Below are 68,652 nucleotides of genomic sequence, written 5' to 3'. Positions count from 1 at the left end.
GCTAGGCCCTTGATGGGAACTGGTGCTCCTTTTTCTGCTCTTCAACGTGGGATAGGAAGTTTGATATTTTTGAGTCAGTGTTTCACAGTATAGGTCAGGTTGGCCTAGAACTCACAGAGATCTGTCTCTACCTCTTGAGTGATGGGAGTAAGGGTATGCTAAGAGATTTTTTTTAATTTATTTTTATTTATTTATTTATTTTTGCTAAGAGATTTTTAATTCTTTTTCATTTTTATAGCCCTAAGAATGAAAACTAAGCCCGTGCACATGCTCAGAAAGTGTTCATCAGTAAGTTACGCCCCCATACCCCTCAGAGGGGGTCCTAGGCGGGGCTCCACCCTGACCACGGCCCCACCCTCACTGGGGATTCTAGGCGGGGCTCCACCCTGACCACTCCCCAGCTCCTCACAGGGGATTCTAGGCGGGGCTCCACCCTGACCATGCCCCCAGCCCCTCACAGGGGATTCTAGGCGGAGCTCCACCCTGACCATGCCCCCAGCCCCTCACAGGGGATTCTGGGCGGGCTACAGCTCTGACCACGCCCCCAGCCCCTCACAGGGGATTCTGGGCGGGCTACAGCTCTGACCACGCCCCCAGCCCCTCACAGGGGATTCTGGGCGGGGCTACAGCTCTGACCATGCTGTATTCAGATCCTAGACTTGAACTAAGGGAGCAGTGAGAATTCCGAGGCTACCACACAGGATGCCCGGTGCATGCTGGGTGTCCCCATATGATGCACATGCGCTGTTGTTTGAATCTTCTGTATCAGCTCAACATGGCTCATCCTCCGCTCTAGCTTTAAGGACAATAAGGCCTTTGATGTGAGGACATCCTGCAAGGTGTAGGGCATGGAACCTGATGTTCATCCACTGAGTGCTAGGAATTCTGCTCATTGTACCAGCCACATGCGTACCCAGTCATGACACAGAGTCCCTTGGGTTTGAGCCTTGCTTGAGAGAGAGCCCTTGGTCTCTGGGAAGTACTGTGGAAGAATGATGGTGTAGCCATCCCTGAGGAGCTAAACATGCAAAAGTCACGTGACCAAGAGTCGAGAGGGCATTAAGTGGTCACAGGCTTCAATCTAGGCCTCTATGAGATCAGGTTCGCTAGCCCCACAAATGTGTAAGTTCAAGACCCTCTGCGGGCCACCCGGCACCCTGGTGCTGCTTGCCATGCTCCCGTTTCCTGTCCCTGCAGCTGCTGCCAGGCCTGAGCAGGTGAGGACCAAGATGGCTCTTAATCCCCGTGTCCTTCTAGTCCCTTCCAGTTTTCCGGCTTACTTAGGAGGCCAATCCAGATGCCGAGAAACAGGGACACCTGACAACCACTGTATAGAGTAGCGCGGTAAGGTGAGGGTCACTGCTCTGTCCAAAGGAATGTATAAAACCATCTTGTCGAGCTCAAGAGTGGTGTTTCCTCCTAGAATACCTGCAGTGAGGGACTGGGGCATGGTCAGGAGTGGACCCCGCCTAGAATCCCCCAGTGAGGGGCTGGGGGCTGGCCTGTCTAATATCTGGGTGGTTTGGGGCTCTCTTCTCAAAACATCAGATGTAAACGACAATGACAGAAAGGACAGAAGCCAGGTGTGGTTCTCGTTGTCCAGGTGTGGTGGTATATGGGTCTCGTTGTCTAGGTGTGGTGGTACATGGTTCTCGTTGTCCAGGTGTGGTGGTACATGGTTCTCATTGTCCAGGTGTGGTGGTACATGGTTCTCGTTGTCCAGGTGTGGTGGTACATGGTTCTCGTTGTCCAGGTGTGGTGGTACATGGTTCTCGTTGTCCAGGTGTGGTGGTACATGGTTCTCGTTGTCCAGGTGTGGTGGTACATGGTTCTCGTTGTCCTCAGGAGGATGGAGGGGATTCAAGGTCAGCCCAGTCCACACAGGGCTACCACGTCTTAGCTCTGCGTAGTGAACATCTGCAGAACATGCCTTTATTTCTGAAGACAGTTCAGGCAGGAGCAGGATTGCAATGCAAAATTGGGATTGGACCCCAGATTAGAAAACAAAGGACTGTTGGGGACAGAGTGTGACATTTGATTATGGATTGTGTACTGGGTAAAAGGAGACCAACATTAAATTTCATGAGTATGTTCTTTGTTGACTCCACAGGAAGCAGCCGTAGCCTGTGCAGATATAAAAATGTGTCTCCTCTGGGTCAGGAAGATGGCTCAGGGTCCCAACTGCCTGAGTTCGATCCCAGGGAGCCACAGCATGGGAAGGGAGAACCACACATATGAAGAACTGTTCTGTGACCTCCACAGGCATGTTGTGTCTCGTGCACACCCCTAATACGAATAAGATAAATAAATGTGATTTTTAAAATGTGTTTAAGCTGGGCAGTGGTGGCGCACGCCTTTAATCCCAGCACTTGGGAGGCAGAGGCAGGCAGATCTCTGTGAGTTCGAGACCAGCCTGGTCTACAAGAGCTAGTTCCAGGACAGGCTCCAAAACCACAGAGAAACCCTGTCTCAAAAAACCAAAAAAAAAAAAAAAAATGTGTTCAACCAGTGACGCATTAAAGGGAGGACCCCATGGGGTTCCGGGATTGTCTTTGCTTTTTTCCATATGTATTTGGTTTATTTACTGTGAGAGTGTGGATGCAGAACAGTGCAGAGGCCAGAGCACAATATCTGAGAGTACAGATCCTGGGCTCAAACTCTCTTCTGTGGACTTGGCGGCAAGCTACTTCACCCACTACGCCATCTTGCAATCCTCTTCTGAACGTAGATTGTGAGTCTAGAGCGATCGCCAGCAACTATGTGCCCACCCGCACTGGCCTGTTAACGGGTGTATGTTCTGTCTCCCCTGCCCGTCCTGGTCCCTGCTCAAGCCTGACCTTGTAGTTGCCACCCACGTGCTGGCTGGCAGGGCCTTGTGTTGGGGTGGGGGTGGGGACTTGGACCTTGTGCCGGGGTGGGGTGGGGACTTGGGATGCCTGGGTTGGAGGACAGGGCTGCGAGGAACAGGGTTGGCAGCACTTGCCTTCGGCCTCTGTCCCTCCTCGTCACCACCCACCGAGTCCTGAGACCCCCCTCCTCACATCCACAGCTCTACCCTGGCACTCAGCTGCACAGTGACAGCCGTTGTCATGGCAACGCTGGGATGCCCAGCAACAAGTCCATGGTGCACATCATATGATAGACATGGACCAATCAGGATGGCTGTGGAGAAGCAGGTCAGCCCGGGCCAAAGTTCTCCTCCCCCCCCCTTCCCATCTCCCTCCCTCAAGTCTTGGTGCTAATTACCGTAATTACGGTGGGAAAACTATACACACCCTTCTAGGCTGGGGGAAGGGGTGTAGCTGGGCAGACCCTGCCCTCAAAGCAGGAAAATCTGAAAGCAGAAGCCCTCTCTTCCAACACAACATCCATTCTGCTGTTGAAGCAAGCATTGGAGTCTACCGTGTGTGCCTTTGCTGGTGGAGAGATTTGGACAGGGTTTGGATGTGACGGTATAGCACAGGCATTCCAGCTTGGATAAATCTGGCTTAGGGGCTTCTGGGAACACCTCTTGAAAAGGAATAGTTGTGGGGACAAGGAGATGGCAAGGGCTACTGCTTCCAAGCCTGATCCGCAGAGTGACTTCCCAGACACACATGGTGGAGTAGCTATGGTCCCAGCTGGGATGATGATGATGCAGGAGGATGGCAGGTTCCAGGCTAGCCCGAAATGCACAGCAGGAGATAGAGTTCTATCGCAGGCATTCCTCATAATAATAGCATAAAAACTGGTAGGGGCCGGAGACCCTATTTCCTATGCACAGCATCACAAAAAGAAGTCAAACCAGACCTTTGGGTTGCAAGAGGGCTGGGTGAAAAAAGGTGCTGACCACCAAGCCTGCTCATCTGAGTTTGACCTCAGGATCCAGAAGTTGTCTTGTGACCCCCCACATGTGTGTCATGGCACACATGTGACTGCCACCAATAAATAAATAGGATCTGAAAGAGTAAACCCTCGCATGGTTTGACAGTTGAGCATGGTAGCTGGCGGACGCCACTGACTGCTGACTGGTCACTGCAGTGGACTCTGGGCCGGTGTCAAACCCTGCCTCCACCCCAGGGGACCGTGCATCTGGAGGCCGGTGTCAAACCCTGCCTCCACCCCAGGGGACCATGCTTCTGGAGGATGCTCAGTAACTATCTTTTGCATACTTATTTGTTGTTACTTGAGACAGGGTTTCACTATGTAGCCCAGGCTGCCCTGGAACTCACTCTATAGACCAGGCTGGCTTCGAACTCACAGAGATCTACCTGCTTCTGCCTCCTGAATGCTGGGATTAAAGGTGTGTGTTGCCAGGTCAGGCTCATTGACTCTTTTAAAAAGAATTTCATTGGTTGTATTTTTCTTATTACACAGGACAAATCCCCTGAAGGCAGTTTAAACGAAGAAGAAATTAGCGAAAATGAAAAGCACAGTCACCCAGTGGGCATTGCCTTCCTACTAATAGGTACTTTAGAAGCTAAACAAATTTAATATTCTTCACCAACTTCCTCCAAGGCTTCTAAGCTCTCAATCCTTAAATGTAAATAAATAAGTAAGTAAATAAATAAATAATCTGCACTGGTACAATAGTTTTTGTAACAGAAGGAAAACCGGTTTGTGCACCTTGAATTTTTTTCTAGTTTCTGTTTATTGACACCATTGCTAAGTATGTTACATTGTAGAACATTGTTTTAGATCAGCCTAAAGCAACTTTGTAGCAGAGGTGTGTGTGGGAGGGTTGCTGACCCGTGGGCATAGCAGCTTTCTTTAAACACACTGCAGAGCCAGGCGGTGGTGGCACATGCCTTCTATCCCAGCAGGCGGATCTCTTCAACTAGACCAGCCTGGTCTACAGAGAGAGTTCTAGGACAGCCAGGGTCACACAGAGAAACCCTGTCTGTTAAAATCTAAAAATACAAAACAAAACAAAAACAAAAGAAAGAGGGACTAGAGAGATTGCTCAGAGGTTAGAGTACCGGCTGCCCTCTCAGAGAGCCTGGGTTCGAGTCCCAGCACCTACAGAGAGGTTCATAGCTGCCTGTGACTCCAGCTCCAGGGATCCAATGCCTCCTTCCAACATCTATGGTTACTACATACATGTTACACACCCGTACACATGAAATAATTTAGAAAGAATTTTTTAAGTATTTCTTTTTTTATGGTTTATTTAACTTTATTTTATGTGCATTGGTATGAAGGTATCAGATCCCCTGCAACTGGATCTTTAGACAGTTGTGAACTACTATGTGGGTGCTGGGAATTGAACCCAGGTCCTCTGGAAGAGCAGTCAGTGCTCTTACCCACTGAGCCATCTCTCCAGCCCCCTAGAAAGAATTTTTTAAAAGTGTAAACATGCCCCTCCTATTTTCAGTTCTAATGATATCAGAAGCCCAGGCCCATCTGAGGTTCAAGGGAGCGGGGCAAAGGTCCTGGGGTCCAAGAAAATATGACTTGTTTTAGGTAAAGCGAATGACCTCCAAGCTAGGGTTCAGACTCTGGTGCTGGCTGGGACCTGGCTATGGAGGTGAGCTGCGGAAGGCTGACTCAGGCCTGTGAGGTAGGTGAGTGGCAGGAAGGAGGTTGGGCCTGTGCAGGCTTCCCTGACAGGTTGGGGCTGGGTGTGCAGGCACCTGCAGATGGGAGGGAGAGGGGCAGGTCGGCTCAAAGGAACCCCCACCCTGCAGGCAGCATCAGCCTTGGGCACACATCTCTGTGGCCCCTGCACCTGGGCCCTAGTGGACCCACATCCATTCTCCACCTGAATGTATGGTGGTCAGTGCCTGGGGAGGGATCCATAGCGGTCATGGTTGTTGGGTCTTTGTGTAGCCTGTATCAATTTTCCCTTCTAGAACATTTTATACAATGTGTTTCCACCCCCGTTAAAGACGATGCTGGAAGTTTTATTCTAAAGCATCAAATTGGGGTGGAGGGAGGAAGGGAAGAATGGTGGGGGAGGGAGGGGAGAGAGAGAGTAGCCTTGCCAACAGAGACAGCATCTTTTGGTAACCATGGTGACCAGCGTCGTGACAAGGATGTTCTGTGTGGAGTTTTCGAGCCTGGGGACCACGTGGGTGGTATGTGTGCTCCTGTCTCAAGATGGAAGGAGGTAACCTTGGGGTGCACCCCTGGGCATGAGACTCCCCCGAAGGCTTGCGGGAGCAGGCTTGGCTTTGATGTGGGGGGTTCAGAGTGGGGCAGTGGGTTCAGGAGCCTCTCCCCATGTTGTCCATGGATGCTTCAGTAGGCAGTTCATCTTTTTATGGACTGTGGGAGGTGGAAGCTCAGGACATGTGACCTAGGAGGAGGGGCTTGGGGGCTTCCCCATCTCTCCCTGGCTTTCTGCTGTCTGTGTTTACGACTTAGTGAGCTGCAGACCTGCCGGGGCTATGCCATGAGAACCTGTCTTAAATTAATAAAATAAATCTGGTAATAAGGAAATTCACACATGGCTCACCTATCCAGAAAAGCCTGGCAGATGGATATGTCACCCAGGTTACCTCGGTGCTGTCCTAGCAACCAGCAAGATGGCTCAGCAGGAAAAGGCGATTGCCCCTAAGTCTGAGGTTCAATCCCCTGTATGTACATAGTGGACAACGGGAGCAAATTCCCACTGATTGACATCTGACCTCCCCAGGAGCTCATGCACACATACATACATTCATGAAATTAAATAAAGGCAAGTTTTTTTTTATTTATTAATTATGTACTCGGCATCTGTCTGCATGTGTCCCTGCAGGCCAGAAGAGAGCACCAGATCTCATTATAGATGGTTGTGAGCCACCATGTGGTTGCTGGGAATTGAACTCAGGACCTCTGGAAGAACAGTCAATGTTCTTAACCTCTGAGCCATCTCTCAGCCCCTAAATATAAGTGTTTTTAATTAAAAAAGACTGTTATGGTCTGCAGGGCTTGTGCCCCTAGCCCTGCAGATGGGGGTGGAGGCCCTAGCCAGGCAGTAGGGGACAGAGAGATCCAGCTCGATAGGTACAGGGACCCCATCAGGCCAAGGGCCCTCTGTTGACCCTGAAGGGGGGTTCACAGGTGGTGGTGAGGACAGTTAATCAGGAGCTTGGTGTTGCTGGAAGAACCAGTGTGGAGTGAGGGAGATGGGGGTTCAGCTAATCCCCTTGGTGTCTGGTTGTCTGAACACCTGTCACTGTTGTGAGGGAGGTCTTTGTAGACTCTGGGTTCAAGGGGTGAAAATGGGGGACAAACAGAAAGACAGATACATGGAGGCCAGGAGGGAATGCGGTAATGGGGGCTGGAGGGGCTAGACTGGAGATGGAGAGACAGGAAGATGAGAGAGGTGGGGGAGGGGAGGGGAAGAGAGGGGTGGAGATAGGAAGGCAGAAAGACAGATGCAGAAACACAGAGAGAGACAGTTAAGAAAAGGAATAGAAAGAGAAGAGAGAAGAGGGTCCCATGTAGCCCAGGCTGGCCTCAGTTTACTACGTAGCCAAGGATGACCTTCCACTGCTGATCCTCCTGCCTCAGTCTCCCGAGGACTGGGATGGTGTGTGTGAACCACATGCCCAGTTTCCGTGATGCTGGTGATGGGACCCAGGGTTCTGTGCTCGCTGGATGAGCGTTCTACCCACTGGGCTTCAGCCCAAACCTCCCTGTTTAACAGTGGATCCTCCCAGGCCCATCATTCCTTCTTTTATAATTTTTATTTTACATTTTCCTTATTTCCTGTGTGCACACAAGTGCGCCATGGTACAAGGTGGAGGGCAGAGGACAGGTTACGGGAGTCGTTCTCTCCGTTCCATGTGGGCTCCAGGGATTGAACTCACATCATCAGCCCACTTACCCTCTGAGCCATCTCTCTGGCCCTCAGATGTCTCCTAAATTGCGGGAGGCTGGCTACCGCAGTCCCCACTCCTCCCTGGCTCCTCCCTGGCCTCTCAGTGCTGTTGGAATAACTGTTGTGCCTGCGCTGTGTCCACAGCGATCCTGGGCCAAGCCGGTCTCCTTCGGTCCCTTCTCTGCCTCTCCTTACTGTCAATACAGCCCAGGACAGGCTCCACTCCCTGCTTTTTTTTTTTTAAGATTTTATTTATTATGTATACAACATTCTTTCCATGTGTGCCTGCAGGCCAGAAAAGGGCACCAGATCTCATTACAGATAGTTGTGAGCCACCATGTGGTTGCTGGGAATTGAACTCAGGACCTCTGAGCCATCTCTCCAGACCCTTCTTTTTCTTTTCAAGACAGAGTTTTTCTGTGTAGCCCTGCCTGGAATGGAGCTCACTGTGTAGGCTAGGCTGGCCTCCAACAGAGACCTGCCTGCTCCTGCTTCTCAGTGCTGGGATTAAAGGTGTGTGCCACCACTGCCCAGCTGCTGGCCTTGAACTCCCAGAGATCCGCCTGCCTCTGCCTCCAGGGTGCTGGGCATGTCCCACCACCGTCCGGCTGACTTACTTATTTGTAAATTGATTTATTATTTGTGTGTATGGAGGTCAAAGGTCAAACTCGGTGTTTGCCTGTATTGCTTTCCTTCGTTTTTCCTGTTGGTGATGATTTGGAGTCTTACTGGGTAACCCGTACTGATCTGGAACTCACAAGGCTTCTCCTGTTAATCATGTGGCCACCATGCCCAGCTCTGCCTTGTACTGGACATCTCCCTGGGCCTGCAGCTGGCCAATCCAGCTCAGCCCCAGTGCCCCAGCTCCTCAGCACTGGGGTCAGACGTAACAAACCAGCACCATTGCCTACTTTTTACATGGGTGCCGGGGGTCTGAAATCAGGTTCTCAGGCTTGGTGGAACGCACCTGTCCCACTGAGCCGGCTCGCTGGCCCTTCAGGTTGGACTCAGTAGTGAAGGGTGATGTGGACCTGTAGTTAAATCATCGTGGAGGCTGGGGGTTGGGGTTGGAGTGCCACAGTTGCGAGATTCCATTTGAGGATGCTCAGCTGTGTTGGTCAGCGCAGAGACACAGTGTCTTCCAAAATAGCCTGTCTCCTCAGAGAAACAATTCCAGGAAAGAGAGACTGCAGGAATGTATAGTTCCCTGAAGCTGCGTGGAGCTCCTCATTCCCAAGCCCCTTACAGTCCCCCATAAAGGGTCAAGGCTGGCAGCATTTCGTCTTCTCAGACACCCCACATTTCCTGTGGGAGAGAGGCTGCCCCTGGCTGTGTGCGCAACCAACACAGCGTCATCTGTAAGGATCTCTCTGGTCTCGTTCCTACCTCCATCTCTTTCACCTCAGGAATTTGACAAGGTTGGAGCATGGAGGTGATCAAAGACCTGGAACTCCAGGCTCCCTGCGTGCCAGGTGAGGGAGCTACCACTGAGTTGCAGCCTCAGCCTTCACAGCACTCTAAATCCTGGGTGGGAATTGGTAGTTCCACAGCCACTTCATCCTATGAAGACGCAGAGCACAGAGATGTTAGGTTTATTTCCTAAAGACACACAGCTCTGAGGAAGCAGAAGAGGAGCTCAAACCAAGGCCTCGGAGCTCCAACACTGGTGCATGTTGGGTATGTGTGGCTCAGCTCTGCATTTTCTCTCTCTGACCCTAGGAAAAGCACCTCCTTCCATGGCATCTTTAACTGGCCCATGAGGTTTGATTTCTCTGTTCTGCCCTGGGCTGGGACCTCTTTCTGGGTTTTGTTAGGTGGCTGGACACCTCCATCTCTGTATCTTTCTTCCTCACTGCCATTTATTTGACCTGACAGGCCCCTATCTCTCCCTAGAGCTTTCTTTCCTGCTCATTCCTTCTGCACGTCCTACCTCTACCCCTCCCCTCCATGGCTTCCATCTTACCTCCTTTCCCGCTTTTCTCTCTCTGTCTGGGTCAAGGGTCCTCTGCAGACTCCTCCCTCGTCTGGCCCTTTTAGGTTCCCCTGCCTATCTGGCCCCAAATGAGAGGGTCTAAACTGAGAAAGGAGAGAAGGGGAAGGGGAGGAGCCAGGGGAAGAGAGGCAGGGCCAGCAAAGGGGGCGGGGTCAAAGAGGCAGAAATAGCAAAAGAGGGGAGGAGCCAGAGGCTGTGGGTTCCCCACACATGTTTTGAGGCTCTGGACTGGGGAGAGAGGGCCTTGCATGACCACATTGACCACATTTTTCTTGGAAGAGCTGGTGTTTTGTTTTATTTGTGGCCCAGACTGGCCTATAACTCACAGCAATGCTCTTGCCTCAGCCTCTGGAGGGACGGAATGACTGGTGTATAGTTACTGTAGAGTCCTGGTAGGCTCTCTGTTGCTATGATAAACACCATGACCGAAAGCGGCTTGGGCAAGGAAGACCTTATTTCAGCACAAACTCTCCAGCCCCACGCAATCACTGGAGAAAGTCAGGAACTCACACAGGGCCGAACCCGGAGGCAGGAGCTGGTGCAGAGGCAATAAAAGGTGCTACTCAGTGGCTTCTCCCCATATCCTGCTCAGTCTGCTTCCTTATAGAACCCAGGACCACCAGCCCAAGGATGGCACCAACCACCGTGAGCTGGACCCTCCCCATCAATGGTCTATCAAGAAAATGCTCCACAGGACAATCTGATGGGGGTGTTTTCTCAACTGAAGTTCCTTCTTCCCATATGACAGAGTGTCAAGTTAACAAACAAGACAAACAAACAACAACAAAAAACCCTCACCTGAGAAGCAGATATATCTGAATTGAGAACAACACAACTAGATTTTGTTTGGGGCTTTAATCAAAGACTTGAGCTGCCCACACACCCACCTAGAACTTTCTGAAGATAATGTCCTTGCTGACCATGCTAGTGGCAGCTGGTGCCATGTCCTGCCACACTACAGCCCCTTCGGGCTCTCTGACAGACAGGACCGTGAGACTACAGATGAATGGGGGTTGTGGCGCTTGCAGGTTGTAGTCTGTGTGTCCCAACAATGACCATCTTGTGCCAGAGGGGCGAAGAAGCCACGCATGCTCAGTCCTCCAGGCCAGATGTCTCAGTGGACCTATCTAGAGCTCCAGAGGGCTGCCTACACTGCGGTCGTACAGAAGGCTCTAACACCAGGAAGGAAAGCCCCTGCCTCAGAAGCAGGAAGGACGGGCCTGTTCTTACAGAATGTGCGGTGTGCCTGGGTCTTCCTAATTCAAATATCTGATCAAGATAATCCTTCTGGCTAGGCTTCGTCATGTTGCCTTTAGGCCCAGCACTCAGGAGGCAGAGGCAGGCAGATCTCTGTGAGTTCAAGGCCAGCCAGGTCTACAAAGTAAGTTCCAGGACAGCCAGAGCTGCTACAACACAGAGAAACCCATCTTGAAAAACAAAACAAGAAAACGCAAAAAGAAAATCCCTCAAAGTCGTGCATGCTGGCTGGGGTTTTCATTGATTCCAGATGCATCAAGCTGACAGCCAAGATGACCATCAGGTGTTCCATGCAGCAGAGATTTGAGGCACCATCCTCCTCTGCTCACAAGGGCTATCCTAGGGTATCCCCAACCCTGGCTCCTTATAGCTTTTCTGGGAATTCTGTTTGTTTATTTTTTTTCCAGACAAGTTCTCACCAGAGGCTGTCCTATGTAGACCAGGCCAGCCTCAAACTCACAGAGACCCGCCTGCCTCTACCTACCGAGTGCTGGGATTTACGGTGTGCGACAGCACGCAGTGACAGGCTCTCTCCATCTTATTTTTTGAGACAGGGCCTCTCACAAACCTGGAACTCACTGATTTAGCTGGACTGGCTGCAGTAAGCCTGAGCTGTGTCCTGCCCAGCGTTGGGGTCACTGACAGGTACCAGGGTGCCTGGGCTTTGCTGGGTGCTGAAGTTCCAACCATAGGTCCTTCCCACGCTTGGGAGCAAGCCCTCTGCCCATGGAGCCCTCCTGGTGCCCTCATAGTTTTCTAGTTTTTTGTTTGTTTGTTTATTTGCTTTCAAGACAGGGTTTCTCTGTGTAGCCTTGGATGTCCTGGAGCTCACTCTGTAGACCAGGCTGGCCTTGAACTCAGAGATCCGCCTGCCTCTGCCTCCCCAGTGCTAGAATTAAAGGCGTGCACCACCACTGCCCAGCATCAGCTCACTTTTTAAAGATGCAAAACAAAAGATCTATGCTTGTGCCCGTTGTTTGTGAACTTTGACTTTTTACTGTTATGTGAGTTTACCATATCTGAGGTCCACATACTTCCCGCGGTCCTTGGTGGTCTTGTTTTGTAGGTAAGGAAATAGGTTGAGAGAGGTGCTGCCCCCACCCAGAAGCACCTGGTTGCTAAGAGACACAGTCAGGCTTTGAACTCAGATGTGCAAGCGTAGAAGTCCTATAATGAATCTGTTTTCTCAATATTTTACACATATGTCAGGGACTTTGGGGATAAAATAATAGAGGGTTTAGGGCCTAAACTTTAGGCTTTTGTGGGGGGAATTCTGGTGGTATGACATAACTGGGGGCTTAAAACTTAGAAAGTTAGTCATGTGTGGTAGCTTGCACACATCACACTGACACTCAAGAAACTGAGGCAGGAGGATCATGAGTTTGAAACCCACTTAGGCTATTTATTTATTTATTTAATTTTGTTTTTTCCAGACAGGTTTTGCTGTAGCTTTGGAGCCTGTCCTGGAACTAGCTCTTGTAGACCAGGCTGGCCTCGAACTCACAGAGATCCGCCTGCCTCTGCCTCCCGAGTGCTGGGATTAAAGGTGTGCGCCACCTCCACCCAGCTTCCTACTAATGAAGAACCTGTCTTAAAAAAAAAAAAAGGAGCCGGGCGGTGGTGGCGCACGCCTTTAATCCCAGCACTTGGGAGGCAGAGGTAGGCGGATCTCTGTGAGTTCGAGACCAGCCTGGTCTACAAGAGCTAGTTCCAGGACAGGCTCCAAAGCCACAGAGAAACCCTGTCTCGAAAAACCAAAAAAAAAAAAAAAAAAAAAAAAAAAAAGGAAGGGAGGGAGGAAAGGAAAGAGATAGATGAGAGAGAGAGAGAGAGAGAGAGAGAGAGAGAGAGAGAGAGAGAGAGAGAGAGAGAGAAGTAAAGAGAAAATTCAGCAGAGGGTTAGAGGCATCTACAAGCAAGTCTGACTACCTGAGTTCGATTCCTGGACTCACCTGAAGGTAGGGTGAACAGACTCCTTCAGGTTATCTCTGACCTCCACACATACACTGTACCACCCTCTATGATAGATAAATAAAATTTAACATCAACAAATAGACCCCTCCTTTCCTTCCTCCACTCGCAGACTCAGGGGCCCGCAGAGCTGGACCCGTGAACCTGATACACCCCTCTCCCCGAACGCTGAGAGGCCCATGGGCTCAAGGTGCGCAGGGCCGTGTGCTTGACTCTCGAACATTTCGGCAGAGCCCCTTGGCTGTGTCAGCTGTGAGTCTTCGAAGTTGGAGGCCGAGCTCTGGAACCTTCCTCCATCTCCTAGTTCCTGGGCTGGCCGTTGGGGCGTGGGAAGGTTTGATTTGCTCTGGGTTCCAGCCCTGTGCCCCGTGGAACACAGGCCCAGGGGCGGAGTCTCGGGAAGGGAGGAGGGGGGCGGGGGGGGACAACAGCGACGGGGCGGGGCTCCCCTTACACCGGGCCCACCCCTCACCCCACCCACCTGGGCCAGAGCCAGGGAGGGGCTGACCAGACAGCGAGGGCCTTTGAGACTTTCCTGGGCATCCCACTGTTCCCTCTCCCACAGGACCCACGTGCTTTTCTGGGTTCGTGGGGGTGCCTTTCTTCTTAATCTCATTTCTAAATTTGAGGCTCCCCAGAGTGGATCCAAGACCCGGAGGCCCAGGTGGCGTCCTTCTATTGCCTGTTCCCTCCATCTCCACCCGTGTCCTTCCCCACCTCTTCCCTATTTCTGTCTCCAAGCATCCCTCCCCCCCCACCCCGGTTCCCCGACACTGTGCTGAATTTAGGGGATTCTTACTGCAAGCTGGGAGTGCAGCCAGCTCTCCCTGAGCCTCGCCCCCTGGGAGCCCCATGTAAGGCAGCCCCCCTGCTCCCTACTGGGGCCTGGGATCAAGAGAATGACCCGGGTCAACTTTTTACCCTCTTCAAGTCCCAGAGGTGGAGGCTCAGACTGCCCATTCTGTCTTCAGCAGTGCATGGTTGTGCCAAGGTCTGATCCTTCTGCCTCCACCTCTGAGTGCCGGAGCTGACCCCTGACCGAGGAGAACCCCTCCCCCTCCCCCCATTCCTCATCACACTTTCAGAATGAAGCTGGAGCTTGCTGTCAGTGCTGACCCAGCATGCACCAGGCCCTGGCCTCTCTTCCCAGATCCACATTAAGGACGCATGGTGGTACACACTTATCATCCCAGCACTGGGGAGGTGGAGGCAGACTGTCAAGATGAACTCTGGGCTAACTACTACATACAGGAGACCCTGCTCCAAAATGAAAACGAGACTTCTAAGGCGTGTGTGAGTGAGGAGGGGACAACTGAGTCCTGGGACAGGAGCAGAGAGGAGCAGATGGCTCCGGCTGGGGAAGAGGAGGGAGAGCAGCTAGGTCCCAGCCATGTCCTGCAATTGTGTAACAAATGGTGTCTCTGGGGAGGGTTCCTGGAAAGGGAAGTGGGTTGCAACATCTTGTTCAAAATGTAACCCTCAGGATGTCCAGGCAACTAGTTAGCTATCCAGGAAGCTGAGTAAGAATTACGGAGGGACACAGTAACAATGGGGGATGCCGACTCACGAAACAGTGGCTGCCTTTCCCGAGGAATCCAGTTACAACAGCTTTCTGGGCAATGTGACTTTATACAAAAGCTCTTTAGGGACTGGAGGGAGATGGCTCGGCAAGGAGGGAGTTCAGTTCCCAACACCCACAGTGCTGTAACTCCAGGGGCTCCTTCACCCACTTCTGCCGCACTAGGTGGCGCAGACTCAGACAAAAGGTGAAACGGGGGTTGGGGGAGGGTCTACGTAGAGGCAGGAGGATCTCTGAGACTTCAAAGCCAGCCTAATATATGTGAAGAGGTCCGGTTCGGCTGGGGCTGGGTAGTGAGCTCCTGTCTCAAAAACGAAGAGATAAGAGAAGTAAAAGCGTAAAGCTCAAAGCTGGGGATGCAGCTCCGGCAGAGTTCTTGCCTCCAGTGAGAGGCCCTCGGTTTCACACTCCACAGTTTGGAGCCCAGGGGATAAGCTACCCGGTGTTGCTCCAAACTACAAAAGCCTTGGTGATATATGTGTTGGCATGTCCTTTGGAGTTATTTTGGAGTCAAGTCGATTAATTTTAGTATACTACTTTTAAATAGGGCTTATTTTGGCTACCTTTTGTGTGTGTGAATTTTTAATTATTTTGTATTCGTGTGGTAGCACCGGTGTGGAGGTAGGAGTCTGTTCTCTCTTCCCATCATGGGGACCAGGAGCTGAACAAAGGTAGTGAGGCTTAGGGGCAGTCGCTTTCATCACCTGAACCACCTTGCCCGTCCAAGCAAATTAACCTGGTTTCCAACAGTCACAATCCTGGCTCCATATTTTTGTCCTCCTTCTCGTTTCTGTATTTTAGGGATTTTTATTTTAAGGGTCTTGTTTTTGAGACACGATCTCACTTCGCAGCTCAGTCTGGTCTGGAACTCCTGGCAGTCCTCCTGCCTCAGCTCCCTGAGGGCTGACGTGAGCAACCCTGGCTAGCTTTGTGTAAGGTTTGTTTTGTTTAATGAAATTTTGAAAGTTGACGTTCAAGGAAACAAAAAAACGGTGAAGTTGAAAAGAAACATCTTAACAGACGCGTTAGCCGGGTACCGAAAGAGGCCCAACTGCGTGGAAGGCAGAGCCACTGCCGCCGACGCCCGCCTCAGTTTCCCTTTCTCCCTCGGGGTCACGGCAGGGTCCGGTTGGCCGACAGGAACCGGTGCAGGGGTGTCCGGCCCGCTCCTCTCCGGGTTCCGCCCTGGGACGGCCCCCCTCCAGCCTCGCGGATGTTGGTTCCGCCCTGACGTCTTCCAATCAGAAGCCGCCGCTCCCACAGCTCAACTTCCGGGTCAAAGAAGGCACAGCCGGCGGGTCCCCGGTGTCCGCCGCCTTCGCTGTCCCCCCGCGCCCTCCACTTCCGGGCCCTCGTCCGGGGCATGGAGTGTCGCGCGTGAGGCGCCGCCGGCCCCGGGGACCCCCTGCCCAGCTCGTCCTCCGCGCCGCGCCCCGGTGAGCAGCGCCTGGCCCCGGCTCGCCGCCTCCCGCCCCGGCCGGCGCTGTCCGCCAGCCTCGGCGCCGCGCGCCCTGTCCTCGTCGTCCCCGCCGCCCCGATCGCCGCGCTTCGCCCGTTCCGGGCCGCGCCCAGGAGCTGCTGCCGCACCGCTGCTGAGACGCCGCCGCCAGCTTCATCGCAGCGCGCGGCTCAGCCCGGCGTCCGCGCAGCCTCCGCCAGCCTCCGCCAGCCTCGTCTCGCCAACCCCCCTCTCGGCCTCTTCCCCTCTTCCCCAGCCTGATCCCCTCAAGCTTCATCCTCTCGCATCTTGATCTCCCCAAGCCGGATCCCCGCAAGCCTGATCCCTTTCAAACCTGATTCCCCTCTCAGCTTGATCCCTCCAACCTGATCCCCAAAACTTGATCCCCGTAACTTGTTCCCTCAAGGCCTGATATTCCAGGTTGACTCTCTTTTCAAGCCTGATACCCCAAAGCTTGATATCCCCAGCATGAAGCTCTTCAAATGACCCTACCAGTCTGACTCCTCCAAGCCTGATAACCCCCGCCCCTAGCTTGATTCTCCCCAAGCCTGATCCCTTACTCAGCCCTTATCTTCTGCCTCAGTTTCCACATTGTCCCATGCCGAGCTTGATACTCTCCCAGACTCTAGTTATATCCCCTGTCTCACCCCTTCCTCCCCCTGATTAGCTTGAACCCCCCAGTCCTCAGCTTCGGGGTTTCAATCCCTGCACCTTCAGCTCCACCCTCAGGGTCCAGGCTTTAGACCCGCCCCATCCCCTCCCCATCCACGCTATAGTCCAGCCTTCCATCCCAGTGGCCTCTTGCTGCCTCCCACTCAGGCTCCCTTGGGAACCCCCTGGGCAGTCACCAACCTGCTTTCGAGGAGCTGGGACTGGTGCCCAGGAGGTGTGGACCACAGTCGCCAGTTCCCGGCTGGGTCCTGGGGAGACCAGGCACTGAGAGACACGTCTCTTCCAAGTGCAACCCAGGGCATGCTGGCAGCCCCGAGGGGCTGGGAGGCTCAGTTAGAGTCTAACCAGGTAGATAGGGTTAGACCGCACAGGCGGAGACTCCCTCCCGCATGGAAAGTGAGTGAGAAGCCAAGCACTTCACTGGCCCCTCCATCCTCACTGGCCCCTCCATCCTCACCGGCCCCCCAATCCTCACCAACTGCTCCATCCTTGCCAGCCCCTCATCCTCACCAACCCCCATCTTCACCAATCCCTCCATCCTTGCCAGCTTTTCCCGTCTGCCCACCTTAACGCCACATTTGTTCTGTCAAGGTTCGTGCCCCGCGCCTGCAGCTGCCATGGAAGCTACTGGGACCCTTTAGAAGGTCAGTTATGTTGGGATTGGGCAGAGAGGCAGGCTCTGGGGTGGGCTGGGGCATTCAGGTCTGCTTGCTCTGGAATGCAGGGATTGAAAGGATGTGGCTTTGTCTGGCTCTGGGGTCAGTGACCTGAGGCCGTGGCTGCCACTGCAATGGTCCACACATCTGACTCTTCTCCGCATTCCTCTCTCCGGTTGCCCTCCAAGGGCTCCAGGGGGACAAAGGGAGGGTAGTGAGTAGGCTGGGTTTGGGAGAGGTGTGGTCACCCCTCCCCAGCTCATCTGACACAGTACCCAGCACTTGGGCTTCAGTCACTCTGGTGGGTGTTTTTTTTTTAAGTGGCTCATCCGTCTGATGGCTGTCATTATGAAAATGTCTCGGGTGTGCATTCTCATTAATCTTTACCGTAGCCCCAGGTATAGGTATTATAGTTCCAGTGTATAATTGTAGGAGACTGAGACCCAGGGAGGTTTGTGGCTTCTTTAGGGTCACACGGCACAGATGTGGGTAGGCTGGGGTTTGAACCCTTCTTCCTCTCACATAGGACCCCTGCTTTTCAGCACTGGGCAGGGAATACTGGCCAGACCTTCATTCTGTATCTAGGTGGCATCAAGCATCAGGAAGACTGTCAGAGTCTTCCGGGAGGAGTGGTGGCAGCTGGGTGGGACTGGGACAGGGATCCAGAGGGCGACTGTCCGTCCCTTGGGGACACTAGCAGGGGTTGTTCTCTGTAAGGCATTTGTGCCCTGCAAGGGGCTGAACATCATTCAGCCCTCCATCCACTCCTGGGCATGTGTCCCCAGACATCTGGGGTCCTCAGTTGGTAGTCACCCACCTTCAGACCATGATGTCCCTCCAAGTAAGTTCTCCTAGGCAGCTGTCATGCGGAACAAACAGCCAATAGGAGAGACCGTACCCACATAGCCACAGTTCCCTGGACTGGAAGCTCGGGGTTCCTGTCTTAGGGGAGTGGGTATAACAGAACCCACCCATTCTGTGAGCTCAGCCCCCCCCCCCCGAAGATGTGGAGACAAACAGGAAAAGGTGTATTTGGGCTCGGTTTGGGGTGAAGGTACAGAGTGCAGGTGATGGTGACCTTGGGTGCTGAAGTACCCCAGAGGCGGGAGGGTTCTCGGACTTCTGAACTGCAGAAACCCAGCCCACAAAAGAGATAGGTTGCTGTTGCTCGGGACCCAGTGAGACACTTGGCATGGGGTGTCCCCGATACCCAGTGCTCTTCTGAAGGCAGAGGTGAACTCCTGACCTTGCAGTCCCCCACCATAGTCCCCCACTGCCTGTCAGTGGGTCAGTGTCAAAGGTCAAGTTGCATCAGGATCAGGAGGAAGGAGGAGAAGGTGGGGGAGGCCAGGGTGGGGCAGAGGTGGGGCCCTGACAGTCAGTTCAGCAACTCCCTGCACCTGCTCCCTCTGTGCTGGTGCCCAAGGTGTCAGTAGGGGTGGACCCTAGGCTGGGTCATTCTGGGTTGTACATCCTCTCACTCTAAGGTGTTGCACAGTGACCGGGGACTTGATTCTTCCTCTGCTTCCTTCATCTCCTCCATCTCCTCCATTCTCTCCGTCCCCTCCCTCCTTCATCTCCATCTCCTCCAGCTCTTCCTTCATTTCCTCCTTCCTCTCCTCTCTTGCTAACAGTATCTTCCACCCTAATTCATGCCAGTCATAGGTGTTCCCAGACCTGGACGTAAGTCTGCTGGGGCCGATCCATCAAGTGTGAGAACCCTGACTCATCGAGTGCTTGACTGTGGGGTCCCCAAAACATGCCTTCCTTTCTGGGGGACATGGCACAAACCATTTAGCTTCACTGCCTCGGTTTTCCCATCCCCATCATGAATGTGGCCTCAGAAGTGGCTCTGAGTCACAGCACACATCAGATGTATGCAGCAGGGACCTGGGTGGCAGGAGGAAGCAAGGAGTGGGTGTCTGGAGTGGGGGCTCCCAAGGTACAAGGTCTGGGCATGGTGGTCCTTACATGTGTGGTTCCTGCACCTATGGTCCCCGTGGCTGGTTACTGATATAAGCCCAGGCTCAAGATCGACCCTGTGAGACCTTGGATGCCAAAGCGCTGGGCGTCAGTTGGGACAGCTCGGGTGGGACACAGGTCCTGTATCTTTGGACTTCCTCCTCTCGTCTTCCACGGTGGAGCATCTGTGAGTCGCCCCCTTCTGTGTTGCTGTCTCCCCACCTAACTCCCCAGTACCGCCAGCTTTGGTTTCTTCTGTGCTTTCTTCCCTCCCCCAGGCTCTCTCTGAGGTCTAAGGCAGAAAGTGAGGCGCATAGGGCGCTGCTTCCTAGCCCTGAGAAGTAAGCCATCAGAACCTCAGCCTCGACCATGGCCCCAAGCTTTAGACCTTGTCTCTGGTGGCTTTACAGGCTGTGAAGGCGACATGCCAATGGGCAGGAAGAAAGCGTAGGTGTCTGGGTTAAGTGGCTTGGCATCGATTTCATCCCCAGCTGTGTAAACTGTTGAGCAGGAACTGTGGGCAGGCTGATGCAGGTGGAGGCCTCGCCATCCCATGTTTACTCCCCAGCCCCTCTCTGGGTCTCCATTTTGCGTCTGGACAGCAGAGAAGGCCAGCGACACTGTCAGCCCCAGGCCTCAGCCCAGCTTGAGTGCGCGCTGAGAGGTTCTAGAGCGCATCCAGAGCTCCTGGTGTCTCATTTCGTGTCGCATCTCCGCGGGCAGATCTTTGCAGCCTGGGCCCTCTGCAGTGACTCAAGGCAAGAGGCCCTCCTAGGTCCTCTTCTGTACGGGTGTGACTGGTCTCTAAGAGGGCCTGAAGGGTCCCCTTCTGGGAATCCACAGATTTGCGTTTCCTGCTTGAACAAGGCTTGAACTGGGCTGGCCCAGTCTAGAGGTACTTGAAGCAGTCAATGGCATTCCCCTGGCTCAGGTTTCTGGCTTGCTGCCGGCAGCCTCTCGCTTGTTGCTGCCCTTGGCTCCCACTACCCTGGGGATGAACTGCAGCTCTGGGAATCCCTGGTTTTCTCTGGGATGCTTGACCTAGGGCCTCGAGGACATCTGTGGTCGCTGGTCTGCACTGTGAGAGCGTCTCATGAGCAGCTGCCACGGCAGTACCTTCGGGAGAGGGAGAGCACGCGGTTCCTTGTGTCTCCCTGCCAAGAACACTGAGCCTGCTGCTTGGGAGGATCTGCTCCACCCCAAGACTTCCCACAGTGTGGCAGAGGAGCCTGGGCTAGGGAGCCCCTGTCTCCTGTCTCTACCCTCTGGCCTCAGTTTCCCCACCTGTACAATGGGTTCCCATAAGAGTGAAATGATGTTGACAGGCTTGACTCTCACAGTGATGTCTTTGCTTTCTTCCTGAACTTTTCAAAGCAGCCTGGGGCCTCACTCCTGTCCTCGTGGGGGCCTTTTCACTGGTTTGGTGTTTCACGTTTTCTGCTGTGGTTCTGGGGTAGAAGTCAGGTCGCAGATCCTCTCTAAACCATCTTGCATGCTTTCTTCTGGTTTTGGTTTTGAGATATTGTCACCCTGTGACCTGGATGAACTTGCCATCTTCCTGCCTTGGCGTCCTGGGCACTGGAGTCACAGATGTGTGCCACCGCCACCGCACCAGGCTCTGTGGGTGTCTTTGTTTGTTGGAGACAGGATCTCCCTGTGCAGCCTTCCTAGGCCCACCCAGCCACTGTGGTCTTCCATTGATGAAGAGCTAGGAGACAGCTGTGAAGGTCCACCCCAGTTGCACATGGGCCCCTCTACCCTCCCACCCCACAGTTCTGACCCTTGTGTGGTGGCACCTTCAATTCCCACTTCCTGCTGGTGCTGGGAGGCTCCATCGCAGGAGCTTCTGGAGCCCACAGAGGGATCTCAGCCCCTGGAGCTCCCCTCAGCCACTCTGGCATGCCCAGAACTGGGTCACTGTAGCTGGCTGGGTGTTTAGATTTCTTTAAAGCAAATATTTGCCGGGTTGGTCCAGGTTGGCTCTGACAGAGCTGAGCCCAGTGGCTGTGAGGAGCAGGGAGCTGCTGGGAGGTGGCCAGTCCCAGAATGGACAAGAGGGACAGCGGGGTGGCCTGGGGGATACTCACCGGGATGATGTCAGTGTGAAGGCCCCTGCGGGTGTCCCCTGTGCACAGTGACATCTGGAAGCCCCAAGTCTTTGTTCTTGTCACTGATGTCCAAGTCCCACAGCCAAGGAGAGGTACAAGTGGGACAGACACTCACCAAGTAACCATCGCGGAAGATGCCTGAGGGAAAGGACAGCCCGTGGGAAGGGAAAACTGTTGCGACCATCTCAGGATGGCGGCACAAGAAACTTCCTAAGGACTTGTTTTATACTTAGTCAGCCTTTAATCCCAGCACTCAGGGGCAGAGGCAGGCGGATCTCTGGGAGTTAGCTGTCAGCCTGGGCTACAGAGTGAGTTCCAGGACAGCTGTGACTGTGACAGAGAAACCCTGTCTCAAAAAACAAAACAAAATAAGAGCTTAGTCAACCTAAAAAAGAAAAAGAAATGCATACCAGAAAGGATGACAGGTACCCTGGGACAGATGCGAAAGAGTCGCCCAGAATGGTTTCTCTAGGCAGGTTATGAAGTGGGGATGTTCAAGAACCTGGAAGATATGGGCCCTTGAACACCAGAAAATGCTGGATTTTTGTTGTGTGCTTAGAGTCCTGAGTTCCTGTTTTAGTCAAGCATCTAGCACTGACCACCCTCCCAGCCCTTCAAAGGGGGATTCTAGGCGGAGCTCCACCCTGAGCCACGCCCAATTAAGGCATGGAAGACCAGGAAGAGTTTCAGTTGAATGAGTGGTGTGGATCTAGGTGGAGTCCCGCTTAACTCATCAGAACCTTGGTTTTCCTGAGGATTGCTTGAAAAAGTTGCAATAACTTGATCTGGAAACATCCATCGTGAGGGCAGCTTGTCAGGAAGACACCCAATCTCACTCACGTGTCCTCCACAGCTTCTCGCTGCCGTCACAGGAGTCCCCGAGGATGTCCGGCGGGGTCTCCCCAGCTGAGCAGGTGGCGGCAGGCGACATGGACGACACGGCAGCGCGCTTCTGTGTGCAGAAGCACTCCTGGGACGGGCTGCGCAGCATCATCCACGGCAGCCGCAAGTCATCGGGCCTCATTATCAGCAAGGCCCCCCATGACTTCCAGTTCGTGCAGAAGCCTGATGAGTCTGGCCCCCACTCCCACCGCCTCTACTACCTGGGTAAGCTGACTGTCCGCTCTGCCCTTTGTCGTCAGGCCTGGGGTGCTAAGAGGTTTCAGAAGCGACTAGCCTGAGTCAGGCAATGTTAGTCCACTTCCTGGGTCAGCCATGCAGGCTGGCCAGGTGGCTCTGAGTCTAGAAACTGCTCCTAGCTGGGCCACTTCCCAGGTGCTGGCTGGGCAGGGCTTTCTGGGTAAACAGGATGGAACTCAGATCCCCGTAGGAAGGTCACATACTGTTTCGTCCAGTAGGAGCTCACCGTATGGTGCTGTGTCAGGACAGATTCTGAGGCTCAGACATTGGCACCATCTCTGTGTAGTGTGCCATGGGCCAGCCGTGGAGCTTGGCTCACCATCCTGCCACAGGACCCAGAGGCACCTACTCCCGGCCCAGCTGTTGGCAAGCTGTGCTCCCACTGGGCCAGCAGCGCCTGGGGTTTGACCCCTCAGGCTTTCCATAGCTTCTGTAGACAGTTCTGCACCCAGCTCATAGACAGGAAGTGCCTACACCCAGTCCCAGCTCACAGACAGGAAGTGTCCGTGAGAAACAGACACTGCCCTACTAGGTAGACCTAAAAGGCCTATAGAGCTAGAAGAGAGCCCTCTGGAAATCAGCTGGACTTTGGCTCACAAACAGCGTGCCTTTGCGTGCCTTTGCGTGCCTTTGCGTGCCTTTGGGCTGTTGACTCGTGCCAGCTGGGCCACTAGTGGGCGTCCTGGGCTTTGCGCATGCCCACTCTGTGGTGGCCTCCCCGGTGCCACAGCCTCAGACATTGCCCAGGATTCCTGGGGGTTGGTATCACCTCTCGTTGAGAAACACTTTTTAGGATAGGTGACTCTGGTCATCCTCCAGGCCAGTCCTGTCGCTGCTGTCATGGTTGCCTTGGTCCCTGAGACTGTGCCTGTATATGTCTGGGTCTCAGCATTTGAATGCACGAATGACTGGACATTGTCACCTGCCCATTGCTGACCGTACATTGATGACAGGAGCCAAGATGGACCCGGGGTGGCTGTGCTCCTCCCACTGTCTCCATACTTCCCCTTCAGAGCCGTCCCAGGAGGGAGTCCCACCGACTCTCGCAAATCACCACTGTCAATGCAGTGAGGGGAGACAAGCCGGCTGAGGCTGCCAGACTGCCGAGTGACCCACAGCAGCTGTGCACACAGCACGTTCCCATGGGGGAGAGCCGCACCAGGGACACTGCAGAGTGTCCCCAGCATGGCTGGGCAGGGAGTACAGCAGGCAGGGCTTCCTCCCCTGAGGTCCCGCCCCCTTCAGTGGTGGCTCCTCCCACTTGTTGCGTAGTCTGTCTTTGGAGAGTTAGCCCCCAGCCTGCAGCTTCTGATTGGAAGATGGCAGCCAGACTACTTTCCTGCTGGAGCTCCAGGCAGGATCTTCCTGTCTCTTCCAGCTTGTGAAATGTACGGCATCCATCAGCTTGTGGCCGCGTCTCTCCCACCTCTGCCTCCATGATCACATGACTGACTTCTCTGTCTGAGGTTTCCCTTCCCTCGGTCTTCTGAGGATGCAGTAGCTGGAGAGTCTTACCGCAGCCGCAGCTGCAGAGCCCTGGCTCAGTAAAGGCGGTGGCTGGGGTCCAAGCCCAGAGCACAGCTCTCTCTCCGGACCTCTCGGCTTTCCAGGACCATGAGAAAGGACAGAACCCTCTGAGGTCTCAGCCACAAAGTGCACCTGGTACCAGGAGCCTGGGGATGGCCCAAAGAGCCAGGATTCAAAGCCACCAGCCCCAGGATGAGGTGCTTGTACCCCAGAGCCTCAGGAGCCCATGACATTGGCTCCAGTCCACCTGTAACAGGGCCCATGCTGGCACCTCAGGTCTCCTGTCTTCCTACCAGCAGCAGAAATTGACCCTCTGGCTCCAGGGTCCTGGGAGAAGAAATCTAATTGGCTCAGCCTGGGTTCCATGAACCCTTCACTCTGACCCCTCGGCCTCTCCAGGAGGACTATGTGCCTTGTTGGCTTGGCCGGGTGGGCTGGGTGGGCAGGGGCTAGAGCTTGTAGAGTGTCTGGAGAAGGAATCTGATTCGCTTAGCTAGCCTTCTCAGTCATCTTGTCTGGCCTGGGGGCGGGGGCTCTCTGGGTTTCTGGGGAAAGGAATGGGATTGACCCAGGTGGTGGTCATTCACGCGTGGCCTCTTTTTGTGTGTCTGGACTGGGGTGCAGTGTCCTCAGGGTTCAGCTCAGGGTGCCGGGGGTCTTCATGGGGCTGGAGGGCCACAGATGAGTGCGTAGTGAAGGCAGAGCCTGGACACATGCAGAGGAGCCCAGAACTCTGTGAGCATAGTGTCTTCTCTCCAGCCAGCCCTATCTCATCAGCTGCTACCCAATAGCGCTGGGCTCAGGTCACCTCCTGGTTCCTCTGAGTCCTTTATACCATGTCTTTCTGCCATGTGTCAGCCACGATTAGGTAGGTGCACGCGGAGACCCTAGCTGATGCTCCCCTGTTGCTCGGAGAGTGTGGCCTGACCCAGCCAGTCCCAAGCACCTCTGTGTCCTCATAGGCCCATGTTTACTATGTGGGACATGACCTCTGACCTCTGTGAGGGATGGGCTGAGCCCTGAGGGGATGCACTGGCCCTGGCTATCAGCCCATTCCATTTCCAACAGCTCCTCTGTGTGGCAGTGAGGCCTCAGGGCCTAGAGAGACCTGGACTCTCGGCTTCTGTCTTGGGTTCAGCTTGGTCCCTGCCAGGCTGGTCAAGGCTACGCTAGAGTCAGTGAGGGTGTGTGCCCGGGGTACCTGCCATGCCTGGGGCTGGGCAGGGTGTGTGTGTGTGTGTGTGTGTGTGTGTGTGTGAAGGCAGAGCCAATAGGTGAGGCTGCCGTGGCAAAGCCAGGGTGTCCCCAGTCAGCCCCACCCTTGCTGTCAACGCTAGGTGTCGTGGGCTGTGGTGCCAGCACCGGAGGCCTGTCCAGGAATGTACTGGCTCGGGATGTTGGTGTAATTGCTTGTTAATCAGCTGTGGAAGGTGGCGGCTTTAATGTCCTTGGCACAGACTCGCCTTGGACTTCCTATTGGGAAGCCTCGAGCATAGCAGACTACTTCTGGGGAGCAGCTGCCCCAGGCAGGACTGAGGCACAGCTCACACCTCAGACGTCCCCTCCCTACACTTCGTCATTGTTGGTGTGTGAGAGGTCAGAGACACCGTGTGGGTACCAGGGCTCAAACAGGTCGCCAGTCTTGGTGGCAAGTCCCGGTACCCACCAAGCCTCTCACTGGCCCTGTGTCATATTCCCAATAGTGCACACCTTTAGTCCCAGCACTCAGGAGAGGCAGGTGCATCTCTGAGTTCAAGGCCAGTCTGAGCCACACAGCAAGTTCCAGAACAGTGACCCTGTCTCAGAAAATCAGACAGTCTGGCAGCTGCAGAAGTGGAACAAAGCAGAGGTCACATGTCCCACAAATCACCGTAAGAGGCACCGTGTTCTGGGGCTACCAAGCACCCTGCATGCTGCTGGACTGCTCGGGACTCAGGAGCACCAGCCCTGGTCCCCAGCCTTCTTGACCAGAGCGGGGAAGTTGAAGCACGCTGGAACTGGTCACTCTCCGCTGACCTCGTACCTGATGCTGACGGTACTATTACCCTGGGCAATCCCATGGGGTTGCCCTGCATTGTGACCTCAGCCTCCCCATCTGTGGAGGGCATACTAGTCTCTTGTCATCCCAGCACTGGGGAAGTGGAGGCTGGAAGAACAAGAAGAATTCAGGGTTATCCTTGGCTACCTAGCAAGTCAAAGCCCAGCCTGGGCTACAGAACACTCTCACCCAGAGTGGAAGTCCACACGCACACGCGCACACACACACACACACACATGCACAGACGCACACACACACACCACTTGGGCTCTGGTTGATCCAGCCAGGGTTCACAGTCACACATTGCATCTTCCTGACCATTTTGCTGGGGGTCTCAGCTAACCCCATGTCACAGTGGTCAGTGGAGGCCAGTATGTCTAGCTTCCTGGAGGAACCATTGTCCTAAGTTCTCCCTCAATGCCATTACTCTAACTGAACCCATTCAACTGCTTTCAGGGGTTGCCAGACTCTGACTGTCCTGTCCCAGAGCTCCTTTGGCGAGAGCACGCCCATGTGACTTCATGTGTCCACAGAGGGTCTGTGGTCACTTCAAGCCAGTAGATGTGAGCAGAGCACCTATGTAAGAGCCACTTGAAGCTCTAGCCTTGAAGAACCCCACAGGCCCAGGAGAGCTGTCTGACACACGTTAGAGCTTACCCAAGCTTGCAGGAAGTGGTCACTGTCTTTAGCCATTGAACCTGCTGAGGCTGCGAGGCTCTAATGAGGTAGGGATTGATGGCCACGATGGCTGCCAACTCCTTCTCCTCCAGTTCTCTCTATAGCCTACCTAGCTCATAGAGACATCTAATGAACTTCTCTGTTTCCAACCAGATCCCAACAGTTTCTCCTCCACACAAATCTCTGTGACTGCACAGCTGGGGAATCCGGCCCCTAGTTAGCATCCTCAACACAGGGAGCTCCCTCCTCACCTCTTTCATCCACATACGCCGGAACCACACGGCCTTTGCACTTTTTAGATAGCTGGCACTTTCTCTCCGATTACCAACTGCTTCTTCTTAAATCTGTCTTCCTCTGCGACACTTTCCCTGACCTGCCTGTGTGGAATGGGATCTCTCCAAGCCTCTCGAGTCCTTCCCTCAAATTCCCCTTGTAGTACCAGTCGTATCTGACACCACCAGAGATGGTAGATCTTTGCTTCTTGTCTCTCTTCCTATTTTAAAATTTAAGAGATCACCAGACTGTGGAGGTGGAGGGGCTGGCATGCGCTCACAGCCTGGCACCCAGCCGCAGCGGTGCCTGGGATAAAATACCCCTCCTGCTCTCCACGGTCCTCCAGCCATCGTGTATTATCACAGCTGCAGAAACCCTGACCACAGCCCCTGACTTTAAACCTCCGGTCCCTATAAATTACCAGCTCTGTCACCAAGTGTCGTTTGCCAGTGGTATTTGAAATTATTACCGAAAGAAGTGTGTTATTTGGAGCCAAATTGTTGCTAATTTGGGGTGGTTTTTGTCTGTGTTCTCAGTGATATTTTATTTTGTATTCTGTGCTATGTCTGCTAATCTTCACCCGTTTTCAGCCTGAAATAATGATTCCTATATTTTAGGTTTCATTTATCGAATATATTTTTTTAGACTCTTTGATCATGGAGTTTTTTTCCTCCTTCAACTATGGCAGATATTTTTCTGGGTGTATTAGTCTAGGTTGGCTGTCATAGTCTTTCAATACTTGGGATGCACTGGGGAAACAGAGAGATGTCGTTGCGCGTTTCCCTTCAGCGATAAGTCATGTCTTTCAGTCAGGGCCCACATTCAGTTGTCCTGAGAGCTGATGCCAGGGCAGGGCCTGAGGAAGGTGCAGTTGGAGCTGTGACCTAGGCCGGAGTGGGTGGAGCCATGGCTGGAGTGGGTGGAGCCATGGCCGGAGTGGGTGGAGCCATGGCGGCAGTAGGCGGACACACTCCTCCCACCTCTCCCTAAGGCTTAGCCTTACTGTCCTCTGTGACTGGTTTAAGCCTTAGTCTTTGCCAGCATCTCTCCAACAGAGGAACCTTCTAGGGCAGTGGTTCTTAACTTGTGGGTAGTGACCCACACAGGGGTCACATATTAGAGATCCTGCATACCAAATATTTTTTTTTTAAGATTTATTTATTTATTAAGCATCCAATGTACTGCTGGCAAGGAAGGCACCAGGTCTCATTACAGATGGTTGTGAGCCACCATGTGGTTGCTGGGAATTGAACTCGGGACCTCTGGAAGAGCAGTCAGTGCTCTTACCCTCTGAGCCATCTCTCCAGCCCCCTGCATACCAAATATTTATATTATTGCCAGGCGGTGGTGGTACACACCTTTAGTCCCAGCATTCAGGAGGCAGAGGCAGGCGGATCTCTGTGAGTTTGAGGACAGCCTGGTCTACAAGAGCTAGTTCCAGGACAGCTAGGACTCTTACACAGAGAAACCCTGTCTTGAAACTGCCTCCCCTCCCATTATGATTCATAACAGCAAAATTGCAGTTATGAAGTAGCAATGAAATAATTTGATGATCGGGGTCACTACAGCACGAGGAACTGCATTAGAGGGTCGCAGCATCAGGAAGGCTGAGAACCACTGCCCTAGAGCCACACATGACCGCAGGAGAGCTGAGCCACGTGTGTTGGCCGCACATCACCCTAGGGCTGGTGCCACAGGGTGGGACATGGGAGGAGATCAGGACGCGCTGACCAGTCAAGTTAGTTACAAGGGAGCCCATGTCTCAAAAAAGACAGAGGCCAGACATGGGGCTCATCCTGCCACTTGGGATGTGTGGGTGGATCTCTGTACGTCCAAGGCATAGGGAGAGGGGAGACCTGTGGCTTTCACAGGCACATAGTGATGGACGCAGGGGCTCTTTCTACAAACAGAGGGACCCATGACCCAATACGCTCTCAGGTGGGGCTCCCGCTCTTGAGGTTTCCGTGATCCTTCCCCAGGAATGCCGTATGGCAGCCGCGAGAACTCCCTCCTTTACTCTGAGATCCCCAAGAAGGTGCGGAAGGAGGCCCTCCTGCTGCTGTCCTGGAAGCAGATGCTGGATCACTTCCAGGTGAGCCGCCCGTGCCACACCCGGTTTCCGGGAACAGAGTTCTGACTGGAGCGCTTATCAGACCGTTTCTCCCTCCTGTCTGCACCTTCAAATGAGGACTGACTCACGGGCCTGGCTGATGATTAATATCACTCCTCTTAGTTCCCAGGTAGCCTTCTGCACAGCACAGTGCTGGGAATGGAACCCAGGCTTCCACACTTGCCTCGTCCATATCCCAGCTCTGAGCTGCACCCCCACCCAGTTCTGAGGCTCAGTGCATAGAGCACTCAGCCAGCACACAGGAAGCCCCAGGTTCTCTCCTGTCACTGTATAAACCAGGCGTAGTGGTGCCCACCTTTTGGGGTTATAGTCTACCAAGTAGCCCATCCCATCCCAGGCTAGGCCAGGTCACAGGAGACCCTGGCTCAAACAGACCGACTCACTCTGTGTCCCTCCATGTCTGTCCAGAAACCTTGGGTGTGTTCTGTAGGTAGAGCTATGGGATTTATAGGGAATGTTTTCGGTAGGGAGGGCTGTGATGAGGTGGGGGAGGTCCCCACAGGGACCGCCAGAATTGAGGGCGTGAGCAAGGGCTGGGGCCAGATGTCACCATGGGACCAGGGGCACTCAGAGGGAGTTTCCAGCCAGCATGGGATGCTCTGTGTCCATAGGCCACGCCCCACCACGGCGTCTACTCTCGAGAAGAAGAGCTGCTGCGGGAACGCAAGCGCCTGGGAGTCTTCGGCATCACCTCCTATGACTTCCACAGTGAGAGCGGCCTCTTCCTCTTCCAGGCCAGCAATAGCCTGTTCCACTGCAGGGACGGTGGCAAGAATGGCTTCATGGTGAGGCACAGCCTGTATCCGGGGATGGGAACGTGGTACCAGCGCGCTGACCCAACCTCCCTGTCCCCAGGTGTCCCCTATGAAGCCACTGGAGATCAAGACCCAGTGCTCCGGGCCGCGCATGGATCCCAAGATCTGTCCCGCAGACCCTGCCTTCTTCTCCTTCATCAACAACAATGACCTGTGGGTGGCCAACATCGAGACTGGAGAGGAACGGCGGCTCACCTTCTGCCACCAGGGTGAGGCGTGGGCCTGGGTGACGGTGGGTCCTCAGCCAGCCCTTAACAGCCAGCCTCACAGTGGTTGTCAGGAATCTGTGTCACTCACAGTGTGCCCTCTCACAGGCTCAGCCAATGTCCTGGACGATCCCAAGTCCGCAGGTGTGGCCACCTTCGTCATCCAGGAGGAGTTTGACCGCTTCACTGCATGCTGGTGGTGCCCCACAGCCTCTTGGGAAGGTAGGCAACCCACATCTCAGTACCATATGCCTCCACTGAATCAGCCCATGTGATCCCAGGACCCACACCTAGGGACCCGTTAAATATTATGCCAGAGTCTGCACAGGACAGGGAGATGACAAAGGCCTTGCCTCACCTGGACGGGTCATTTCTATAAACCATGGGGGACCCTTAGCTATCGGGGCCACGCCCCCAGCCCCTCACTCGGGGGTTCTAGGCGGGACTCCACCCTGACCACGCCCCCAGCCCTCTCACTGGAGATTCTGGGCAGGGCTCCACCCTGACCACTCCCCCAGTCCTTCACTGTGGTGTTTTGCTCTTCCAGGGCCTGTGAGTATGTGTTTAGGTTACATGACAAAAGCGCCCTTCCTGAGTGGCATAGACAACAGAAATGTGTGGCCCCACATTGGGCTGTGTGGCTCCAGGTGCAGATGACAAGTCTGGCTTTTCCTAAGGCTCTGACGCACTCACTCCCCTCGTCCACCGTTGTCACGGGTGTTTATAGCACGGCTGTCATACCGGCCCGGGTCCCCACCCCTTTCGCAGGCGAGGCCTTAGAGTAGAGCTTGAGCCATGATCTCAGGGCCCTGCTTGACGCTATAGCCCGAGCAGGCAGCTCTGTGCCACCTCCTGCTGGCTCCTGTCGTCCTGCTAAGGCTCAGAGCCCCGTGTGGTGGGGGGGGTGGGGGGTGCCCTGAGTCCCTGCTCCTTGGCCCCGCCCAGGCTCCGAAGGCCTCAAGACGCTGCGTATCCTGTATGAAGAGGTGGACGAGTCTGAGGTGGAGGTCATCCATGTGCCCTCCCCTGCCCTGGAGGAGAGGAAGACTGATTCCTACCGCTACCCCAGGACTGGTGAGTGCCAGCGTTCCATCCTCTGGGGTACCCGCTGCCTGGCTTTGTCGGGTCTCATGGTCACAGAAAGTGTGCGTGGCAGCATCTTCCAACTGCCCAGTGTCACATCTCAGGCCTCTCTACGCCAGGACGGCCACAGACGAGCAGACCGAGCCTCCTGGACAATGGTAATGCGTAGTGACCTCTGAGACTGGAAACAAGTTCAGGCCAGCCTGGGCTACATAGTGAACACCTGACAAGAAAAATAAGTGGAGGGAGCGCCAGAGACGGGCTCTCCTGGATGAGCTCCTGTTTCTTTGCTATCTCAAGGTGTTAGAAGCCTTAAGTGGGGGGCTGGAGAGATGGCTCAGAGGTTAAGAGTGCTTCCTGCTCTTCCAAAGGTCCTGAGTTCAATTCCCAGCAACCACATGGTGGTTCACAACCATCTGTAATGAGATCTGGCTCTGGCCTACAGACAGAATACTGTATACATAATAAATAAATAAATCTTTAAAAAAAAAAGAAAAAAGAAAAAGAAACCTTAAGCCAGCAGCAGCCCTGGCCAGCCTGATTTAACCTCCGGCCTGCTGCCTGTCCCTCTGTGGGAGTCACGTGGACTGAGGCTCAGTGAAGACAGAGCCACAGGCTCCATCCCCAGCACCACCGTGTGTGTGTGTGTGTGTGTGTGTGTGTGTGTGTGTTGGGGGCACACCTGTTACTGCCATTGGAGGCAGAGGGATCAGAAGCTCAAGGCCAGCCTCAGCTTTGTAGAAGATTCTGGGCTAGCCTGGACTTCATGAAGACCCTATCTCAAAAGTCAAATAAATAAAATAGACTACCATTGCAGACACACAGTGAGCCCTCCTGGGACATCTGTGGGATGATCCACATTTATCCATGCTGGTCAGGTGTGTGGAAACTGAGTCTCAGGCAAGATGGAGGCATTTGTCAGGTGTTCATGTTACCCTGTACTGAGGCCTGAACAATCTTCCAGAAGAATCCCAAGATCTGTCCCCAGCACCCTAAGAAAACAGTCCCAGCCACATTCCACATCTCAGAAGTGTGGGTGACCAGCCCGTGTTGTGTTCCCACTCCAGCTCCCAGGGGACAGAATGTGGTCCAGGCCCTGGGTCAGGTTATCCCTGCCCTGGAGACTTTGTGTCATGGGAGGGGCTGTGCCACCACCCCACAGGTGTGGTCACACAGTCCCTGGCCAGGGTGGCCACTGGCAGCCTGACAACTGACCTTCCCCTTCCAGGCAGCAAGAATCCAAAGATCGCCCTGAAGCTGGCTGAGATCCAGACAGATGAGCAGGGCAAGGTAAGGGCTGGGCATGTTCTGGGGAGTTCCAGGGGGTGCTGGGGGCATGTGGACAGTCAGCCTGCTCTCTGAGATGTGTGGTCAGCCAAGTGGCCTCACCTGAATGCTGTGGTGACCACGGCCCAGAACACTGTGGGGTGGATTGCCGGGGTGCCTGGTCTCAGGTCTCACGCTGAGCATGGCCATGTTCTGGGTCCTTCTCTGTCCCTTCCTCCTTGACATTGCTCACTTAGAGGTGCTGAGTAAGGCCTGGCAACCCGGAGTGTGTGACATGGTCACTGGCATAGAGGCTGGCAGGCCCATCTCTCCGGTCATTGGTCATTCTCTGTCCAATGAGAGCTGCTGCTGGCTCTCCTGAAGTCCAAATCCCTCAGGTCACCAAGGGTGTGTGACATTGACAGTTCCCCAGGCAGCACTTGAGGCTGTGTGGCACTTGCTCACAGGGGAAAGCAGGCAGGTGGGAGCCTGCTGTAGGGATTTGGTCCTTATGTTGGCTGTGTGTGCGAGCAGGAGAGGACAGCTCCGAGGGTCTGCTCTCTCCCTCCACCGTGGGCTTCCACCGGTTTACCTCGGGTCATCAGCTTGGTCACAAAATGACCAAGTCCTTTTGCTGAGCTATCCTGCTGGCCCCCAGCAAGCTTTCGCAAAAACTCTCATACCATCCAGGGGAAATGTAAGCTAGACTGCTGTCTTTGCTGTTGTACGTCCTTTCTGCACATTAGACCCTCACACCAAGTCCCTTCCTGTGCAGTCTGTTCAGAACGCTTCTAGCAGTACCTGGTGTCAGTCACACCCACCAGCCTTTTGTTTCTGTTTTCTCTTTCTAACACGTCGAGTGCAGTGCCCATGTAGGCCAGAAATGGGTGTCGGATCCTCGAGCTGGAGTTATAGGTGGATATGAGCTGCCCTTGGGGCCTGGGAACCGAACTCAGGCCTACAAGTGCAGTCAGGGCTCAGCCACAAACAGGCTCCGGAGCCCGGCGAGGCCTGCAGCTGCTGAGCAGGCATGTCCTGCTGACCCCACCAGGGTTGCCACCTGCCTCCATTTCTCCACTCATCCTCCTGCCCCCTTGCTCAGCTGGCCCAAGACCCAGGGATGACCCAGGGCAGTGTAGGCGGTTCCAGAGCCATCTGGACACGGCAGGGAGCACAGTGTGCTGTTGTCATTCCGTCTTCCTGTCAGTCGCCTGTCATCCCCTTCTCATCCCACTGCAGAGAGACCGAAGTCTGTGGCTTTGGTGGCTGGGGTGCTCTCTCAGCAGCCGTATAGGCTGAGGGTCCCAGAGTGGGGCGTAAGTAGGTCAGAGGGAGTTCTGAGGTCTGGGCTGGGTCTGTCCCCGCCTCTCTCCCTTGTATGATATAACATGCTGGATTAGGGTCACCCAGTGTGACTTCCTCTTCACCTACATACCTCAGAGGACTGTGCGCCTGCCTGCTTGGCTACCTGCCTGCCTTCCTTTCTTAAGATTTATTTTTATTTTTTTGAGATAAAGTCTCTCTTTGAACTCCTAACTGTCCTGGAACTTGCTCTGTAGACCAGGCTGGCCTTGAACTCACAGAGATCTGCCTGCTTCTGCCTCCTGAGTGCTAGGCCTAAAGGCGTGAAACACCATGCCTGGCTTTATTTTTTTAGTGTGTGAGTGTTTGTCTGTATGGAGGCCAGAGAGAGCACCAGAGCTCCTGAAGCTGGAGTTAGCCTGTCGGACACCGTGTGGGTGCTGACTGTCAAGCCATGAGGACCATGGAGGTCAGGGGGCTATGGCATTGTTCATGACGTGCCCCTGTCTCCCCAGATCGTGTCGAGCTGCGAGAAGGAGCTGGTGCAGCCGTTCAGTTCTCTCTTCCCCAAGGTGGAGTACATCGCCCGGGCTGGCTGGACACGGGATGGCAGATAGTGAGTGTCCTGGGGATGGGCAGGTCCCTGGGGGCGACTTGGTGCCCTGCACCCATGCCTTTTCCCTTGGGGTCTCTCTCAGCCTCAACTAGCAGGGGATTCTGGGCATCAGATCAGTCTGACCAAAATCCCAAGGGTGGGACAATCCCAGGTGGCCCAGAGTAGAGGTAACACCAGATAGGACACAGGAATGCCCTGAGATCCATGGTTGGGACAGAATGCAGACATACAGACTTGCTTGCCACTTCCTTCCTCCTCATCTTCCTTTCCTCTTACTGTGTAGCCCAGGCTGACCTAGAACTGTGTAGCCCAGGATAAACCTGAACTCCTAATCCTTCTGCCTCTACCTCCTCACTGCTGGGATGGCAGGTGCATGGCTATGCCAGGCAAAACCATTTCAAAGACCTGGGTTGCAGAGTTGTCTGACGTGCACAAGGCCCCAGGTTGTAGCCAGCTCCAGAGTAGAATATTGGCCATTTAGTTAATGCTGGAATGGTGCCACACACCTGCACAGAGGCAGGAGGAGCAAGAGTTCAAGGTCATCCTTAGCCACGCAAGACCCTAGCTTAAAAAGAAGCCACTTGTCTGGTTTGAGAATATTATTGTCCGCCTTCGTCACACGTTGAATCTCACCTAATCTGTCCGGAGATTGTATGCCAGGCTAGCCAGGGAACGGCCCCACGTGACCCTGTCCCCTGCTGTCCCCTGCCAGCCACTGAGCCCTCCTGCTGCCTCCTCTCTCATCCTTCCAGCGCCTGGGCCATGTTCCTGGACCGTCCCCAGCAGCGACTCCAGCTTGCCCTCCTACCGCCAGCCCTCTTCATCCCGTCCCCGGAGACCGAGGCCCAGCGGAAGGCAGCTGCCAGAGCCATCCCCAAGAATGTGCAGCCCTTCGTCATTTATGAAGAAGTCACCAACGTCTGGATCAATGTAAGCAGAAGCGAGGGGGCCCACTGTTCCCGCGCCCTGGTCTCTAGTGGGGCATGGGCTGGACTCGGGGTCTAACCGGTTGCAAAATCCTCTGACCCCACTTCTGTCCCTGCAGGTCCATGACATCTTCCACCCGTTCCCGCAGGCCGAGGGCCAGCAGGATTTCTCCTTCCTCCGTGCCAACGAGTGTAAGACTGGCTTCTGCCACCTGTACAAGGTCACTGTGGACCTAAAAGCTGGCAACTATGACTGGACAGAACCCCTCAGCCCCACAGAAGGTGAGCAGTGGCAGGGGTGTGGAGAAGAGTGGCCCCCGCCCTACCCTGCCCTGCTGCAGTTGACAGCAGATGTTTATTGAGTGACCAGGTGGGATTGCCTATGCACCTGTGCAGTGGGGCCTTGGATGCCACCAGGGCATTAGAGTGGCCACTGTCACCACTGTGTGACTGCATTTGTTTAACGCGTCACTGCTGCGGGTGGTCACTCCTGCGGGTGGTCACTCCTGCGGGTGGTCACACCTCCTTGTTCCTAGTTTGCCTGCTCTTGTTTGTGTCCCAGCCTCAGCCTTCAGGCTGAGTGGCTCTAGGGGCCCAGGGTGCCACTGTAGTGGGCACACCAGTGACCTCAGACCTCCGCGGCTGAGGCTGGAGGGGCAAGGCCTGTCTGAGCCGGCAAGCAAAGCGTGTCCTCCCCAAAGACTCTAAGGGACCATGCTGGAGTGATTAGAGATGGCGTATCTGCCTCAGGGGATGTAGAGGAGGTGAATTTGGCGGCGTCAGGAGGAGAAGAAGGGGCACTATTGTAATGTGAGCCAGCGCCTCGGGCGACATGCTGCTGCAGGGATCTGACAGGGCCTAGGATGCATGTGGTGAGTTCGCAGTGAAGGCTTAAGGCAGAGAATGCAGCTGTGCAAAGGCCTGGGGCAGGGGACGCGGCTGGAGGTAAAGGCTGTGTGCAGGACAGAGCCCGCAGTGTTGAGACGCCTGGAGGAGGAGGTGGGGCACCAGTGGACTGTGACCCTGAAGGAAGCAGGAAGCGGCTTTTTCTGACATCGTTGTGACTGGGTTTCTGTGGGGCTCAGGGCCAGGGGTGAGGAGAGCAAATCGGAAAAAGTCATATTCTTGATGGAGATGTGGTCCTTGGTGGTGCTCTTCCAGTGGGATGGGCACGTGGTGCCCAGCATGACGTGGGGTCCAGTCAGGGCCAGAGAGACTCCAGGACCCATCAAGAGAGAGGGGCTCACGGTGTGTTTTGGAGCCAGTGACTTGAGGCACTAAGTCTGAATAGACTATGCTTCTAGAAGATACTCACGGCTCCTGGGGCGATGGCCGGTGAACCCCAGGGGTTGGGAGCACTTCCGGGCCATTCTTGAGAGGGTGCCTTGGGCCATCAGGACAGGTCACAGTCTGCGCAGTGAGCTGTGTCTTCTACCTCAGGGCCTTTGCACAGGCCATGGCCTCAGCTCAGGGTGCAGGCCCAGCTTCTACTGGCGACATTCAGGGAGCAGTATCCCCATTTTTACCTGCTCCATGACAGCAGCTCCCCCAGCTGTGACAGCTACATATGTCCTCAGACGTCGCTCAAGTCTCCCTGAAGACAGGTCTTCTTCAGGGAGCACCACAGTTCAGAGGTGGCGCCCGCAGCAGGCTGTGGCAGCCATGGCCTCAAGGGACAGAGAGCGAATGAGCTGGCGTCTCTGAGGGCCAGGAGCCACAGGGAGCCCAGGTGTCATGTCAGCTGCTGTCTGTGTCCCTCCTGGCAGTGACCTCTGTCACAGGAATGTCGTCAAGTTGATCTGCCCCTGCTGGGACACCACCATTGCACTTGGGGCTTTGCCTAGAAACTTCCCTCCAGTTCATGGTTGCCCAGCCCGAGACCGGGTGCAGAGTGCCGGGCCCCAGCGTGTACTTCTTGGCATGATGTGGTGGCTGCTTAGTGTCTGAGCAGGCAAGAGATCCAGAAGGGCTAGCCTTCTTGTACAGTGTTGATACAGTGTCCACCTGACACACAGGAAGCCATGGGTTCCATCCCCAGCACCACAGAAACCATGTGTGGTGGAATGTCAGGTGGAGGCAGAAGGATCTGGACTTCAGGGTCATCCTTGGTTACCTAGTGAGCTTAAAGCCAGCCTGGGCTATGTGAGGCCCTGTCTAAAATGGGAGGTGGGGGGCAGTGGCTCAGAGGTTAAAGCACCGGCTGCTCTTGCATAGGACCTGGGTTCGGTTCCTAGCGCCCACACGGCTCAAAACTTCCTCTTCAGGTCCCCGGGTCCTGTGCCTTCTACTGGCCTTCACGGGTGGACACTGTGCACACAGGCGGTGCACAGGAGTAGACCTGCACACCTGGAGCAAAAGTCAAACATGAAGAAGGGCTTGTGGAGGATGAGGAGGCTGGCATAGGGAAGAGGGTGGCTTTGGAGGACACCCCAAGAGGGGGGACGTCTAGGTGACGTGACCGATGAACCCTCTGGTGCCGAGATGTAGATGCACAGCCTCAAATCCGAGGCGCCGGCAGGGGTGGTGGCTCTGTGTATGGGTGGGGACATGTGAGGGCTAGCCTGGACAATGGTAGCTCTCCTGGAGGCCTTAGACTAGGAAGACAGAACAGGAAGCCAGCTGTCCCCCTGCAGCTGTCCCAGACCACATCTGCCTCTGGAGCGCTGGGATTAAAGGTGTGTGCCGCCATGCTTGGTTGCCCGACGGAAGCATGGTTTTGGGTCTGGTTCTGGTTCTGGTGGCCCGGCATCATCTAGGAGGTCATGGCCACTGATCACATGCCACGCCTGCTGTAGATTAGGGAGGCTCCTGGCTGTCCTCTGGGAGCACTGGCCCATTAGGCCATGCTGGGCACTGGCTGAGACTGTTCTTCCCTTGCAGAGCTGCCGGGTCCCATCCACGTCCCTCGTCCCCTCACCTCTCTGCTCCCCTTCCCACAGACGAGTTCAAGTGCCCCGTCAAGGAGGAGGTCGCGCTGACCAGTGGCGAGTGGGAGGTTTTGTCAAGACATGGCTCCAAGGTACCTTTCTCCGGGCCCTCCTGTGGCTGGATCTGCCCCTCCCCCGCCCCCACCGGAGGCCCCAGGACACCAATATTCTCAGCGGGAGTTCCGTGTAGGGAGACCTGGCCTATCCCCTGGCTGCCCAGGACAGCAGTTCTGGATTGGGTGCTAAGGGCCAGCCAGCCTCCTCCCACTCCTTATGGAGTTATAGGATAGGGTATAACTATCCTAGTTATGATGGCTGCACATGTCCAGACAAGCTACCCAGGGTCCCCCAAGCACAGAACCAGATTTAAGATTTTTAAATTTGCTTCACATATTTCTAATTTTTATTCATTCTTTAGTTTGTGCTGTGCATATAGCACCAGGGTCCTCATGAGTTAGGCAAGTTTCCATTGAGCTCTGCTCAGCCACATACACCTGGAAATGCTCTGAGTGCCCATCCTGGTGTGAGCACGTCCCCACCTGTGTTGCCACAGACAGGACTTCTCCATGTGGCTTTGAACTTAGGACTCTGGAATTAAGGAAAACACGAGAGCAAAACATTTTCAGAGCCCGAGCAGAGTGTTATCTGTGGGCCTGTCATCCCGACACTCAGGGCCCAAGGAGGGGAAAACCTTTGTATTTTAGGCTAGCCTGGGCTATATAGCATGCCTCGGCCTCAAAATCAAACAAACAGACATCTTTTTATTTTTTGAGAAAGGGTCTCTCATAGCCCAGGCGGCCGTTAACTGACTAAGCCCAAGTATTGGGTGGCGCCTGTTCCATCACGCCCAGCTTATGTCGTGCAGCACGTGGAGTTGGGACCTATGCGTTCTGGGGGAACTCTCGGCCCCACAGCAGCCTGTCTCTCCCTCACGCTCTGCCCTCAGTCGTGCCTGGCTGCTGCTGGGTGTCCCTGACTGTGGTCCCTGGCCCTGGGTCTAGGGCAGGAAGTGTAGCCAGACACGGCTGCTCACAGAAGCCCCCATTGCCTGCAGATCTGGGTCAATGAACAGACGAAGCTGGTGTACTTCCAAGGCACCAAAGACACGCCCCTGGAGCACCACCTCTACGTGGTCAGCTACGAGTCCGCTGGCGAGATCGTGCGGCTCACCACGCCTGGCTTCTCCCACAGCTGTTCCATGAGTCAGGTAGGCACGCCACACCCCTTCTCACCCTGGCCTCCCTCTAATCCAGTCCACAGCCCTTAGCCTCTCAGAACATTCTAGAAACCATCAAGGATGAGGCCTGAGTCCGTGAACTGGGACAGTCCCTGACCGACCGTTTTCTCATCTGCAAAGGGTGGTGGCGGTGGCCTGCGGGTGGGTGGGTTGTGCAGGGTTCCTGGGGAAAGGCAGAGGCTGCTCCTGTGCACTGAGAGCCACCCTGCCTCCAGCAGAACTTCGACATGTTTGTGAGTCACTACAGCAGCGTGAGCACGCCACCCTGTGTGCACGTGTACAAGTTGAGCGGCCCTGACGACGACCCGCTGCACAAGCAGCCACGCTTCTGGGCCAGCATGATGGAGTCAGCCAGTGAGTAGTGCGGCCTCAGGAAGCCCCACCAGCCAGGGCTCCCAGTGACGGGCACAGAGATGGAGACAGTTCCCTCTCACAGCAGTCCCTGGCAGCCACCCTGACGCCCCAGGGCAACTGCTGTTGCAGGGAGCTCAAGGTCAGCCAGCAGAGGGGCCTCAGAAAAAGATAGTTCTGAGAGACCGCCTTAGAGCCTGAGGTCTGCCATGACTACCCACACGAGATCTGGAGTGCTTGCCAGGCCACTGTCCCAAGACGTGCCTTGCATAGACCTCCAGTAGTGGCCAGGGCTCAATGGCAGGGTGCCAGCATGCCTGGAACCCCGGTTCCATGCCCAGAACCCAAGTGTGGTAGAGCACACTGTCATCCCTGCCCTCGGGAGGCAGAGGCAGGAACATTGTATCTGGTCTAGGCCAGCTGGGCCATGCCAAGGGGATTGCATGTCCCCCATGCAGTTCCCCCCCTCCACAGCTCCCCCAAGATCATCTTCCAGCTAGAAGCAGTGGGGGCAGATGAGGTCCACAGGCCTGGACTTGGGGTGGGCATGGCCCTGCTGGCCACTCTCAGTACCTTTGTCACGGCAGACTGCCCCCCGGACTACGTGCCCCCCGAGATCTTCCACTTCCACACCCGCGCCGACGTGCAGCTCTACGGCATGATCTACAAACCACACACCCTGCAGCCGGGAAGGAAGCACCCCACTGTGCTCTTCGTCTATGGGGGCCCACAGGTGAGTGCACCCTGGCCAGACCCCGCCCCCCCGCCGCCCCTGCAGCTCTCACCACCCAGCTTCCCTGCAGGTGCAGCTGGTGAACAACTCCTTCAAGGGCATCAAGTACCTGCGGCTGAACACGCTGGCGTCCCTGGGCTACGCTGTGGTGGTGATCGATGGCCGGGGTTCCTGTCAGCGGGGCCTGCGATTTGAGGGGGCCCTGAAAAACCAGATGGTGAGTCCTGCTCCTGCAGTGTGGCCCTTGGGAGCAACTGGGTCCCAGAAACACGCGTGCTCTCCACTCCTCTCAGGCCCGAGCATGCAGCTGGGGGAGGATATTGGCCCAGACACAGCTGGATGCTGTGGAGCTTCTTGGTCCACAGGAACCCAAGGGTGGGTCTGATGGGCGTGGCAGAAGGGAGCTTATAGGATGGTGAGGACACTGGTGTCGAGGGCAGTGACTGCGGCAGTGGCGGGGATGGTGCTGATGGTGGTCATGATGATGGTGGGGGTGATGGGGGTGGTGCTGCTGCTGCTGGTGTCATCCCTGCAAACAGGAGAGCAGCTTCAGCAGGGCCTTTCTGGGCAGTAGTACTTCGAGTATTACTTTGAGTCTAAAAAAAGAGGCTTCTTGCTAGCAACAAGGTGACGGGGTGTGGGATCCTGGTCACGATCTGGTGGAAGTCACAGAGTGCTGGGTTTCCACAGGGCCAGGTGGAGATTGAGGACCAGGTGGAAGGCTTGCAGTACGTGGCCGAGAAGTACGGCTTCATAGACCTCAGTCGTGTCGCCATCCACGGCTGGTCCTACGGTGGCTTCCTCTCACTCATGGGGCTCATTCACAAACCACACGTGTTCAAGGTGGGTCTCACTCCTGTCTAGCCCCCTGCGGCCCGATGCCCATCTGCCCTTGATCCCACGTCCCCACCCAGGAGCCCCAGCCTGGAGCAAGCACTTTGGCAGGGGCCTTGCCACCTGGCTATCTCTCCCCGCAGCCACCCCACGAAGCCGAGTCCCCCTCCTCATTGCCTGCCACCACCGACCCCAGGATGGCATCCGCCAGCAGCTCTATGTGGGAGGCCAAGCCCGGGACCCCCGCCTCGGAGGGGCAGAGGTGGGGCATGCTGTGAGGAGCAGCAGGGGGGCGCAGGCCCCCGGGACTGGCAGGGCACTGCGGGGCGGCGGCCATGAGGAGGCGGAGGAGGCAGGAAGGTGGGACGGGCCCTCCCTCCACGCCCTGCGTGGAGTGCAGCTCAAGGCCCATGGGAACACATCTGAGGGCCCCCTGCAAGCCACCACCCTCATGCATGAGCTGCCTAACCCTCTGCTGAGGCCCGCAGTTCCGGCCAAGGCCAGGCCCCAGATCCGACACCTTTCTCCTTCTCTCTTCCTGCTTGATGCACCCCTTGTGTCTTCCAGGTAGCCATTGCGGGTGCTCCCGTCACTGTGTGGATGGCCTACGACACGGGGTACACGGAACGGTACATGGACGTCCCCGAGAACAACCAGCAAGGCTATGAGGCAGGGTCGGTGGCCCTGCATGTGGAGAAGCTGCCCAATGAGTAAGCCACCCACGCGCTTACCATCCGCTCCCCAGTGCTATTCCCTGCAGCTTCCAGGCTCCCGTCCTCTCTGCCTGTGTCTCCTGGTACCTCCTGCCAGCTGGCCTGGGTGCGGGATGGTGGGGACGAGGGCCACACAGGCCGTGGCACCCTGCTTTCCTGAAGCACTTGCCTACACAGTTCCAGTAGCCCTGTGAGCTCACGTCCAGCCTGTACAGCCCATCTGGACCTGAGCTCCTCAGGCTGTATGGGCGTGGGCACTGTCCACACACACTCACCTCGCAGGTGACAGTGGTCACAGCAGAGGGGCAGCCGCTGGTCACAGTGCAGTGTGGCGTTGGCACCTCTGCCTTGGGAATGCCCACCATTGTCTGCACCACTGCAGGGCTCCTGCAGTCAGTCCCACTCACTGCTCTGTGGAGGCCGAGACCACACTGCTGCTGGGATGGCAGGACGGAATGTTCTAGAGCTAGAGGTCCGATGGGCGTACAACTTACAAAGCCACAACGACTCCAGACATTGCTCTGTCATTCATAGGAACCATTAGTGCTGCAAAAAGTTAGTGTCTAGGGGCTGGAGAGTTGGCTCAGGGGTTAAGAGCACTGACCACTCTTCCAGAGGTCCTGGGTTCAATTCCCAGCAACCACATGCTGGCTCACAACCATCTATAGTTTTTTTTTTTTGGTTTTTCGAGACAGGGTTTCTCTGTGGTTTTGGAGCCTGTCCTGGAACTAGCTCTGTAGACCAGGCTGGTCTCGAACTCACAGCGATCCGCCTGCCTCTGCCTCCCGAGTGCTGGGATTAAAGGCGTGCGCCACCACCGCCCGGCACAACCATCTATAGTTTTAAAAAAAAAAAAAAAAGAAAGAAAGAAAGAAAGAAAATAGCTGAGCCTGTGGCCAACATGCAGGAGGCCCTGGGCCCAGCCCAGCACCACAGACCCCAGACATGGCAGCTCATGCCTGTCATCCCAGCACGCAGGAGGTGGAGGTAGGAGGATCAGAAGTTCAGTGTCATCCTTAGCTACATGGACAGTTCAGGGCCAGCCTGGGCTACATGAGACCCTACGCCTAAAATAAATAAATCTGATATAAAAGAGAAAATTCACCTTCTTGGTCACGCCTACCACTTTTGATATTCTGAGGAGGCACAGGTGGCTGCTGACCGGGGCATAATGCAGTGGTCAGTGCTGGTGGGGTGTAGTGGTAATATGCTTCCAGAACGTTCTACCACAGTAGAATGCCTGGGCATGGGGGCCAGGGAGAGGCTGTCCCCCAGAGGCCTCACTCCCTTCCCTCTCCTCCAGGCCTAACCGCCTGCTCATCCTTCATGGCTTCCTGGATGAAAATGTCCACTTTTTCCACACAAACTTCCTCGTGTCCCAGCTGATCCGGGCAGGGAAGCCGTACCAGCTCCAGGTGAGTGGTTCTGGGGGCGGCGGCCCAGGCTCCATCCTCCACATCCCAGGTCCTGCTTTGATGAGTCTATCTACAGGCTTGGGGGTGCCCCCACAATGATTAGAAACCCCAGAGGACTTCCCCTGAGGGAGGGGACTCTGCAGGAGCTGGTGAGGACTGAGGCCCAGGGAGCCCGAGACCCTGGACCCTGGGTTACTCAGCCTTGGAAGTGAGGGTGGGCCGAGCCTTGGCCTGAGGGGTAGGGCAGAGCCGGGCTTCGCAGTGAGGGGACAGTGGACCTCAGTGGGGGCCCTGCCTGGAGGATATCCCGGCAGACTGTGGGGCATGGGTTATAGAAGACACAGGAGAGGAGAGGAGGCAGCTGTGGGTCTGGGGAAGGGACCCCCAGAGCCTGGATGAGGAGCTCTGCCTTGTGTGGTGCAGAGCAGGGGCCCCAGGTGAGCCTGTCTGCAGCCCTGCGTCTTCCTCTTTCTCTTCCACAGATCTACCCCAACGAGAGACACAGCATCCGCTGCCCCGAGTCTGGGGAGCACTACGAGGTGACATTGCTGCACTTCCTTCAGGAGCACCTCTGACCTCCGACCTCTGCCCTCATGCCGCCGCTGCTTTTCTTGCATTTTTTTAATCTTTTAGTTTTTGAAGCTTTCGATTTGTTTGCTTGCTGCTGCTTGGGGGCCAGGACAGAGGTGGTGGCCCCCATGCGGCCCTCCTTGGGCTGGTTAGGAGGAGACCATCACCGGGCCCACAGCCACAGGCGCTGCCAGGGTCCCAAACCTGCAGCACCACCCCAGCGCAGAAGCATGTGCTGCCCCCTCACCCCCCCCCCCACAGAGTCGTGTGTGTTTGGGGAGCATTTTAAATAATTATTTAAAAGACAGGAAGCAAGTGGTACCGAAATATAAAATTGGAGGTACGGCACTGGGCCGCTGGGACCCAACACGCCCTCCCAATTCCCAGGCTATGTGGAGCTGCCAAGCCCTTGTCGGGGCACCTTTTGCCCTGCCTGTCGTCTCTGCCCGACTTCTCCAGCACCACCCAGGGGTGCCAGGGTCGGGAGTAGGACCCATCCTGACCTCAGGGGTGTAGCCCTTCCCAGCCCCCTCCCACCAGAGTTCGGGCATAAAGTAAAAAGTTAAAAAAAAAAAAAAAAAAAATAACAAAAAAAAAAAACATAAACAAACCAGAAACCACCTCTACATATTATGGAAAGAAAATATTTTTGTCAATTCTTATTCTTTTATAATTATGTGGTATGTAGACTCATTAAACGATTCCAGATGGAAATTGTGCCGTGTGCGGCTCCTTCTCCAGCTGTGCTGGCTTCAGGGACTGAAGGATTGCAGGGGGCTCTGTGCGGTGTGGGTGCTGAACTGGGAGGGGGGTACGGGGTCGCTGGGGTGCATAAGACACCCCATCCCAGCCCTCGGGAGGTGAAGGCCATAGGATTAGGATACTTGAGACCCTGTCTCAAAAACATTTTTTAATTTTTGAAATTATTCCTTAAAGATGTATTATTTTTAATTATCTGAGTATGTGCATGCATATGCATGTGTTTGAGTCAGTGGGTATATGCACATGAATGGACGTCTCCAGAAGCCAGAGGAGTTGGGTGTGAGCCCATGACGAGGCTGTGTGGAATTAAATCCGAGTCCTCCGGAAGAGCAGTGCCTGCTCCTAACTGCTGAGCCATCTCCAGCCTCCAAAGTAATGAAATTATCAAAGGCTGGTCGTGGTGGCCGTCCTAGGGCTCAGAGGCACGGCAGGCGGATCTCTGTGAGTTCTTAGTCAGCTGGTGGCTTCTGCCAGGTTCTGGCCCCACCCTGGAAGGTACACGTGGTCTGTGTACCTAGTGAAACAGCACCCCCCTTCCCTTTCATTTGAAAGGAGTGTGGGGAACAAAGGGGTTCACGGGATGGCTCAGCAGATTTAGGCACTTGCTGCTAAGCCCCGCCACCCGAGTGGGAGAGAGAACCCACCTGGGAGCTGCCCTCTGCCTTCAGACATCGAATCCATAAATGTAAAAGGAAAGCCAATAGTGAGAGAAGGAAGGGATGGGGAGTGAGCGTGGGGCGGGAGCAGGCAGCATCCTCAGAAGTACTGGAGGCTAGTTTTGTATGCCCAGCTCACATGCAGTCAGGACAACTTGTGGGAATCACTTCTGTCATCGTCTAGTTCCCCAGGGCCTGAAGCACCAGTCAGCAGTCTTGGCAGCAAGCCCCTTCCCCGTTACTCGTCCATCTCGCTGACCGACTTAAGTCTCATTTTTAACCATCAGAAAGCTGGGAATATTGCTCGGCAGCACAGGGCTGGCCAGGCTTGCTTAAGGGCCCATATTCTAGCCCCAGGAGAGCTAAGCAACGCCTGTGACACACACAGGAAACTGTGAAAGTGGAGTCCTCTGTCCCCTGCGCTGGGACAGCCTCCTTCTGTCCTGATAACACCTGCAGGATCCTGTAAGTGAACAGCCACTTGAGGCCACAGAGCCTGCTCTTCAGCCATAGACCACATAACTGGTGCCAGGGCGCAGGGGTCAGGGCAATCACTTAGCACACAAAAGCCCTGGTTTCCATCCCAGCTGTCACCCCAGCACTGGAGAGGGGCAGGCAGAAGAATCAGGAGTTCAAGGCCATCCTGACATAGAATAAACACATTTATTTTACTCAATGTGTGTGAGTGTATGTTCCACCTGGTCTGTGCACCACATGCGTGCCTGGTGCCTCCAGAGGCCAGAAGATGATGTCGGATCCCCTGGATATGGAGTTAGATTATAAACCGACATGTGGGTTCTGGGACTCAAACCTGGGTCCTCTGCAAGAGCAGCCAGTGCCTTTAATTGTTGAGTCATCGCTCCAGACACACAATAAAATATTTTTAAGCAGGTGGTGGTGGCGCACACTTGGGAGGCAGAGGCAGGCGGATCTCTGTGAGTTCAGAGTTCAAAACCACCCTGGTCTATATAACGAGTTCCATTACAGGCTCCAAAGCTACAGAGAAACCTAGTCTTGAAAAAAAAAATTAAATTAAACTTAAACTATAAACTGAAGTAAAATAAGTTACAAAACGAAAAATAATCAACAAGTTTAAAAATTAAAAACTGAAACTATTAAAAATACTCTAACAAAATAAAACGCAGTCAAACCCCATGCTGCCTGAAAGGTGGAGACCTGGAGTCCATTTAAATAAGATATAAATGTAAAAATACCGGAATAGCTTTTGCACCCTAATTACAATGACGTCAGGCATTTTTATATGGGGAACCCGAACTTGAGCCGGAAAAAGGCAGATGTTACCCCTGCAGCACCGACACTAATTTTCTCCATTCATCCGAGGCCGCCAATCAGAGGCGCCGTCTGGCATCACGTGCCGAGTTGTGACCCGCCCAAACACGGCGGACGGAGCTGCGACGTGTGCGTCACTGTATCGCGACGACGCGTCCCCCGCAGGCCGCTCCACGTGTCCCTCGCCGCGCCCCGTCGGCGGGCGCCTGCGCAGTGGCCCGGAACCAAGATGGCGGCGCCCAGCGGAGCCCTCTGGACCGCGCTGCTCCTGGTGACCGCGGAACTGGCGTTGGCGGGCGCCGTGTCCGAGCCCACCACCGTGCCGTTTGACGTGAGGCCCGGAGGCGTCGTCCATTCCTTCTCCCAGGACGTAGGGCCCGGGGTAAGTGCCGAGCCTCCCTCGGGGGACATCGCTGACCGGGCACTGCCGGGATTGGACGGAGCCAGTACCGGCAGGGGCGGGGTTACCCGGAGACCGGCTACTCAAAGGGGGGTGGCTGCCTCCGTCGCCGCCTGTCAAGCACTTCCTACCTACACGGCACCCTCCCCTCTTCCAGCACATTCTGGAAAACGGGATTCTGGGTGGTGAGAGCCGTGGGTCTCAAGAGACTTCACTTCGCTATGCAGGTCCCGAGAGGGTTGCTCGTGAGCTCGGACCAGAAAGGAAACACCCCAGGCCTTACACGGGTCCTGCCACTGCGATTTTCCTGTGACAGCTGTATCCCTGGTGACCATTTCCTGAGAACATTCTTATTTTTTGATTTTGTTTGTTTGTTTTTTGTTTTTTGAGACAAGGTTTCTCTGTAGCTTTGAAGCCTGCCCTGGAACTAGCTCTTGTAGACCAGGTTGGCCTCGAACTCACAGAGATCTGCCTGCCTCTGCCTCCCGAGTGCTGGGGTTAATGGCGTGGGCTACCACAGCCCGACTTGAGAACACTCTTGTAGCCCAGAGCTTCCTGGCAGGATTGTGTTGCAGGAAGGAAGTAACAAAGGCTCTCGTGTGTCGGGCACTCCCAGGTGCTGAATCCAAGACCAGTATTCTAAACTGGTGACTGCTGAAGGCCACGTGACCTTCCCAGGAAACACCCCCCCAGGGATTATGCAAAGTTCTTTTTCTTTTCTATGATACTGAGCTGGAACCTAGGGTCTCACACAGGCTAGGGTTCCACCCCAGCTCCAGCCAGAGCTCTACTGCAGATGTATGTCCAAGGCCTCTCTCTACTGTTTTACCTTCGGTCACCAAGACCGGCCTTCATCTTGCAGTTCTCCCGCCTTGGCTTCCTTGGTTACTGTTAAACCCGGAGAGGGAGCATTCTGACAGCCATCTGATTAAAGCAAGCTATATTTAAAAGTGCACAAGGGACTGACTGGCCAGCAACTGCCTCCCCCTCACTGGCTTTTGAGGGCCCTTTTTTATAGAGAAGCATTAGGATTTATAGAAAACAGCTGTTGAAATTATTGGGGCACTCGGGGATCAAGGTAGACCAATGTGAGAACACACTGTGTGGAGAGAGTTGTCACAGGCGTTCAGGAGTTCATCATAGGTTGAAAAGCGTGTTTCCCAGGATACATTCGGCTTAGGAAACGGAGATTTATGCCTGTAAGGCATGGAGACTTAATAACAGTTCAGTCAACGTGACTCCTGTTTGGTTTCACCTTCGCTGAGGTGATGGGCATGCAGCCCCACACCCAGCATGCTGGGGTCTTAATTCTGTGCAGTGAGACACTGGCTCTTCAGCCTCCTTCTCTTTCTCTTTTCCAGGGCAAGTTTACATGTACATTCACATACGCTTCCCAAGGAGGGACCAATGAGGTGAGTCACTCATGGCCTCTTTCATGTGTGGGCGTGTTCTTGGCAATCAGCACAGAGACAATGCAGGCTCAGTGCATTTTCTTTCTTTTGAATTTTCCCCCCAAAACAGGGTTTCTCTGTAGCTTTGGGGCCCCGTCCTAGAACTCTCTCTGTAGACTAGGCTGGCTTTGAACTCAGAGATCCGCCTGCCTCTGCCTCCTGAGTGCTGGGTTTAAAGGTGTGCGCCACCACCGCCCAGCATTCTTTTTGAATTTTGGAAAAGATTATTTTTTTTAGTATGTATGGGTATTGTGCTTGCATGGTGTCTGTGTACCACATATGTGCTTGGTGCCCGTGGAGACCGGAAGAGGGAGACACAGCTCCTGGACATGAAGGTACAAACAGCTGTGCGCCACCATCGCGTGTTGGCAGAGCAGCCAGTCCTCTTAGACTCGGAGCCACCTCCCAGCCCCGTGTTGTGCATGGGCAGGGTCACACTGCAGCCAGAATGAGCCAGCCTTCCATGTTTTCCAAGCTGACCTCAGTCTTTGGGCACTCCCCTGCCTCCCATCTCTCAGGAGTTGACTGACAGCCTGGAGCTGCCATTCCTGGGAGACTCTTCCTCACTCCAGAAAAGAGGTAGCTTGTCAGTCCGTCATTCGTGGTTCAGAATCCGGGATGACCCCTTGTGTGCTACGTGAAGGAGCAGTCAGGGCATCCCCCACTGCATCCTGTCCCAGTCCCTGCGGGTGAGCCCAATTACCACTTCAGGAGGGTGGGGGAAGCCTGTGGTGCTCATGGACATGCAGCAAGGACAGCAGTAGCTCTGTTGTAGCCGAAAGCACTTGATTCTCAGTCACAAGAGCCTGAAAGGACCCCGGGCTGCCCTGGCCTTTGCCTCATGGAGCCAGTGACCTACAGTGCCAGTCCCTGACTGTTGATCCGTGTGTGAGCGGTGAGCACTGTGGTTCTGTTGATCCCTGTGTGATCAGTGAGCACTGTGGTTCTATTGATCCGTGTGTGAGCGGTGAGCACTGTGGTTCTATTGATCCGTGTGTGAGCGGTGAGCACTGTGGTTCTATTGATCCGTGTGTGATCCGTGAGCACTGTGGTTCTATTGATCCCTGTGTGATCGGTGAGCACTGTGGTTCTGTTGATCCGTGTGTGAGCGGTGAGCACTGTGGTTCTATTGATCCGTGTGTGAGCGGTGAGCACTGTGGTTCTATTGATCCCTGTGTGATCGGTGAGCACTATTTCTATTGATCCGTGTGTGAGCGGTGAGCACTGTGGTTCTATTGATCCGTGTGTGATCAATGAGCCACTGTGGTTTTTATTTGTCAATTTGTTTTTGTCAAATTTGCTGGTGCTTTTTGACAGAATCTTATCGTGTATCCCTGCTCCACCTGCCTCAGCGTCCTGAGTGCTAGATGACAGTGTCACTAACCATGGGCAGTGGGATCTTTGTTATTTCAGGATGGTCTGTGCCTTAGGAGGCTTGCCTGAGTGGTCAGCCTGGGACAGTCCTCAGGGCAGCCTGTGAGCTGGCAAGGGGGCAAACTCCCAGCAAGACCATCCCCCTACCGTAGAATGCGGGATGGTACAGCAGCATAGGGAGCATTAAGGCCAATCGCCATGCAGTTAGATGCCTGTGAACCATGGGAGCCAGAGCCGGTCATTTACGGGACATAGTGGTGGTTACGGTACCTTGCACATGAGTGTTCTGCGCAGAGCTTTCCATGGGGCCAGCCAGTGAGTGGAAGTGGCTCAGTGTCCGTGGACGGACAGGCATGCACAGCCCAGCAACTGTGAGCAGCGTTGCGCACAGACAGGGATAGCAGCCCTGCTTCTGGCGTGGAGTGAGTTGAGCATGGATATAACAAGTGAGAGTAAAGGAGAGAGAGGCTGCAGAGGGCCTACACCTTCAGCCAGGTGCTCGTGGTACCCAGCAGAGGCCAGAAGGGAGTGTCTGACTCCCAGGACCAGGTATGGAGGGTTGTGCACTGCCATGTAGATGGTGGAAATTGAACCCAGGTCCTCTACAAAAGCAACCAGTGCTCTAACCACTAAGCTGTCTCTACAGACCTTCAGTCAGTAACAAACTAGCAGTGGGTGCAAGACGGCTGTCAGCTGGCGTCTGCTAGCAGCCCCAGGACAAGCGCCCAGCCTCTTTCCCGCTGTAGGCACGATTTAAAAACACATAGTTTTTAACATGTGTATATAGTAAGGTGTGTGAATGGGTACACATGTGTGTGTTGCCCACTGAGATTCCCTAGAGCTGGAGTTACGAGTGGTTGTGGGCTACACTGTGGGTGCTGGGGACTGAACCTGGGTGTCCTAGTCAGGATTTCTATTGCCGTGAAAAAACACCATGGCCAAAGCAAGTTGGGGACAAAAGCGTTTATTCGGCTTACACTGCCACACTGCCGTTCATCATTAAAGGAACTCACACAGGGCAGGAACCCGGAGGCGGAGCGGGTGCAGAGGCCGTGGAGGGTGCTGCTCACTGGCTTGCTCCCCATGGCTTGCCCAGCCTGCTTTCTTACAGAACCCAGGACCACCAGCCCGGGGATGGCACCTCCACCGTGGGCTGGACCCTCCCTAACAGTCACTGATTAAGAAAACGCCCTACAGGCTGGCTGCAGCGAGATCTTCTGGAAGCGTTTTCTCAGTCGAGGCTCCTTTCTCTCTGGTAGCCCAGCTTGTGTCTAGTCGACATGGAACGAACCAGGACAGCGTTTGTGTGGCCAGCTGCTCAGCAGGCTTCAGTCGGCTCGGCTGTTCTGCTGTAGCCGTTGCTGCCAGTTACAGGCTGGGACCAGTGCTCCCCCAAGATCTTGGAAACAAATGCAGATCCCACTTCAGAGCCAGCTTCTCAGGGAGCTCAAGGGACAAATGACAGTGACAATTTCCATTACATGGAGTGGAGCGTAGCCCGATACCTGCCACGGCCAGACGGAACCTCAAAAACACTGCGCTCAGTGAGGAAGTGGATGTGCTCGGACCGAGAGGGAGTCGGGAGCTGAGCCCCAGGCTTCCCTTGTCGCTGATGGGGCAGAGGGTCTGATGCATGGTGGTGAGGGCTGCACCGTGGGCCTGGCCTCACTGATTGCGTTTTAACGTGAATGGTCCCGGGAAAGGAAAATTCCCACTTTATTTTGTCAGCGGGTTTAGGGGTTGGCTGTGCCTGAGATTAAATGAATATAAGAGGGGCCAATAGCAGGTGGGTGACAGCACTCTGCTCTGAGACAGGAGGATCAGGAATTCAAAGTCACCGTCAAGAATAGCCTGGGCTGCCGGGCGGTGGTGGCGCACGCCTTTAATTCTAGCACTTGGGAGGCAGAGGCAGGCGGATCTCTGTGAGTTTGAGACCAGCCTGGTCTACAAGAGCTAGTTCCAAGACAGGCTCCAAAAAACCACAGAGAAACCCTGTCTCGAAAAAGCAAAAAAAAAAAAAAAAAGAATAGCCTGGGCTACAGCAGACCCTGTTCTAATGGAAAAGCAAGGCATGGACCTCTTGGCGGCATTTCTCGGATGGGCTGTTTTCCAGGCACAGAGGCCCTGGAGCAGCCTGCCAGTTCGGGATTAGTGTGTCTGTGGACTGACCCAGAGCCAGCAGTTTGATCCTGGCGTGAGTGCAGTTGGGGCTTACCTTTCAGGCAGAATGTAGCCAAGCGGCCACAGGGTCCCCTTGTAATTGATGTAAACACGGCCTGCCTTAGCATTGGAAAACCTCTTCTTTGAAGCCATGGAGAGCAGTAATGGGAGCCCCAGGGCTGGGGATACTTGCTGTGAGAACTAGTTGGTTAGGGTTTTTGTTGTTGCGATTTAATTTTAGTTGTTCTATGTGTATGGTGTTTTGCTTGCATGAATGCCTGTGCACCAGCTGCATATCCTGGTGTGTGTGGAGACCAAAAAAAGGCACCAGGTCCCCTGTAACGAGTTACAGGTGGCTGTGAGCCACCGTGTGGTTCTGCAACAAAACCTGTGTCCTCTGGAAGAGTGGCCTGTGCTCTTAGGTGCAGAGCCGTCTCAGCCCTGGCTGCTATGGGTTGTTGTTTGAAACAGGCTTTCATAGTGTAGTCCTGACTGGCCTGGGACTTACAGTGTAGCCCAGGCTGGCCTTGAACTCACAGAGCTATCTGCCTTTGACTCCTGAGTGCACCACTGTGCCTGTATTGTTTTTTTGAAACGGGGTGTCTCATGTAGCCCAGGCTTGCTTCCTATGTAGCCAAGGCTAACTCCTGATTGTCTCGGGTGCTGGGGTGATAGACATGCTCCACTGTGCCCTGCTTCTGGGGATAGAGCCAGGGCCCCATGCTAGACACTGACCCACAGGCCCCAACCCTTATCTAGTTTTTAGACAGGATCTCACTGTTGCTAAGCTGGGAGCCATTCTCAGGATGTCGTCCTTTATGGGAAGAAAGTGACATAGGCAGTGTCTTGATCCACTGTAGGGCAGCGTGTGTGGCGACCTTGCAAAGAGGCCTACCTGTCCTTGCTCAACAAGCCTATCCTCTCTCCCCAGCAATGGCAGATGAGCCTGGGGACGAGCGAAAACAGTCAGCACTTCACTTGTACCATCTGGAGGTGAGCCGCAGCCGCTGCGTATGTGTGGGTGAATGGGGGTGTCCTGCAGACACTGTGTATGCACGGGACTGCGGGGGGGGGGGGGGTGTCCTGTAGACACTGTGTATGCACGGGACTGGGGGAGGGGTGTCCTGCAGACACTGTGTATGCATGGGGCTGGGGGGGAGTGTCCTGCAGACACTGTGCATGTGCACACCACATTTGATTCCGGACAAGTAGGGAACAGACTGGACAGTGGCCCTGTGACCTTGGGGAAGCTGCCAGTGTGTGTATTAACACCACAGCACCAGGAAGGGGATGGGAGGAGGGCAGGGAGCTGGGAGTTAGGTCACAGGGCAGGAAATCACCACAGTGCTTTTTGGCAAATTTTAAAAATTGAGATAGAGCCCTGCCTTCTGTGACATACAGTCAGCTGCTGTTTCTCTTAATCACCAGCTCTGGAAGGCAGAGGCAAGGGGATCAGGAGCTCGAGGCTAGCCTTGGCCAGCTTGGGCTACCAGACACCCCATCTCTCCTATCCCAGGAGCTGTCCCCCTTCCCTTCATCCCCGGCACACACAGAGCTCCTTCCCATCTTTGACTTCACCTTCCTGGAGATTCCTGCCATGGAATCCCACGTCACCAGGCTTTTCTGGGGCCTCTACTGGGCCCCACCAGCGTCGACTGTCTCCCCACAGGCCTCAGGGGAAGTCCTACCTGTACTTCACACAGTTCAAGGCCGAGGTCCGGGGTGCTGAGATCGAGTATGCCATGGCCTATGTGAGTGCCAGTCTCGGGGACCTGAGGACAGAAGGGGTCTCCAGATACCATTCACTGCAAGGGGCTCAGCCATCCCACTGACCCCAGGGCTTCCACATGAGTTGGGGCCCTCAGCAGAAGGCCTACAATGTGGGCTTTTGGCCCATCCCTATACATAGACCTGCTTTGCCCCAGGAGGCCAGAAAAATGGGGAGGTTGGCAGCAGAGGCTCCCTGTGGGATAATGGGAGGAGCCAGGGTGGAGCAGGGTCGCCTTGGTCTTCTCCTGTCCCTCAAGTCAGCCAGTGACAGGCTCAGAGTACCAGAGCCGTGTAACAGCCTTCTCAGGAGTGTTACTGGGAGCCCAGGTGACACTGAGGCTGTTACCTGTGAGCTGACCCCTGGGCTCCCTGCTGGGGGTGCCTGGCTTTAGACCACAGAGCTCAAGAGACAAACCAAGGGGACTCGAGGGGCTTCCCTCTATGTGTGTCTACTGAAGTGTCCTGTTCTCTTTCAGTCCAAAGCTGCATTTGAGAGAGAGAGTGATGTCCCCCTTAAAAACGAGGAATTTGAAGTGGCCAAGACAGCAGGTAGGTGAAGATGGGACCCGGCAGGCGGAAGGCATGCGGCTCCTGGCAGGGGGCCTCGCAACGACAACGACGCTGCGGATGGGATGGGCGGTGGGCTAAAGAGAAGTCTCTTGCAGCATGGACCCTGTGCCGCAGCTGTGTCGGTCGGTTTAGCTGGTGACACCCTAGATCCTCACCTGCACTGGTCTGCCTCTGGCAGCGGGTCCAAGGCGGCTGCTGTAGAAAGCAGAGCGCCCCAGTCTGGAGTGTCAGGAGCTAGACTGAGGACCTGGCGAGGGAGACGCTGGCAGAGCCCAGGGAAATGGGTCCGTGTCCTCAAAAGAGCCTATTCCAGGCTTCACTGGGGGACTTAGGGGGTCCTCCTTGGCCATGCCCCTCTCTCCCCACTGGGGATTCTAGGTGGGGCTCCAGAGCAGCTACATTGACAAGCCTCTCCCGGTGCCTGGCTCTGCAGTTTCCACTTTCATTCCCCTCCAGCCCTGCTGTGCCCTCTGCTGGCACTGCCCCAGTTCCAGCATTTCATGTGGCATCTTGTCAGGGCCCAAATTTGCTTGTGTCTTGCAGTGTCTCACAGGCCTGGGGCCTTCAAGTCTGAGCTCTCCAAGCTTGTGATCGTAGCCAAGGCAGCACGCTCGGAGCTGTGACCCCCGCCTGCCTGGGCGCACTGCCTACTACTTGTCTGGGATGCTGGTGTTGCCCTGTCTGCAGCTCGGGCTGCAGCACTGCTGAACTCTGAGCCTGTCACCCATCTCCCCAGGTGCAGGGCATGCTGGGGGCCCGGGGGAGGGGGCCTGGCTTTGCGCAAGTCAGGCGGGCGTGGTTCCCCCTCTGAGCTGCAGGTGAGCGCCCCATTCCCGGGACTGTTTCTTACCCACCGCCATTCAAAAGGAGGGGAAGAGACAGAGCAAATAAACCAATAAACACCACCCCAGCTGGGGTTCTCTGGGCTCAGGACTCAGGCCTGGATTCCACTGCCTTCCACGGTAGCAGCAGCAGGCATAGGCATGTGTCTCCCCAAGGAGCGACTATCACACGGCCCCCAGCCCTTCATGGGGGATTTTGTGTCTGTGTCTGTGGGTCTGTGTCGTTTCTGTGCCCATGGAGGCCAGAATAGGGTTTCAGGTCCCCCGGATCTGGAATCACAGGTGATTGTGAGCTGCCTGTGAGTGCTAGGAATTGAACCTGGGTCCTCTGCAAGAGCAGCCAGTGCTCTGTTGAGCCACCTTCACAGCCACAGTAAGAAATCATTAGAAACAAAAATAGCCTGCAGCCAAAGAAACCTACGTAAGCCTGAAAGGTTTTCAGAGGGGTCCCTTGGCCCCCCAGCTTTGACCTTGATCCTGACCTCTGACCAAACACCATGTGAGAGTCTGGGGCTGCCAGGCAGGCCTGTACCTGACACAGGCCTGTAGGGTGCTGCGATTCCCCGTTGTTTAGGGGTGGCGTCCCATAGCGTGGACTAAGCAGCCTCCTGCTGCCCTCAGCTTCAAGGAGGGGACCCTCTGTGAATGGGAGGCTAGCCTAGGCTATGTAGTGAGTTCCAGGATAGCTCAGACTGTACAATGGAACCCTGCGTCAATACAGGGGAGCTGACCTTTAGGACGCTGAGTGGAAACTGAGGACTTCCCATGCTGCATGTGCCTGGAAGGACATATCCATCAGCCTTGAGGGGCCCGAGGCTCGGGTCTTCAATACCTGGGTGTAGGTGACATAGTCCTAGCCTCATGCCCCTAGGTATGAAAGGCCAGGATGAAGTGAGGTCACTGACTGCCTGGCTCACCCATGTACCTTTGAGGGTCCCCCAGCTGTCAGCAAGAATACAGAGCAGTGGGGCTGGAGAGATGGCTCAGAGGTTAAGAGCATTGCCTGCTCTTCCAAAGGTCCTGAGTTCAATTCCCAGCAACCACATGGTGGCTCACAACCACCTGTAATGAGATCTGGTGCCCTCTTCTGGTCTGCAGGCATATACACAGACAGAATATTGTATACATAATAAATAAATATTTTTAAAAAAAAGAATACAGAGCAGTTAGAACTGGGTGCTGGGACACAATGGCCTTTTAATATTTAATCTTAAATTTCTGAGGAAAAATGTTGTGGTGCTCAGCATGAACCTAGTGCCTCAAACACAGGAGGACAATGAGGCCACCAGCCTGTGCCGAGCCAAGGGAGCACAGTGGAACCTGGTCGGGGAGGGAGGGGCATCTAGCCCCATCTTGTCCTCCCTGGGCTGGCAGGGGAGGAGCTGTCTCCTCAGGGCCTCTGACATAGACTCTGGGTGGCCGATGTGGCAGCAAGCACCTCTACCCATGTCACCAGCCACACAGCGGCACCTTTAAATATTTTTCTAGCATAGGCCTGTGATCCCAAGCATTCAAGCAGTTGAGGCAGGAGGATTGTGAAGTCCAGGTCACCCTGAGAATCTAAACCTAAAAAGGAAATAAGGTTAGCTTGATGGCCAAGGCTCCGTATAGCATACACAAAATAATAAAGGAATATGTCCCCCGTGCGTTCTGGCTTTCCTTTTCATCTCACCCTTAGGAACACAGCCCCGCAAATCTCAGTCTGTTCCCCTCATTGGTCCATCTGATCAGCATGAGGGTTTCGTCTGGGGACAGTGGCATGCATCTGGTGTCCCAGTTTCAAGATCTGGCCCAGGGCCTAAAGTCAGACAAGTTTCCCTGTGGAGGTGGTATGGTGAGAGGGAGGCTTCCAGAACCTGACCTCATGCTGCCCTGTGGGCCGGGGCCTCAGAGCTAGCAGGAGCTGGGATGCCAGCCCTAGGGACGCTGAGGCTAGTCTGGGCTATAGGGTAAGGTACTGTTTTGAAAACAACAAATATTAACAATCAGTAGTTGTTGATAGAATCTCTGTGTCGGCCACGTTTGAAACACTAATAAAGCCTCTGTGACCTCCAGCCAGGCCCCACAGGATACAGGTTGTAAACTTTGTCCTAAATACTCACAGCTGTGGATGTTGTGTGTCCTCCCCACCTCCCAGATCACCTTAACATCTGCAGCATTGCACAACCGCCGTGCCAGCCAGCAAGTGCAGACGCACTGTCCTCACTGGTGTCGGGTCTCCCACCTGGGGCATGCTACCCCTGGCCACATCCCACCCCTCACTGGGGATTCTAGGCGGGGCTTCACCCTGGCCACGCCCCCGATCCCTCACTGGGGATTCTAGGCGGGGCTTCACTCTGACCACGCCCCCGATCCCTTACTGGGGATTCTAGAGAACTAACCCACACCTCAGCTGTGCACACGTTCCTGAAGCCTGACCACCTTTCCCAGGATAAAAGTCTGTCTCATAGTGACCAAAGGTTAAGCCAGGTATTGCTTCATGCTCCTACATGTGTGGTCAGGGTTGGCTACAAGTCCTGGCTGTCATACAAAGAGAAAAGATGGATTTGTTTCCCAAATACGGCATTATAATTTAACAGACACGTATCTCCAGCAGCCCTGCCCTGCTGAAGCTGGGGACAGCTTCTGAGGTCCCCAGGCTCCTCCCTCCCAGTGAGGACTCCAGCTTTCCCACCAGCTCAGTCGCTCCTTGCTGACTGGTTCTCTGCTTCCACTGTGTGGTTTTGGGGACTGAGCTCCTGTCCCGACCCGCTGAGTCACCTCAGGGACGGTTTCTTCCTGCAGTCTCCAGATGGGGTCTCCTCCAGATCCCAACACGGAAGTGTGCTCATCCCCAGCCCACATGGCAGGCTGGGATCCCTTCAACCCTAGACTGGTGCCAGGGCTTGAACTCCATTTCCTAAAGTGAGTCACATTGGGAGGCCCTGAGAGTTAGGAAACGAACATAAACATTTGGTGGGGGGCAGGGAGCAGGGCTTGGGGAGTACAATTTTTACTCCCTGTTCTCCATGACCTTATCTGAAAGAATGACAGTGCCCGACAATGAGATGGTGGAACACACTGGTGACCCCAGCACTCAGGAGGCAGCAGGAGCAGCATCAGTTCAAGGTCAGCCTCGGCCCCGTAGAGTCTGGGGTCAGGCTGGGCTACAAGACAGCTTCTCGGAAGTAGAAAGGAGCAAAGCTGGGACAAACACTGATGTTCTGGAGAGGTCTCCAGGCCAGGTCAGATGCCGCCCTCGTCCAACATCCTTCCAAGGCCGTCGCAGATGCGGCGCAGGTGGCTCCGATACGGCTCCGCCGGGCCGTACAGCGCAGCCAGGAAGTCACCATTGGCAAAGTGGCCAAATACGTGGTTGATGCGGCCGTGGGACTTGGCGGTGAGGTGAGGGCCGGTGGCCTGGTGCAGCAGGTCCCGGCACTCCAGCAGCCCCGTGGCCAGCACGCGCCGGTCGAAGGTGAAGTCCACCTGGTGGAAGCTGAGGGCCGTCATGGCCAGGCTGTGCATGCGGCCCTGGAACCTTCGCAGCTGGGCCAGCTCGTCGCCGTCCAGCTGACCTGCCCGCAGCAGCACGGCCAGCTTCACGGCCACCTTCACCAGGTTCTTCACCACCCTCTGTGCCTCCTTCCGGCTGCGGGTGAACTCCTTGGTGGCCTGGTACAGTTCGTCCAGGATCTCGCTGCTGGTGTCGTCCGCGAACACCGCCACCATGGCCTTAGAGGCCATCTTGCTGAGCACTTTCTTCTGGGCCTGCAGGGCCAGGCTCTTCGTGCTGAAGGTGTCCATGGGCCCTGTGGGATGACAGACACAGCATTGAGATCCCGGGAATGCTTGAGGCTCGGCACCACCCCTACTTGCCAACTCGCCAGATGAAATTGTTCCCTCACTGGACGTTGAACACATTTGAGCCGACAAGTGGCCAAGGGGACCACCAGGTGCAAGCAGTTCTAGAATTTTCCCCAACAGAAGTAGTCAACACGACTGAGACCTCTCATACCTCTTACCTAATAAACTCCTACACACCTCCCAGTGTCCAGAGCCCCTGACTCCTGTTGGGTACTCCCTCTGAGCCACACAGCGCTGGACGGCTACGACCACCCCCTCCACCCCCACCCTGAAACACAGAGGGAAGTCAGGGCCTGACCCCTCCGGAAGTGCCGAGGGACACACAGAGGCTGTATTGAGACCAGGCCCTTGGGCCTTGGTGAGCCATGCTTCATGGCCAGGCCAGCAGTGCCCACCCTCAGCCCACTCACCCCCGATTGCCCTACAAAACCGGCTTTTGTGTGAACCCAGACTCCAGGCAGCCCCCACTCTCACCATCCTCTCCTTGGCCTTAGCGGTCAGGGGCACAAGGATGGCTGGGCAGCTTCCCTGCCCCCAGCGTTCAATACCCCCACAGTGTACTGGCCAGGGCCCAGACAGGGCTGTTGACACAGGGCGCCCGCCATGTGAACCCATTTCGTCACTTGGGCCAACGTCATTCTGCAAAGAGCACAGCCCTCCTGAGTGCCCCGGGCAGAGAAGAATGCACAATGGTGGCTGAAATCTGTCCATCAAAGCCCACTCACAGCAGGAGAGGACGGTCAGTCCCCACCATGGCCCCACACCTGAGGGCACCACACACACTAGACAGGGCACACCTGCCTGCCTCCCCAGCACATGGACGGACGGGGGGGGGTGGCAGCGGGCGGCAGATCAGAAGTTCAAGGTCAGCCTCTCAGCTACTGACTCTTTCCTGTGCAGACTAGGACTGGAGGCCCAGGAGCTGTTTCCTAATTGACACTAGACAAAGGGGAACTCTCAGTAACAAAGTCTGGAGTCTCTGTTTGGTTTGGGGGCTGTGTGACTCCAGAGGAGTGCTGACCCTCTCTGGGCCTTGCTTTCCCCATGGACAAAGCCAAATTGAACTCCTTGGCTCAGGAGTGAAGCTGAGAGCGTGGACGGACTTCCGCAAGACTGGCGGGGGCACAGCTGTGGCCTATCCTGGCCATCCTGATTCCCATTGAGCCACCACCTGGGGCAGCCAGCTGCTGGCCTCCACTTCCTGTTCTGAAACCCATTGTCCTGACCAACCAGGATGTCCCTGTCTTCCTGCATAAGGGGCCTGAGTGTGGCCATGTGAGGCCTTCATGGCAGGGACTTTCCCAGGGATGAGGTGCTGTGGCCTTGGTCCCTGACACACACACCCCCAGTGCCACAGCACCCAGTCAAAGTCTGAAGTTAAAGAGCCCAGGCTAGCCGGGCGGTGGTGGCGCACGCCTTTAATCCCAGCACTTGGGAGGCAGAGGCAGGCGGATCTCTGTGAGTTCGAGACCAGCCTGGTCTACAAGAGCTAGTTCCAGGACAGGCTCCAAAACCACAGAGAAACCCTGTCTCGAAAAACCAAAAAAAAAAAAAAAGAGCCCAGGCTACCCTCCAGAACTCGGCCCCACATTCATGCAGTCACTTAACTGCCTGGTGGGTATTTATGGAGCACCAGTTGTATACCCAACACCAGGGCACAGAAGTGATGCAAAGAGAACTTATTTCTGCCTCCCCAGCTCCCCAGTTCTGCCCTCTTCTGGTTAACATGATTTGGGGACCCTCTTGTGCCTGGAGTTGAATGCATCCCTTAATTCATTTCTTATGTATTTTCACTCTTTTTCCCCCTTTTTCCAGGCAGGGTCTCATATCACACAGCCTGACCTTTGACTTCGTCATAATCCTCCTGCCTCAGCCTCCCGACTATGAGATGACAGGCGTGTCACCTGTGACTGGCTGGAACCCCAAAATCATCCTGAAGAGGCCTTGTGAACCAGGGTGAGGACAGAAATGCAAGAAACCAATAAATAGGGAGAAAAAAAGCAAAAATTGGGCCTGGGGATGGGAAAAGCTTGGAGCAAGGGCCACAGAAAGGCCAGTTGTCTGCAGCCTTTGGAGCCTCAGGACAGGAGGGACAGGTTGGAGGGAGGGGACGGTAGTGGGAGGTGCATGTGCAAAGGACCCAGGGCAGGGCCACACGGTCACCACAGGTCCCCACAGGTCCCCACAGGTCCCCACAGCTCCTCTCCCTGCGGGAAACAGCCTAAGTCCAAAACAGAGCCCCAGGTCCTCTCCTGGGCCCTGGACTGCATTTTAGACTTGATGGGTTTTTTAAGTTTTTGTGATGTTTGAGACAAGGTCTCTACGCGTAGCCCAGGCTATCCTGGAACTCATCTGGGTCCTCCTGCCTCTGCCTCCTGAGTGCTGGGGTTAAAGCTGGCTGCCGCCACTGTCTGGCTACCTTAGACTTCTCATCTGCTGCCAAGCCCTACTTGAGTTTTGTACTCTGAACCCCATCAGTTCCTGCAGCTCATGGCACCCCACAACAGCTCCCAATATTCCTCCGAGAGCCAAGCTCCCTGCTGGGGGCCTTGGCTTAGGTGAGACCTTCCCTTTGGGTGGGGACAGATGTAGCCTAGTGTCTGGCTCTGAACTCAGAGATCAACCCGGCCCCTGAAACGAGGCCAAGCCACAGGGCCTTTGCGTGACTGCGGTGACTTCTGGAAGCCGGAGTCCTTTCTGAGCATAAAGCTCCAGGCTCAGGAGCACCTCCTTGACCCACTTCCTGCCAGTTCTTTCCCCCCAGGTTTTGGTTGCTTGTCTTCGGGTTTTGTTTTTTGAATCAGGCTGCCCTGATCCTGCCTCCACCTCCTGAGTGCTGGGATGACAGGCGTGTGCTGCCATGCCTGGTGGACATGGTGCTGGGGGTGGCACAGCTCTGATCTGTGGGTGCAGGAGGAGGGAGGGGAGAGGCTGGAGGGATGGGAGGCAGGTCTTGGTGGGGAGCACGGGGCATACAGCTGGTGCTCAGTAAATGTGTTTGCAGTGATTAATCTATTCTTGAATGCTAAGTGGGCTGTGGAGAGCTCTGGAAAGACAGGCGGACCCCAGTGACTGGAGGTTCAAACCGGGGTGACCTACATATGTCCCCCATCCCCACTTCCCCCCTTGGCCCACACAAGCACAGTCCGGGGAGCCCAAGGTTGGCCTAGAGCAGCACATCACTTCCCAGGTATCTTGGTAGCCTTGGGGCCTTGGGACATCACTACACCCGGTCGCGTGTCCTCAGAGACTGCCGAGCGGGTAAAGTCTTGCTGTAAGCATGTGGACCCGAGTTCAAGTCCCGACAGAAAAGCCAGTGGGGAAGCCAGTGGCGCACACCTTTAATCCTGACACTCTGGAGGCAGAGGCAGGCGGATCTCTATGAATTGAGGCCAGCCTGGGCTATAGAGTGAGTTCCAGGACAACCAGAGAAACCCTGTCTGGAAAAACCAAACAAAAACAAGACAAAACAAAACCAAAACAAAACCCAGGTGGGATGACCCTGCTGTAAGCCCACAATGGGGATCCCTGGCTCACTGGCCCTCAGGGAGCCTCAGAGGACAAACCAGCAACAGCTGGGGGCACCTGGACTCCACTCTCCACAGGGGCACACTGGCATCCTTGCCAGGATGATCCCTGGAGCCAGAGTATGCACCATGGAGCCCGCTGGGCCTCACGAAATAGTTCCTGTCACATCAAGTTCTAATGAACAAACAAATGTGATCTGTGCCACCCTTTGCGACATTGGCCTGCAGGTGCCACTCACACCCCAACCTCAGAACCGACCTCCTTGAATGCCCTCTGGCTCCCAGGATGGCAGCCCTGAGGCCAGGCAGTTGGAGAGCAAGTGAGCGTGGTCCCTCCCACCTCAGCAGGATGATGTCTGTGGAGGCCAGCCTGGGCTACAGAGTGAGTTCCAGGACAGCCTGAGCTACACAGTGACATCCCCAAGCCCAAAATAAAAAGTCTTCATTGCAAATGCCAAGACACCCCCCCTCCTCATGCCTCACCCCTTTCTCACACCCCCGACTTGCTTGTGGCACCTGACGTTCCTTGCTCACCGCCCTGACTTGATCGTGTAAGTGGCGTCTCCTCGCATACTGCACACACAATTGATCCTTTGCATCCCCAGAGGTGGGGGCAGGTGGGTGGGCCCTTGTTCCTGGGCACAGCTGACACCATTTCCCTCCCCAGTCCCCAGTCCCTGTCTCCATGGTGGCCACAGGAGACACGTGAAGCTGGGGAGCCCCTGTGCCATTTCCAACGGACTCAGGACAAACATGGGCACAGGCCACAGCCAGGCCATGGGATGTCTACGCTGGCAGTCACTGTGTGTGGTGCTGGGGACAAACGACGCCTGCTCTGCATGAGGAGGCCAAGATTGACACCCATTTCTTCCGTAGTCACCCTGCACCCAGCCCAGCAGCCAGGCCTGGCCACCAAGCCCCAGGGACATTCCTGTCCCTACCCCTATCATGAGATCACATTTGTCCGCCCTCAGTCCTGGCTTCTCTGTAGGATTTGAACTCAGGTCTTCATGCTTAGACAGCAAACACTTCATGTGCCAGGCCTCTCTCCACCCTTGCATATGCTTTTGCTTCTCTCTCCCCACCCTTTGTTTTGTTTTGAGACAGGGTCTCTCTATGTACACCAGGCAGGCTGACCTCAGACTTACAGAGATTCCCCTGCCTCTGTCTCCCGAGTGCTGGGATCAAAGGCATGTAGCATCACATCCAACCTAACCTTTGAATCCTTGTTTTGTTTTGTTTTGTTTTGTTTTGTTTTGTTTTTGTTTTTGGTCTTTTTCTGTGTGTTTTTATTAGGGTTTATCATGGGTGGGAACTGTCACCATCAATCTTAAGAGCTTCATTGAAACTGAAAAGTTTCTGCACCCCATGAGCCTCTCCACCGGAGCAGCAATCCAATCAGACCAAATCCGAAATATAGATACAACGCTCCCGGATGATTTTCCAGCCTCCCAGGGAGGAGACAGAAAAGAAAGACCGGAAAACCATGTGTCTGTTTGGGGGGGGGCAGTTTAAATACCCTGTGGGAGTAACCTTGAGCATCACCGAGGGAGGGGTCATCATTTGGCAGGCTTTCTGAGATGTAGTAGGGTTTGGAGAGAGATGGGAGAGGGGGCTTGGGGTGGACCTTCCACCGGAATGTTCCAGATTCTTTGTATGGATGCCAGGGGCTGGGGTGAAGCTTCTCCAGAACAGAAATAGCATCTGCATCCCATAAAGTGCACTTATATTTTTATCTCATATTTAGCCCAGGCTATCCCCTCACTATATAAAGCTGACCTTGAACTCCTGGTCCTCCTGCCTCTGCCTCTCTAGCTCGGCTAACAGAGGGTGCCACCCACCTGACAACTTTACTTATGATCCAGTTTGCATTCTGTCAACATGGCAGTGGATAAGGGTGCTTGCCACCAAGTCCGACAGCCTGAGTTTGATCTCTGAGACCTACACGGTGGTAAGAGAATCGACTCCCATGAGTTATCATCTGACCTCCAACCCATGTGCCCTGGCTTACACACACACAGTAAATAAATGTAATAAATAATAAATACAACACGATTTACTTAGCTGGAAGCACTCACTCCTTGACTTTTAATCTGGGTTTAACAACCAGATGGCAGAATTCCCAAAACCCAGCAGCAGTTCTAGTAAGACCGATGCTGCCGCCCGCCCCTGGGCAGCCCCCGGTCTCATGAATTCTTTATGTCCCACACGCAGCTCATCAATAATTGATGTCACCAAGCCCGCCATTCTCTTTCTCCGCCCTCGCTGACTGCCCCAGGGTGGCTGGGACGAGGCCCCATGTCACCTAGGGCCCCAAAAGTCTATCCCGAAGCATTGTCACCCGTTGGGGACTCCACCTGCAAACAGCACCCTTAGCATCAGGACTGGGAGGAGGAAGCTTCCCTGGTGGGGAAGACACTGGGGGTTCTCAAACAGGGTCCCCACAATGACGCCACCCCGAGAATGGGTAGGGGAGGCCTGGGAGGCAAGACATGTCCTGAAGAAATGGGGGTTGGGGGCCAGCCATCAACGTGGCTCAGCAGGTAAAGGCGCTTTCTGTCAAGTCAGACAACCTGAGTTCGAGCCCAGGACCCACCCAGTGAAGGAGAGCCAGTTGTCTACTCCACATGCACAAAAAAGAATAATATATTTTCAAGAGACTGTCACAGAGCCACTGGGGCTCAGCTTCACACAGGGGCCCTGCTTCAGCTTCCACACAGGACAGGGCTTCTTTAGGGTCAGAGTTTGAGATAAGGACTCACTCTGTAGGCCAAGCTAGCTTCAGATTTACCGTGATCCTCATGCCTCGGCCCCCAGACACTTTCCACCGCTCCCAGCATCCACTCAGGGTTTTAACCAGGGAAATATGACGGTGTGTGCATTCAGCCCCAGACTGTACCAGCTCCCTCCATTTCCCAAGGCTCCCAGCTTCCACACAGCTTCCTCTCACCCTTGCCAGGATTCCCGAAATGCCAGAGGCTCCCACCTCCCTCACTGCTGGGGCCCAAGTCCTGAGAGTCCTGCCTCTCTTCTCCCTCTGCTGCAGCCACGGGCCTCCTCCATGCTCCTCCCGCGCACGTGCACACCAGATTCTGTCCTGCTCCAAGGCCTTGCACACGCTGAGCCCCCCCCTTAAATATCCTCCCCAAGGTTGCTAGGTGACTGCTCCCTCCTCTCCTCCCCGTGAGCACCCAGTTCCCCCTGACCCGACCGTTCCTTATCTTATGGTTACAGTTATAACTCAAGACAGGGTCCAGCTCCAACTGTGAGGCAGAGGAGGGTGGGCACTGGACCAGCTTGGATACTGCTGTGTTCTGGTGCCATGAGGTACCATACTTAACCTCCCCTTCGTCTTCAGGAACTGTTTGTCAAGTGACTAAGTAACCTCTCATGGTCATGATAAAAGGAGAAACTGAGGCAGGGGCCTGGGAGCTGACAGATACTCACAGAGCAACACCGGGTCAGGAGTGGGATATGAAACCAGCCCCTAAGGAGCTCATCTCACACAGGGTCACTCTAAAATCGGAGGGGCCTACTGACCTAGTCTAAGAATCTTCCAGAAGCCGTGTGCCCCATCAGCCCTTCCATGGTGCCTTTGGAGAGGATTGTGGAAGCCCCCAACCTGCAGAGCACCCTCTGGAGGGTCCCAGATGGGTAAACAGAGGCTTGGGAATGCAAAGCAACCACCTGGTGGGACAATGCAGGATTTCTGGGGAGAGTGGACTCACCCGATCCCTAGATCAAAGTTCACCCTCCTCAGCCGGGCGATGGTGGCGCACGCCTTTAATCCCAGCACTCGGGAGGCAGAGGCAGGCGGATCTCTGTGAGTTTGAGACCAGCCTGGTCTACAAGAGCTAGCTCCAGGACAGGCTCCAAAGCCACAGAGAAACCCTGTCTCGAAAAACCAAAAAAAAAAAAAAAAAAAAAAAAAAGTTCACCCTCCTCAAGTCTCCAGTGAGTCCTGGGTGGCACCGGACTCAGCAGGTGGCATGCACCCCTGCGGCCATGACGATTTGGCCTTGAAGTAGGCTGAGTCCCCTCATACTGAATCAGTATACTAAATCATTAAATCGGTAATCATTTCATACTGAATCAGTATACTAAATCATTAAATCGGTAATCATCGTGGGCTGGGTCCTTGCTTGCTCGGTGCTCAGAGGGTAAACTGAGGACAAGTGTCTCGTGTCCCTGTCCTGTCAGGATCCAGCCCTGGCCCAGCACAGGTGTTCAGTGCCAATGCTCTTTGTTCTGTGATAGTCCCCACGGCCCCGCCCCATCCCTCCCAGTCACCCACGTCCTAGGTGCGGCCCAGACCATGAACTTGTTATGTTTCAAAATTGGCGCCTGTGTTGCTCAGCTGTGGCTGTAGCAGGTATGAGCAAAGGTCCCAAGACTGGACGGTCCATGTGGGGAAGGGGCAGCCACTCTCAAGTCCCAGGATGGGAAAACAGGAAGTTTGGCACACAAAGCCCACATTCCTGTTTTTGTTTGTTGTTATCACAGGGTCTCACTTCACAGTCATGACTAGCCTGGAACTCACTGTGCAGGCCTGGCCTCAAACTCACAGACATTCACCTGCCTCCGTTCCAAGAGCTAGGACGAAAGCCATGCACCCCAAACCTTGGTTCATGTGGCCGTGGGGCTGGTACCTAAGACCTCCTGCTCAGTAGAACACTCCACCCACCAGGCCACACGCCAGTCTCCACTTGGTTTTAGATGTGGCCTTCCTGTGTAGCCCACCTTGGCTCTGCCTCCGTGGGTTTTGTCTCTGCTTTAATCCTCTCAGAAGCCTTTAGCCCCAGGGAATCATGAAACAACCATCTCAAGTCACAGACAGGGAAACTGAGGCTTATAATTAAGTTACTTGTTCAAGGAAGTCAGGTTTGTGTGAGCCATGTTCTGACCCCAAGGCAGGCTTCCAGAGGCTCCGCAGCCTGGAGCTGGGGAAGTGTCTCAGGAGCCTGCGTACAGTTTGGCCCTCACCCTGTCCTGCTCCAGACTGGCTGCTCACAAAGGTAAGAAGCCACATTCGGGTTCCCTCTGTCTACACATCTCTGGTCAACCACTGGCTACTTTCTGAGCCTCAGTTTACCCTCCAGGCCACCACTGGAAGAGCCAGGAGGTCACAGACCTGGGTCAAGTCACCTGCCAATTACATGTCGGGGATTGCTCCAGTTCCCAGCTGGTAAAACAGTCCAAGTGCTCAGGCCGAGGGGAAGCTCCTAGTCTGGATGACAGGGGCTCAGGTGGGGTCCCTGTACCAGCCAGAGCCACAATGGGATTTGGCCGGCCACCGCCGGGAATACCCAGGCCGTTTGGGAGTCGGGCTGCACACCTGTACAGGGCCAGGTCCATCATGTCCCCTTGAGAAGGGGTACTAGGACCATTACAGCAGCCCACAGCAGCCTGCTCACACAGCCAGGCACAGGTACAGAGGGAAACTGAGGCCGGGATGCACATAGAGCAGTGTGGGGATAAGAGGGGACAGCAAGGACCCAGGATGGACGGGTGCGGGGACCCGGATCGCTCACCTGCTCCTCAGGATCCGTCTGGCTGTGGCTGTCACTTTTGTGCTGGCGCCTCTGTGGGGCGGGAGCCGCTGGTCGCTCTACCCGAGCTGGCTGCTGGGCAGGGACCACGCCCCCTGGTATAGACACGCCCCCGCACGAACAAGCCACGCCCCTGCAGACGCTCACTGGCTCAGCGAATAGGAGCGCACGGGCGGTGTACGAAGGGGCCAGTGGCAGCAGAGCAGGGCTCTGCCGCGGGGGTGGGGGGCG

At 55.0% G+C, this 68,652-nt stretch overlaps 3 protein-coding genes across 6 annotated transcripts; 2 read left to right on the top strand and 1 right to left on the bottom strand.

The window, feature by feature from the left end:
• Window positions 1-15,870: 15,870 nt before the first annotated feature.
• On the top strand, window positions 15,871-44,925 carry Dpp9 (dipeptidyl peptidase 9). Of its 4 annotated transcripts, none has more exons than XM_057771680.1 (21): window positions 15,871-16,022; window positions 17,309-17,361; window positions 22,297-22,550; window positions 29,079-29,191; window positions 29,842-30,015; window positions 30,086-30,254; window positions 30,360-30,473; window positions 31,197-31,325; window positions 32,563-32,624; window positions 34,418-34,518; window positions 35,271-35,448; window positions 35,564-35,726; window positions 38,384-38,463; window positions 39,426-39,578; window positions 39,827-39,962; window positions 40,547-40,692; window positions 40,763-40,909; window positions 41,383-41,535; window positions 42,094-42,236; window positions 43,543-43,654; window positions 44,137-44,925. In XM_057771680.1, exons 3-21 carry the CDS (start codon window positions 22,328-22,330, stop codon window positions 44,227-44,229), a joined length of 2,589 nt encoding a protein of 862 aa, XP_057627663.1. In that variant the 5' UTR covers window positions 15,871-16,022; window positions 17,309-17,361; window positions 22,297-22,327; the 3' UTR covers window positions 44,230-44,925. The 4 variants fall into 4 exon arrangements, with proteins under 4 accessions (XP_057627663.1, XP_057627665.1, XP_057627664.1 ...); XM_057771679.1 differs by lacking the exon at window positions 15,871-16,022 and adding an exon at window positions 16,044-17,113; XM_057771681.1 differs by lacking the exons at window positions 15,871-16,022; window positions 43,543-43,654; window positions 44,137-44,925 and adding exons at window positions 16,043-17,113; window positions 41,670-41,788 and having other exon boundaries at window positions 42,094-42,227.
• A 2,191-nt stretch (window positions 44,926-47,116) lies between these two features.
• On the top strand, window positions 47,117-55,590 carry Mydgf (myeloid derived growth factor). The gene is made up of 6 exons (XM_057771966.1): window positions 47,117-47,314; window positions 48,694-48,744; window positions 53,249-53,310; window positions 53,987-54,068; window positions 54,564-54,636; window positions 55,201-55,590. The coding sequence occupies exons 1-6, from the start codon at window positions 47,162-47,164 to the stop codon at window positions 55,278-55,280; spliced, it is 501 nt and encodes a 166-aa protein (XP_057627949.1). The 5' UTR covers window positions 47,117-47,161; the 3' UTR covers window positions 55,281-55,590.
• A 1,695-nt stretch (window positions 55,591-57,285) lies between these two features.
• Window positions 57,286-68,429, bottom strand: Tnfaip8l1 (TNF alpha induced protein 8 like 1). The gene is made up of 2 exons (XM_057772582.1): window positions 68,404-68,429; window positions 57,286-59,290 (listed from the first exon to the last, which is right to left on the bottom strand). Exon 2 carries the CDS (start codon window positions 59,283-59,285, stop codon window positions 58,725-58,727), a length of 561 nt encoding a protein of 186 aa, XP_057628565.1. The 5' UTR covers window positions 59,286-59,290; window positions 68,404-68,429; the 3' UTR covers window positions 57,286-58,724.
• Window positions 68,430-68,652: the final 223 nt, after the last annotated feature.

Source organism: Chionomys nivalis, chromosome 6 (assembly GCF_950005125.1).
Source record: "Chionomys nivalis chromosome 6, mChiNiv1.1, whole genome shotgun sequence".
In the NCBI taxonomy this organism is placed as follows: domain Eukaryota; kingdom Metazoa; phylum Chordata; class Mammalia; order Rodentia; family Cricetidae; genus Chionomys; species Chionomys nivalis.
Note: the sequence above shows the minus strand (reverse complement) of the source record. Positions and strands in the feature narration are given on the sequence as shown.

Excerpts from the sequence above, each read along its gene's own strand:
- Dpp9 (XM_057771679.1), top strand. The coding sequence starts at position 17,018 with ATGCTGGCAGCCCCGAGGGGCTGGGAGGCTCAGTTAGAGTCTAACCAG. Across the intron at positions 22,551-29,078 it reads CCACCGCCTCTACTACCTGG|GAATGCCGTATGGCAGCCGC; the intron begins GTAAGCTGACTG and ends ATCCTTCCCCAG. Across the intron at positions 41,536-42,093 it reads ACAAACCACACGTGTTCAAG|GTAGCCATTGCGGGTGCTCC; the intron begins GTGGGTCTCACT and ends TGTGTCTTCCAG.
- Tnfaip8l1 (XM_057772582.1), bottom strand. The coding sequence starts at position 59,285 with ATGGACACCTTCAGCACGAAGAGCCTGGCCCTGCAGGCCCAGAAGAAA.
- Mydgf (XM_057771966.1), top strand. The coding sequence starts at position 47,162 with ATGGCGGCGCCCAGCGGAGCCCTCTGGACCGCGCTGCTCCTGGTGACC. Across the intron at positions 48,745-53,248 it reads CCCAAGGAGGGACCAATGAG|CAATGGCAGATGAGCCTGGG; the intron begins GTGAGTCACTCA and ends CTCTCTCCCCAG. Across the intron at positions 53,311-53,986 it reads TTCACTTGTACCATCTGGAG|GCCTCAGGGGAAGTCCTACC; the intron begins GTGAGCCGCAGC and ends GTCTCCCCACAG.